This window comes from Benincasa hispida, chromosome 3 (assembly GCF_009727055.1).
Source record: "Benincasa hispida cultivar B227 chromosome 3, ASM972705v1, whole genome shotgun sequence".
NCBI lineage: Eukaryota > Viridiplantae > Streptophyta > Magnoliopsida > Cucurbitales > Cucurbitaceae > Benincasa > Benincasa hispida.
The window spans coordinates 32,476,303-32,548,391 of NC_052351.1; the positions used below are offsets into that span (position 1 = coordinate 32,476,303).

The window sequence follows — 72,089 nt, forward strand, 5'->3', positions numbered from 1 at the left end:
GCATGGTAAGAGATTAAAAATAAAAAATTTTCCAAATATATGATATAAATATTGTTTAATATTTATTATATATATTGTAAAGAATAATTTTATCGGCGACAATATTCAGTGTAGAACAACTTACCAGAATTGAGTTCAATGTGTCAGCAAACATTGGTTAATGTAGAAGGTATTATTCAACAAACAAGACGACTCAATGTTGCTGTACCGATCGAAGACGTATTCGTCGTAGACAACAGTGACAACAAGGTGAACCTAATTTAGAGAGACACGAAGATAACCCCATGAAGTAGTCCTCATAGATGACAGTGACAACAAAGTGAACCTAATTTAGGGGGTCGTTTTTAAATTTCATGTAAACTTTCATTTTCAAATTGTAAATTAAAGAAGTAATTGTAAATATTCTTTAATATCATGATATATATATATATTTTAATATGAGTGCAAGATGTTTTCATTGTAGATTAAACATATAATTAAGTTTAATAATGAAGGAATTTGTGGACCAATTCCTAAAGTTTTAATATTGTTGTACATCTACAATTAAAAAAAATAGTCAACAAACTGTAAAAAAAAAAATAATAAGCAAATTGTGGACCGGTCCACAAGTTTGCGTCTGACCGGTCAACCAGTCAACTGACGTGGTGCTGACTAGATTAAACAATACTCGTGTACCGGATACACAAGTTTGTCACATGGAAATCGTGTACCCAGTACATGATTTCACTACTCCAATTTTGTCAATAGTTTCCCAAAACACCTATTCTTAGAAAAAGTTTTCCTCCAACCCTATTTTTTTCATTTTATTTTAAAAAAGATTCAAATTACAGTTCTAGTTCTTTCTCTCTTCCTTTTTTTTTTTAAGATACTTTAAAGTATATGGAGTCATTTCATCTTTGTTTGTGCCCTTTCACAATCACATGTGAAAGCACACATTCACTTCTCAATAATAATCAATAACAATTAGTTAGATATACCATGGTTATGATCTCAAAATATATATATAAATTACCAATTATTTGAAGGACTAAAATTAGTAATTTAAAAATGAAGAGAATATTTCAATAGATTTAATATTTATTTTAAATAGTTACAACTTTTAGTTATTAAGTTAATTAAGAAATTATTAATAAATTAGTTAGATTAAAATCAAAATTCATATTCAGCATATGTGTGATAACAAAATATAAAATTAATCTTAATAAATTTTAAAAAATAAATCAATTATTCTCTGCGAAAAAAACCAATTAAATAATATTTCATCTAAATTATTAAAGAAAACACACATGTCGCACGTGGTAATAGTAATACAATACTAAATAAAAGAATATGGATTACACGTCATCGCTCCATGAATCGCGTTGTAAGACAGCTACTAATGGTCCACTTCGGGATTTTGTTTATCGAAGAACTTTGTCAGCGAACGGAGAAGTTGAACTGACCAATTCCGAGAAGAGCGCCGATTCCGACAGAGATGGATTTCACTATTCTGAAGAATGCAGTTGATGAAGCTGTACTGATTGACGCTCACGCCCACAATCTCGTAGATGCCGATTCCTCTTTCCCTTTCATCAACTGTTTCTCCGAAGCTCACGGCGAAGCATCGGCTTATGTTCCTCATTCCCTTTCCTTCAAGGTATTTCTTCTGCTCTACTCAACTGAGATACGAGCCTGGTTGGAACTCGGACCCATTTTTTGCTTGATTGGAAAGCTCGTATGTTTTCTCCCAGTGGTTTGCAGATTGACCACTGAATTAGCATTTGAACTTTAGAGTGAATAGGCCGTAGAATCGAGAAATTCCTGTAGGATAGGCTGAGATCATCTTCCATTTCCATGCCGACGTCTAAACCTGAGACTAAAACAGCTTAATCGTCATACCATAAGAAATACAAGAACCCTAGCCTCAGTCGATAGACGAGAGGCTTTAATACCATAACGGCTTTACACCAGGAAGAAAGGGACGCGGAGTTTTAAAGAAGGGAGTGATCACGAAATGTCAGTATCAGAACTACAGTAGCCTCTTTATGGACTAAGATACAATAATTACAAAACAACCCTCATAATAGAGAGTACATAACAGAAAACCATTTTGACAGAAATAACCCCTAATGTGCCTTTTTCTTTTTTCTTTCTTTCTTTTTTTTAGTAATTACAATTTAGGTATTTTTTATTTCAAAAATTAAAATTTAATCTCTCTGGTTTAATAAAATCTCATAAATAGTCTTGTAGTTTGATAAAACCTTCCTAAATAGTTCTTACCTTAAAGAATTATATATGGACAAAACTTCAGCTACTAGATTGTATTGTTAAAAAAGCTCAATACAAACTTCAGCGTTTTCAAGGAAAAGAAAAGAAAAGCATACTTCAGCTTGCTTAACGTTTTAATTTAAAGTCATAGCTTATGAAATAAAACGAACCACCATGATTGTGACAATATTGTAGTTTTCTGATGTTGAAGCACTGGATTGAGTTCTTTCTTTCTGATTGGTTTTGACTCTGTATAATGCAGAGAAGCTTGAGGGATATCGTTGAACTTTACGACTGTCAACCATCCTTGCATGGGGTTGAGGACTACCGAAAATCTTCGGGATTGGATTCCATTTGCTCAACATGTTTCAGAGCTGCAAGAATATCTGCCATGCTCATTGATGATGGATTAGAGTTGGACAAAAAGCATAACATAGAGTGGCACAAAAAATTTGTTCCAATTGTTGGTAGAATATTGAGAATCGAACGTCTAGCAGAGAACATTCTCAATGAAGTGAGATATATCTGATTTCTCGTCTTGAAGATGCTTTGAACTTTATTTTTCCCCTTATTGCTTTATTCATGTCAATAGGAGTATCAAGGTGGATCTTCTTGGACACTGGATGCATTCACAGAAACATTTCTTCGGAAGTTGAAATCATATCCTTTGTTTGTTTTCTGAATTTATATGGTATTATTGGTGTACGATGCTGTCTACTTTTGTGTATTTTCTTATAAAGCTGTAGTACATTGGCTCATGACATATATGGACTGAAAAGTATAGCAGCATACCGCAGTGGTCTAGAAATCAATGTGAATGTCTCAAGGAAAGATGCCGAGGAAGGTCTCATTGACGTTTTACAAGGTTAATAAAACTTAAAGAAGCTTTCGTCTGAATTCTCTATGTCTCTTAATAATATACTAGTGATTGTATAACTTCAGGTGAAAAACCTGTTCGAATAGTGAACAAGAGCCTTATTGACTATATATTCATTCGTAGTCTGGAAGTAGCTCAACACTTCAACTTGCCAATGCAGATACATACTGGGTAAGATAAATTACCAGCATTTCTTTGGTCTACATTGTGCTATAAATTGACAGCCTAATTTATTCACTGTACAACTTACAACTTCCAATTGGAGTGCTATTGACAAATCTTTTTCTAATACTGCCTCTTATCTTATCAACTTAGATTGCAGACTCTTTGTCTGATTCCTACTCCTCGGGCCTAGGGATTGCTATTTCCTAAGGCCTTTAGGCTGTTTTGGGCCTGTTTGTTTTGATACATTTCTCTGTTTATGTTTTTCAAGAAGCATAAACTTTTCATTGATATCTGATAAGTTACTTCGAACGCAAAATTTCAAACAGAGCTTAACGAGGCAATACCCAAAAAATTGAATTGTACATGCCACATGATACTGAGAGAAGCACAAGATATCGAACTTGCTATAGAACAACGTACCAGGATAAATCCCCAATAACTAAAAGCAAAAACTTACTATGCCCCTACTTCACAGAAAAGCATTCCTATCATTAATAATTTATTGTGGATTGAATAAATTTGAAAAGTTTTGGAAACATCATGCCAAGAAGCTGGGTGAAGCTCGATTCATTTAAAGCTTTAATCCTTAGAAAAAACTTGCTATCTTTTGTTCCTCTCCTACCATTTACCCAAAGGCCCAAATAGTAGACTGAATATTGTTGATCCAAGTGATCCTTGATTTTCCTCCAAAGCCATAGCTGCTATAGAAGACTGAAGACATTACTTTTAGCCTTGAGATTATAAAACTTATACGTTTCTGATTAGCTCCATGGAAGCCTCCCATAAGCACTAGCTATAAGAACAACGGAAAAATATATGATAAATATGGCTATCTTGTGCATGTCATTCATGCGCAGGGTCCATGCTAATCTTCTCTATATCGTTCCAATTTTATCGGATATCCTGAAGGGACTGATAAATATGGCTATCTGAAGGCCCCCACCCCTTAAGCTGTTGGTTCTTGCCTTTTTGTGGCTTATACACTTATTGTTGTTTCATATATGATAAATATAATTCTCAAGCCTTAAAACATAAGGGGTAGCAGCAAGGAATTAACGCCCAATCAGGGCATTTGTTTCCTTCTAAAAAAGGAGGAACATGTTGGAATTTTAGGAAGTTTGAAGGTGGCAGGAATAGAAGAATACATGACCTGTTGACAACTATCAGTAAATAAACATATGTTTAACTTTATCGCTTTCATAGTATTTGATGCTCAGTTATCAAATCACCATAGTACTTTATTTTCAGTCTATCTATTGTATATAATTATGTTTGTGATTTCATACCTCTAGATTTGGAGACAAAGATCTGGATTTGCGGCTGGCCAATCCCCTTCATCTTCGGACTCTTCTGGAGGATAAGAGGTTCTCTAAGTGTCGCATAGTTTTGTTACATGCATCCTACCCATTCTCAAAGGAAGCGTCATATCTCGCTTCTATTTATCCCCAGGTTAAAAAATTTATCATTCTTTCCATTATATTTTAGTCTTGAAGTTTGAGATTTTTATGATATTTGATTAACCATTAGTTTTCTTCTTAATTTTATGCTCATAATCTCTCAGATCTACCTTGACTTTGGATTGGCAATTCCTAAGCTTAGTGTCCATGGGATGATATCTGCACTCAAAGAACTGTTAGAGCTTGCTTCAATTAAAAAGGTGAAAGGAGTGGAGTACTAACTATTAAACTTTTGATAATTTGTTTCCTAAAATATGCAACATAATGAAACCTTCTTGGATAAATATGAAAGTCATTATTCATGGTATGTATTTTATTTATCATTTTTTTGCATGCTCAAGTTTATAAGTTTGTGTTGTTTGGCTAAAAGTTTGGCAACCAAATTGCAGGTGATGTTCAGCACAGATGGATATGCCTTTCCTGAAACCTACTATTTAGGTACGTGAATAAATATGTATACATGTCTTGAATGTATATCAAAAAATAAGAAAAGAAAAGAAAAAGAAGAATATATGTAGCAATGGAACAATGATAAAATGATAAAGGAGTAAAGTAACACATGAATACTTCCATTATCTGCACTTACTATTAGTTCATAGTTCAAACCAATTTTCCTTGTTTCGTAGGTGCAAAGAAATCTAGGGATGTTGTCTTTTCTGTTCTAAGGGATGCTTGTCTTGATGGTGATCTCTCAATTTTTGAGGCTGTTGAAGCTGTGAATGATATGTTTGCACAAAATGCCATACAATTGTACAAGATTAATCTTTTGATAGACAGTTCTATGCCAAATAGTTCGACAGTTTCTATTCCTTTGATGAAGAACAATGTTGTGCAAGAGGATGTCAGGCTTGTTCGGATTATTTGGGTTGATGGTTCAGGACAACAGAGATGCCGTGTGAGTTCTTTTTTCTTTTTCTTTTTTTTTTCCCCATATTTGTGTGTGCGTGTTGCCACCTTAGAGTACCTATTCTTTTGTGTTTCTAATCTTTTTGGAAAACTAAGAAGTTGATAGGAGGTGGAGGCCCATTGTAAAGAAAGAAAAGAAAAAAATCCATCAAATCCATCATTCAATTTTTGGCCGGCGATAAAATTAATTAAAAATAAAGTGCTTTTTCTCTTTTGTATTGTGGGACCCTTGAACTTTTATTAAAAAAAAGTTATTCATTCCTTCACTAAGAGAAATGGAATTACTCTGTTATTTCAAACACTTCTTGGTCATGGAGCAAGCACCTTTGTCGGGAGGGGGAGGGGGCTTCCCTACTATTGCTCCAGACGTATATTTTTCCTTTTTTACATCCCAATGTACATGCAAACATCTTCCTTTTTTCATTCTTTTTTCATAGGATTGGAGTTTCTTTTTAGTATCATCATCATCATTATCGTTTTACTTTTTTTGCTTTATTTGATTTATGTTCTAATTGTTCCAGGCTGTTCCCTTTAAGCGGTTCAATGATGTCGTTAAAAGAAATGGGGTTGGTTTAGCTTGTGCTGCCATGGCAATGTGTTCTTATGCTGATTGTCCAGCTGACGGGAGTAATCTTAACGGTGTGGGTGAGATCAGACTTCTGCCGGACTTATCAACTAGATTAATGGTTCCTTGGTATGAAGCTTCCAGAACGTTTATGTTATAGTTTTTCTGCATTACGATTTTAGCTCTCGATTCTTCTAACTAGTCCTTTTTATATAAAATTTTCTCAATTTGTTCAAATAGCTTCAAATGTGAGATGTGAGGAGGAAATATATGAACATTCTTCTCATTACATTGATCTACCGAAACCCCTTTATGTTCAATGGAGGGAGAAACGAATGGGATCAATTAATTCCCCATCATTAATTCCAGTCAGCTTGTTATGATTCTCAATCAACAATAAGACTTTTGGACTTTCTTCTATTGAATTCCGATGAACCACCTCTTGAACTTCTTCAAACACAGAGAAACCCTCATCAATCATGGACTACTCAATTCTGATTAAATCAAGAACATTTGAAAAATCTCTTGCAAACAAAGGTGAAGAACCTTGTTTCCTCTAGAACTGTTAGCTCCTTTCCAGACACAAAGGTGAAGTTCATCAAGTACCAATTTCTTCCTCCACAAAAGTTTCTCAAACTCAAGAGGTCTCAGATGTAGACTCCGTTGCCAGTGTTAGTAGTGATGAAGAAGATTTATTGGCTGAAAGTTCATCACCTGAAGACATTCACTCTGTTGAAGATATAATTGAGGATGTTGCTTCCTTGTTTCAAAGTTCGGCTTCTGAAGCCATGCTTGTTGTAGTTTCAATTATCCCCCATTACATTGATCTACCTGTGTTTTGTCTTGGACAAGCTATTCTTTTTCAGTTTCTTAGATTGTTTTGTTGTGGGCATTGGCCAGTCATACCGTGAGAGGAGGAATTGGATATCAACCTATCTCAATATCTACTTCTTGGGTATACAAAAATTTTAGGTTAATTATCAAAAATATCCTAAACTATTGGTTGGTTTCAATTATATCCCCAACATTGAAAAGTTTCATTTCAACCTTTGCAATTTGAAATTTGTTTCAAAACATCCCTTAGGCTTTTGGTGTTAGATTCCTAGACTAAAAAGTTTGTTTACGCTTACCCATTGTCTTTATACCTATGTGTTTTTATTTATTCACATAAGCAGACACAATAATTTTTTCCTCCATGAAATTAACGGCAAAAGCATTGTTTTCGTACAAACTTCAAACTTCTAGAGTTAAAATGGAACTTTTCAAACTTCAGGGGTGTTTTTGATAATTTAACCACGATTTTATTTCGATGGATTGTCTTCGTTAAGCAACTAATCAGTCTAGTTCTTTTTACCTTGTTTCTCAATAAGAAGTCCTCCGTTGGTTAGGGAAAAAAAAGATGTTTAGTTCATCGAGATCAAATTGTATTGATATTGACCTTTTGGGCATACTGACATTTGCATTTTTACTGATCAGATGTGGCTTCCAAGCTGCTAATTAGTCTAGTTCATAGCATATTTATCTTCTGGGTGCTAGCCTTCAATTGTATGCAAAATTTTCCTATCGGTCTTAGATAAAGGTAATGAGCAAGAGCACAAACGTACACTCTTTTTTAGTAGCTCTTTTTGGCGTATTCAGATAAGTGAGAAGGGAATAGGGAGAGTGCAAAGTATTTGGAATGTAATTGGGATTTTTATAACTGATGGTGTCTTGTCTTCCAGAATTCTAGATTGCTATGTCATGTGTTTTAGCTTTTTGGGGCCTTGTTCCTAGGATCTCGACTCCTAGTTTTTGAGTTGGGATGGCTTAAAAAACCTACCGTCAAGAGAGTTTCTAGAATAGTTTTGCAAGTATCACACTATTTCGAAAAGGAATTTGCACATGTATATTTTTAATTTTACCTTTGATAAGAAAAAGGAAATTTACTATATGCTTCTTAATTGATATCACTTTTGGTTCAACTTAGACTATTGCTTTCTTCAACAGGAACAAACAGGAGGAGATGGTTTTGGGTGACATGCAAGTTAGACCCGGTGAAGCCTGGGAATACTGTCCAAGGGAAGCCCTACGAAGGGTCTGTAGAATTCTGAAAGATGAATTTGACTTGGTACGGAAGATTGTTGAAGTCTTTTGAATTGATAATCTATAAAATGTTTACGCTGTTACAGATTCCCTAAGATCAAGCTAAGAAACACTAGCAATCGATGGATGGTTGAAATGACTCTCTCCCCTCTTTCCTCCCCTTCCCCCCTCGTCCCACTTTCCGTCCACCCTATCGAAGCTCACCATGCCCTCTCACCGTATCTGTGACTTGTCCCCGCCCGTTTCACCCTCTCCCTCCTGCTCACCCTTTGACACCTCCCCTCCTTTCGACCTTTACACCCTATTTTTGCTCTGTTTTCAGCCATGGAATTTAAATCCTGCAGCATTTTGGATCATTCCTTCCATATGGGACAAGAAGGATCCGACTTCTTCATAAAAGACTTAAAGAAAGGGCAGTCCATTCTCCTCTCCTTAACCTCAACCAAATGGCTCCATGAGAGCTTTCGTAGACTTCTGTCCGGTCTCACCTTTGAATTTTTCTTATTAAAGGAAAGAGTAGATCAAAGCTTCATACGTCTGGCTAAATTTCGTGCAAATGAGAATTGGTTTGTAGAATGCGTTGTTTGGCCAATCTCTGGAGGAAGAAAGAACATCCACATCACATTCGACAATGAAAAATCAGGTTGGCAAGATTTTAAGGACATGATCGAGGGCTGCATTCGAAATTTCAGAGTGTCCCCTGCTTTCTAGGTTAGTCCTCCTCGACCCAGTCCTTCCCGTGATCAGGGTCTGGTCAGTAGTCGTAGCCTTGCTCTTCCACCTCATGGAAAAACCTTTTCCGAAGCTTTACAAGTCTTTAAGTCCTTGAATCCCTTAGCTTCTCCTCTTTTACTCTCCCCTATTCCACATCCCGAAAAAACAAAGTAACCAATCTTTTTGGACTTAGAAGAATTTGATGTTTTGAATGAAGATTTTAGTAATTTATGGATTATTTCAAGATTATTAGCATCAATTTGGTGGAAGGAAATCGCCAAAGAGCTTAGTAAGGTTCTCGGTACCAATGTTATCGTTAATCCCATGTTCGCAGACAAGGCTCTAATCAAGATTAGCCAAGGAGACTTAAACGAAAAAGTGCCAGCTCAGGGCAAATGGAGCCAATTTGGCCCCTTTCATCTGTTGTTGGAAAAATGGAATCCCCTTAGTCATGGAAGGCCATCAGTAATGCAGGGTTTTGGGGGTTGGGTGTCAATAAAAAACCTCCCTCTAGATTATTGGTGTAGAAGCACCTTTGAGGCAATCGGGGCTTACTTTGGTGGACTCATTTCAATTGCATCAGAAACACTTTATCTCATCAATTGCTTAGAAGTTAAAATTCAAGCCAGGAATAATCTTTGTGGGTTCATGCTAGCCACCATTGAAATTAAGATGAAATTCGTGGAAGTTTTTATTTAAATTTTGGTGATATTACTTGCCTTCATCATCCTACAAATCTACCTAATAATGTACTATTCAAAGATTTCTCCAATCCAATAGACTTAGTTCGACTACAAGAAGTCTTGAAGGACGAAGATGCCACCTCCCAAATTGATATTTCCGAATGGTCCTTCCTATTGTTAGCTAAGTCCAAGCCAAAGTTCTCAAGAAGTTCAAACGCGGTGGCAAAGAAGGAATTCCAGAAGCCACGGGCTTCAAAAACCAATAAGGGAGCTTCAGGGGAAGGTGAAAAGTCACCCCCTTTGGGTATTAACACCGTTAACTCAGAAATCCAAAGGCCTATACTTTCGAAAGAAGAAGTCAACCAGTCACTAAACCTGACGGGGGAAATCTGTCAAGGAAGGAAGTTGAAAAGTCTTTATCCCCTGCCTTGCAGCCTCAACCTTCCGAGAGCAAAAAATTTCAATTGAAGAAAGTCGAAAAGTCTTTAGGCTCAAGTATTTTGCCAGCAAAGGCGCCTCGTTCAAGTAATATGGCTCCTCGAGTTCCACGGTCTGCTTTTAAGTCTCTCTCTGCCATTATTCTGAAAGAGAATTTGAAAAAGGGGAGATTCAGCCGACATTTCTCACTCAGAAGTTGAAAAGTCACTCGCGCCAAAAAGAAAAAAGAAATCAAAGTTATTGGACCTTTGCAACGTGGATTTCCCCTCAGCCTCTTCTTCAATTGAGAATGCCTTAATCACGATTGAAGACCAAGTGACCCTAAAGCCCTCTTCTCTCGTCCCCTGCCTCAACACAACTTCCCTGTCCCTCCCTGTACTACCAAAACAACTGAATCCTCTGCCATTGCTACCCCCGAGCAACCACATTCCCCCCAACTACACCGCACCCCCCCCCCCCACCCCCCTATTGCCTGGACAGTTGAATCCTCTGCCATTGCGACCCTTAAGCCCTCTCCTCCCATCAGCATTAAACCACTACCTAAACCTTTCAAAACAATAACAAAGCGGTTGTACAGAGCATGCCAATCCACATGCCTTTTCAAGTCATTTCCAAAGCACTTCATCAGAAGAAAGTATCTGAAGGAGCATTCTAAGAGCCTTTGTTTCAAATCTAAATCAGTGGCTGATCAGATTCCAGAAGTCAGAAGCACCTTTTCACAAGAGCAGCCTTATTTTAACAGGTCAGACAACCAACTCTCCCTCCCCCCTCTCCTCAAGCGACAAGTTTTCTCCCCACCTAACCCGGATTGTTTCTTTCTGAGAGGAACTCCAAGCTTCTCCCCGGATGCCTTAGTGAATGAAAAGAAGGATGATCCTCTCGACTCCCCTTTCAGTGTGAGTAGTGAGGAAATTGATTGGAACAACACATCAGGAGAACAAGAAGTGTAGAAAACGGAAGCTCCTCTGCTTGTTGATTTAAATCCCCTGTTTCAGACCAAGGAGGACAAGACCTCTGAGGTAAATGCTTTCAGCCCTGCTCCCTCCGCCCCCTCAGCAGTCCCTTCTGACCTCCCAGCACACCTATTGAGCATAGTCTCTGATTGCAACCTAGTTTTGGATTGACTTATGACTGCCAAGGCTGCCATCCAACACTAAACACAAAAAGATGAAAATAGTGACTTGGAACTCAAGAGGCCTCAAAGATAGAAATAAAAGACTGGCTCTTAAACGCTTCTTAAAGAAAATTAACCCCTCAATAGTGTTAATTCAAGAATCCAAGAAAGAAAATTTTGATGCAAGCTTTATTAAATCTATTTGGAGTTCCAAAGAGGTCGGTTGGGATTTTGTTGAATCCTTTGGTGCTTCTGGTGGAATGTTGACAATGTGGGATACAAACCTGATTTCGGTATTTGAAACTCTTAAAGGAGGATATTCCCTTTCAATAAAATGTACCACTATCTGTAAAAAGAATTGTTGGATTACTAATGTATATGGGGCAACCGACTACAAAGAAAGAAAATTTGTGTGGGAAGAACTACTTTCTCTTGCAGCTTATTGTGAAGAGGCATAGTGCATTGGTGGAGATTTTAATATCACAAGGTGGGCACATGAGAGGTTCCCTTTGGGCCGAAGTACTAGAGGCATGAGAAAATTTAATGGTTTCATAGAACAAGTAGAACTCTTGGAAGTCCGTTTGAGTAATGGGAGTTTCACCTGGTCAAGGGAAGGCAGCTCAGTTTCTAGATCCCTTTTAGACCGATTTTTTATATCAAAAGAATGGGATGAGTTATTTGAAAATTCAAGAGCCAATAGACAAGTCTGAATATTCTCAGATCACTACCCAATTTTACTAGAGGCTGGTTCTTTCAGCTGGGGACCCTCCCCCTTCAGGTTTTGCAACAGCTGGCTGCTTAACAAGGAGTGTATCCAAATCATCGAGAAAGCATGGTTTAATAGCAAAGTACATGGTTGGGCTGGTTTTATACTTAGTCAGAAGCTAAAAGAAGTCAAAACAGCAGTAAAAAAGTGGCATTATAACTACAAGGAAGACCTAAAAAAGAAGGAGGAGAGGCTGTTAGCAGAAATTGAAAAATGGGATACTCTTGCCGAGATTTCCCCCCTTTCCAGCAGTGATTATGCAGTATGGTCATCTTTAAAATCAGATCTTATGTCTTTATATAGGCCGGAAGAAATCAACCTAATTCAGAAAAGCAAGTTAAAGTGGCTCAAGCAGGGAGATGAGAATACAAGCTTTTTCCATAGATTCTTAGTAGCAAAGAAGAGGAGAAACTTCATAAACAAGTTAGTTGATGAGCAAGGAGTGCCAACAAAGTCTAGTTCAGAAATTGAAAGCCTAATAATCAATTATTATAGCAACCTTTTCCTAAAATCCCCAGGGAGGAAGCACATTCCTCTAAATCTAAATTGGTCAGGTGTGAATACAAATCAGAATCAGTCTTTGCAAGCCAAATTTTCAGCCACAAAAATCTTCTTAGCTATAAAAGCTCTTGGCAGAAGCAAAGTTCCAGGCCCCGATGGCTTCACTTCAGAATTTTTGTTAAAATTTTGGACTCCTCTCAAGTCAAGCTTCTAAGACATTTGATGACTTCTACAAGAATAGTAAGATCAATGCTTGTATAAAAGAGAACTTCATATGCTTAATTCAAAAGAAGAAAATAGCAATCAAGGTCAATGATTTCAAACCCATTTGCTAAACCTCCTTAATCTACAAAGTCGTTGCTAAGGTGCTAGCCGAGAGACTGAAAGTGATAATGCCTAGCATCATTGCCCCCTCCCAATGTGCATTTATAGAAGGAAGACAAATATTGAATCTCATTCTTATTGCCAATGAAGCTGTTGAAGATTACCGAGTGAAAAAGAAGGAGTGGATTCTTAAACTTGATATGGAAAAGGCTTTCGACCGAGTAGTTTGGGAATTTTTAGAAAAAGTGTTAAGAACTAAGAACTTCAATCAGAAATGGATAGAGTGGATTATGGGATGTGTCAAAAACCCATTGTATTCGATTTTCATTAATGGTAGATCAAGGGGAAGAGTGGCTGCTTCAAGAGGCCTAAGGCGAGGTGATCCCCTCTCTTCTTTCCTTTATCTCCTTGTCAGTGAAGTATTGAGTGAATTGATCTCCAAACTCACCCAATCCGGCATTGTTGAAGGTTTTATAGTAGGCAAAGAGCAAGTTCAAGTTTCCATATTCCAATTTGCGGATGATACTTTATTGTTTTGCAAGTATGACAGCTCCATGCTTGTAAAACTTAAACATACAGTGGAGTTCTTTGAATGGTGGTCAGGGCAGAAAGTAAATTGGGAAAAATCAGCCCTCTATGGCATCAATGTGGACGACAGNAACATACAGTGGAGTTCTTTGAATGGTGGTCAGGGCAGAAAGTAAATTGGGAAAAATCAGCCCTCTATGGCATCAATGTGGACGACAGTGAACTCTTTAGCACAACAGCATCCTTGAATTGTATGGCCGACCATCTTCCTTTCTACTATCTAGGGTTGCCTTTAGGGGGTTACCCGAAAAGAGTTTCCTTTTGGTAGCCGGTCCTAGACAAATTCCAAGCTAAACTTGATAAGTGGAAGAGATTTAACCTCTCTAGGGCAGGAAGAGCCACTCTATGCACTTCAGTCCTCTCAAACCTTCCAACTCATTATTTGGCCATCTTCCTCATGCCCGAAGGAGTAATATCTAGAATGGAAAGGATAACAAGAAAGTTCTTTTGGGAAGGTCATACCGGCAGTAAGCAAAACCACTTGGTTAAATGGGATTTGGTTCAAAAACCCCCAGCAGATGGTGGCCTCGGCCTCGGTGGTTTCAAATCTATGAACATTGCACTCCTTGCTAAATGGGGGTGGAGATATTTCAATGAGGAAAATTCTCTTTGGGGCAAAGTAATAAGAAGTATTCATGGTAAAGACTCCTTTGATTGGCACACAGCAGGGAAAGGAGGTAGAAGCTTGAAAAGCCTATGGATTAGCATCTCAAAGACTTGGCTTAAGATAGAATCCTTGGCCACTTTCAAACTTGGTAATGGCAGCCAAATTGCTTTTTGGTTAGACCCATGGGAAGGATCTTCCCCTTTAAGTACCCAATATCCAAGCCTATTCAGAATCACCATGTTTCCCAATAGTTCAGTTGTTGACCATTGGGACAGCCGCTTAGCTTCTTGGTCCATTTCCTTCCGAAGATTGCTTAAAGATGAAGAAGTGCTGGCCTTTTAAGAGTTGTTGGGGAAAATTGCAAGTAGAAGTCCATCTCACTCTTTTGATAAAAGGGTATGGTCTATTTCAGCCACGGGGTTTTATACAGTTAACTCCCTTAAAGTGCACCTCTCCCCTTTCTCCCCTTTGGATAAGTCCCTTTACTTGGCCTTTTGGAAGACAAAAAGCTCTAGAAGAGTCAATGTTCTCATATGGATTATGCTTTTCGGACAGCTGAATGTAGCTGATGTTCTTCAAAGGGAGCAGCCAACAACCTCCCTATCACCCTCAATCTGCCCGTTCTGTCTCCAACATAGTGAAGACTCCCTTCACCTTTTTTTCACCTGCCCTTATTCAGCTTGGTGCTGGAAAAATCTGTTGTGTTTCTTCAACTTTTCATGGATTATGTGCAACAACTTCAAAGGCAACGTGCTACAACTTCTAGCTGGTCCTAACCTCCACAACCCCATCCGACTTCTTTGGTGTAATGTAATAAAAGCTCTCTTGGTAGACCATTGGTTTGAAAGAAATCAAAGGATTTTTCACAACAAAGCTCTTGGATGCCAAAATCGCCTTGATTCCACCCGCTGTCAAGCTTCCTCTTGGTGCATCTCTCCGAACCTTTCAATGCTTATAGCCTATTGGATTTCAACCTCAACTGGGGGGCTAGCATCTTCACTTCCCCCTTTGGACAACATTAATTAGTGTCGGACGTCTGTTTTCACTTATTCTAGGGTCCCCCCAGGTATCTTTGAACTCTTTAATTATTTCCCTCAGTTTTAGGCCACTGTTTTGGCTTGTTTTTCGGTTATTGTTCCTCGATTTGTACTCTTTTTAGTGTTTTTTGGTTTCATTGGATGTGATGAGGGTGCTAAGGGGTGTCAACCTAGTTGAGATACCCGGGTACACCTCCTGATCCTAAAAGAAGTCCTAGTATTTCCGTTTTTGCTCATTGTATAACCCTCTTGTACTTTGAGCCTTAGCTCTACTCTATATTTTAATATAATGACCCATTTCCTTTTCAAAAAAAAATGTTTACGCTGTTAAATGTCTTATGTCCAGGTATTGAACGCAGGCTTTGAAAACGAGTTTTTCTTATTGAAAAGGGCAGTCAGGTAGGGTATACAATTCTCTATGGCCTTTATTCATTTTTGACTTTTGCAATTTGCCAATTTCCATTTCTCGATGTAAATTGACTTATGTAGGAATGGAGAAGAAGATTGGGTGCCATTTGATTCAGCACCATACTGTTCTACATCGTCATATGATGTTGCCTCTCCTTTTCTTCATGAAGTAGTTGCTTCCTTGACCTCATTGAATATTACTGTGGAACAGGTATTAAAAAAAATATCACATGTAGGAAATTGTTAGAATTTACGTTTTTGGTATCTGGAAGTCAGGGTTCCCTAATATTTATTCAAGTAGGACACATATCAATCACTTTCCTGGATTAGCAATTTTATGTAATGTATGGATAGAGGATGTAGTTTTCACTTTGATGCATTGTGCACATGGACTGAAGTAGGTGGGGATGACAACGTATAATATATTTTAGATATATAGATGCTAGCATATGAACTAGTATTTACAATTTTGTTTCTGTACCAATTTCCCAGCCTACTTTCCTCTCCCCCTTCACTTTTATATGGGTAATGATGTCTAACATGAAACTGTGAAGTTCCAAGCTTTGGAGGAGATCGACCCTTAGATTGCATACCTATAATGTGTAGATTATTTACTGTTATATTTGGATTGGGGTACACATCTATTAAGCTAATGGAACACTATTCCATTGAGACCTAAACTTTATAGTACGCAGATTATTTGATGTGTTAATAATGTATTCTAGGCATATGTCCACACTCGACCTATTTCAATTAAATCCTATCTACAAAACACACAAAATAATCTACTTATTGTATAGGCTATACCCTGCCATTTCTTTGTTATGCCTCTAATTCTATGCACCATTCTATGCACCACCCCCACCATTAGGTTGTTTCCCTTTGTTCTTTTTTGAATACAAATCTCTGTTTCTTATAAAAAAAAATTATTGCTAACTAACTAGAAGTTATACACCATAGATTTGTATCCAAAACTGATGATTACCACATCAAGTATCTAGATTTTGCATAGTTGAAGCCCCTTCTTGTAAAGGGAGGTTCCTTTTCTGTGGGCTAGTTATATGGGTCACCCTTCTCTCAATCTCCCTAGAATCAAGTTTGGTTGCTCCTCTTTAAGTTGACCAAGACTTTGATTTTGTTTGTTTGTTTTTAATCTTGTAGTTGCATGCAGAAGCTGGTAAAGGTCAATTTGAGTTTGCTTTAGGCCATACTGTTTGTCTCAATGCTGCTGACAACTTAGTTTACACGCGGGAAGTTATTAGGGCTACTGCAAGGAAGCACGGATTGTTGGCAACATTTATTCCCAAGTATGTTTAAGGATTCAATAAAGTAATTGAGCACTTGACTAGAACGAGAGCAACAAGTTTCCACTTGTCGATCTAGTTTTTGCTAATGTTTGAGAGGTTTTTTTTTTTTTTTTTTTTTGGTCTAATGATTTTAACATGGGACTTCTATTACAAAACTAGTTCCCTAATGAGGCTTGAATTATGGTAAATGAGTTGATACAATAATCACATTTGCTGCTTTAATGAATGCCTAAGAGACTCTCTTGGTTATGATAGGAACAAGACTGTTATTTCAATTTAGATGTAGAAAAAATTATGAGATTAAAAGAAGGGGCAGTGAAGGAAGATGTGCCTTTGGAACTCATCGGCAGCCCTACATAAACAGCACCCATTTGGGAAAGAGAAGGCCAAGGGCACCTCTTTTGTAAACTTACTCATAAGTCATAATCATTAGTGAGATAGTGTTGATGTTGATAAGATAATGGCCTAGACTCCTTAACTTTTTTAGCTATGCTAGTTCTAGCCACTAGTTAACATTGGACTCAGTAATCTCTCATTGATATCAAATTTTCTTGTCATACAGAAAATAAATTTCATTGATGTAATGAAAATAGACACTATTATTCCAAAATACAAGATCACCAAATAGAAGAGAAAAACAGGCCGAAAAGAAGAAAATCTAACTTAGAGAGAGTCCCATAAGAAACTAAGAGACAAATCAAACCAAGACAAACCAGACCAAAAACCAAAAAAACTGACACAAACGATCAAAAGACTTTGAAAAAGCCCTTATGAGAGGGAGATGAGACCCCAATGCAAATGGGACTTGAAACAAAGACTCGAACACCTCAAACAATTCATAATGGGTGGGATTATTAATAAGAAACTAATACAATTGGTATAACGATGGAGAATATGATGTAACCATAAAATTATTATAGTTTTGTCTTGGATTTGTAGTGTTATTAAACTCGATATTCTAAAATGGATAACATCATCATTTCTTATCATTCCTTAGGTATGCCCCGGATGATATTGGTTCTGGCTCCCATGTGCATGTCAGCTTGTGGCAGAATGGTAAAAATGTTTTCATGGCATCTGATGGATCTTCTAAACATGGAATGTCAGCACTTGGGGAAAAGTTCATGGCAGGGGTTTTACACCATATCTCATCAATTTTGGCATTTACAGCACCAGTTCCGAACAGGTGAACACCCCATCCCACAATTCTACAATAGAATTTGCTCTAATGGTCAGTTGCCAATTTTTGCAATGGTAGCTTCCACAACCCAACAAAGTTTGGCGTTGCATCTGACCTAATAAGTAGCTATCATCACCAAATAATGCATACTAGGCATAGGATCTTTTGCATAAAATATAAATGAGGACATTTGCAAACATAAGTGTGAGGTTTGTATACCTATAAAATTAGAGAGAATCCTTGTTAGAAAGGTTCTTTTTTAAAAAGATAATAACAAGAGTAAAAATAACAGAATACAAAGGCATACAAAGCCCAAAAAAGGAACCCAATGAATGGGCTTCAACTATACAAAACAGAACCTAATGTCTTCAAAGTCGAAGCCTCGAGGGGAACATGAAATCTAACTAGGGGTGGTGGCGTAGTTGGCTAGCGCATAGGTGATGTGTTTTAATTATGCGATGAAGTGAGTGTTATGTGAAATCTTGTTAATGCATTTTTTTACTCATTCAAATTACAACTTGCATTTCTTAGTGTATTTAGGCACAATATCCTATCTCTAGGATGCATGCGATGAGTATTTGATGCAATAGATATTTCTTCATTTCTAAAGATGCTCTCCTTGTTTTATGAGGTCTAAATCTTTGGCCTTTTCAAGCCTAGTTTTCAATCTACTTAGAATGATCTCTCGACTCATTCAAGTGGTTTATAAAGCATACATAAAGCAAGTTGAACGCATAATTAAGCTTTACTTAGTTCATGTTAGCTGCAATGTTTTTCAACCCATAAAGAAATCAGTTGTTCATGATAAAAGTTGAGGAGATGGATAAAAGATAGATTGAAGATGCATGCATATTGAGAAAAAGAAGTCTTTCAACGTTTACACAATACATATGCAACTATGGAATGGAGATAAAGAATCAAGCCATTATGCAATTCCTTGCTCCCTCCAGCTCTGTAGATGACTGCTTCAAAAAGAGTGTTGGAGGTGAAATTCCCTTTTTGCGCCCAGAGATAAATCTTATGCTTTCACTTAAGATTTCACGAGGGCTCGAAGAGGAAATATCTTTTGAAGTAAGAATTTGGGCAAAGTTCTTCCCCAATGTCCTCGTTTTTTGCATGGAAGTCTCGTAGGGTATTTATAGGCGTCAAAGGGCAGTTTTTCTTCTCTTACTAATGATTATGCTGATAAGGTGCATTAAATTCCATACCCTGATGTGCCGCCTGTTCCGCGTCATAAGTTCATTGGCTCTGTTGTGAAGCTTTCTTGTTAGCCACCAACTTGGTCTTTGATTTGACTTGCACCGCCCATGCGCCATGTCATTCCCCATCGCATGAGGCCACCAACTATACCTTTCCTATATTGGTGTTGAGAATTTCTTGCGATCACAAAAGAAGATTTCCTACACCCAAAAAACACGATTTTTATAACTTTTGTAAATAAAGAGACTTTATGCGTGTGTGATCGCATGATATAATTATTTTCATGAATTCCTCATCAAGCTATCGCATTTTCAAAACTTTTTCCTAATTGTTTCAGATAAAAGAGGTAAAATAACTTGTATTTCTACAAGTTATTACACCCCCAAATTTAAAACAATGTTTGTCCTCAAGCATATATTTAGAGTCCTAACATATCTTGAACGTTTTGACGCATTGCTTAGACTTCTCAAAGTGTCTCTAACTCAAGATTTGCTAGACTAGAGCTTTCTTTAGTTGTATTCACCTATGAAAATATTTCCAGCCTTTAGAAGCGGCAAGCTTATTCCTAAAAAATTCCTTGCTCATTTCCAAAACTATCTTATATTTCGTTTTTAGGAATGGGCCTTTTGGTTTAAACTTTTGTAAAAAGATTCTCCTTAGTGCCTTAGGTTTGACCATGTGCTGATTCGAGCATCTTATCTTCGTTTTGGCTTGCCTTCACGAGTGTCATGCGGACATCCAACTACGAGCAAGGTGCTCTTTTCAGACTTTACTCATGCCTTTGAAGTTTTGAATATGGTAGCGGAGTTGCGATAGATTATTTCTTGTGTTGATCATGATTCCCACCTTTGTTTTGGCTTGCCCCCGCGGGTGTCATGTGGGGCGTCCAACTACAAGTAGATTCTGATCTCAATGCCGATTTTTTTTTTCTTTGAATAAAAGATAACAAAGAGATCTCAGAAGAAAACAACTTGATTTGAATGCATTTAGCTCAAATCTCCCACCCCCAAGTTTAGAGGGCAACAAGGTCCTTATTGCTGAAAAATCAAATTATGCGACGGCTTCAAAAAGATATCGCAAAAGAGGTTTGAGATAAAGCTTGCACGCATATGAATTTCAAGAAATGTTTCCCAAGGTAAAATCTTAAAGCTTAGTACTAACACTAGTCATACTAATCATTGCGTTGGTAATACAGTATCATCATTGAGGTCATTTGTGGAACGCGACAAAACACAGAAGACTTATTAAGCGATCAAGAAAGATATGCAAGAGACAAACTAAAAAGAAAAAGCAAGGAAAAGGCGGGGCTTAAGAATGGAATTCATAGATTAATTATAAAAGCTTGCGATGACAATATAAAGATTAAAATAACAAAAAATTGAAAAGCAAACACCCCCAAATTTAATTTTTGCCTGCATCATTGTTGTTTTGCTCCTACTGTGGTGCATTTTCTTTCGGGAATTGTAAAGGAGCTTGGAGATGCGAGGGAATGGCTGGTCCAACCCCGAGTTGAGCCACGACATCTTGGAAAAATTGAATCATGAAGTGAATTGTTCGCGTTGTCTCTGCGTTTGCTAGCGAATGAAGCTTCTGGTAATGGTCTACTGTTGGACAAATTCTCTTAACTCGTTGTGTTGCCTAACGAGTTCTTGTTGTTGTCGCATCAATTCATCAAGACCTCCTAAGATAGGCTCACAAAGGTCATCATGAAGGAATCTGTTCCATTCGTCATCTTTAAGGTCGACTTCTTCAGACACGTTGGAGTAGTGGTGTTGGCTTCTTTCGACAGCTTGGCACCTACTGGCCTCACCAAAGCCCGATCTTCCGCCTTCTTCAAGTGTAGGCATTGGTAAACTTGGGTCATCAACAGCGGGAATGGTTGGGTGGACGCTTGGTGGCCTTCGTTTGGATTTGGGGAGGATGGAGGTGTTGGTAATTTTGTTGTGATGGGCAAAATGGGGAGAGGGAGTTCTTCAAGGGATGGAGGGTGCTTATTTAGGTCAACGCCTAACCTAGGGGACTCTTATTGTAGATCATTAAAGTCATCTGGATGCGGGGGAGAGTCTGTCCTAGATTTAGGTGAGAAGGTTCGGCTTCAGCGGGAGGGAAGCTTCTCAACTTGGGGTGATGCAATGACCCTCTCTTGAACGCTTGGCGAAATAACCTTCGCTTTTTGTGCTGAGCAGGCTATGGAGGAGTTTGGGCTTGTTGGGGTCGCCGCTTTGCTGGCTGCTTAGGCTGATTCTCTGCTTGCTGCTTTGGTAATTTCATGAGGCGACGGAGAAAGTTACTCATGAATGTGCTTTTCACTTCTGCATCCTCTTCTTCAAACCATCATTGCGCAACGCACAACTTCGTAATCAGTGATGGGAAGAATAGTTGCCCACTCGGCTTTGAGAACAAAGTCCATATTTTCCCTGCGATAATGCGACCAACGTTGATCAGAATCCGTCGCATTATGCAGTAAATCACCATCACACGATCTCTTGAATTCGAGTGGTTCATGCGTCGTTGGGAGCAACTTTCTCTTTACAAAGTAGAGCCTCACATTTGCCTCGGGCGTTAGCCTGTGTGGCGATAGCGTCTTTACTCCCTTAGTAGATGTGGACCATTTGGTCCCTAGTTGGGCGACCGCTTTCAACGCATTCTTCTGTTCGTCAGCAGTTGGCTCTTCAATGATTCGATTTCCCTCGGCGTTAGGGTTGTCTTCCAAATTATACATGTCGTTAGTTTTCTTGACATCGAATCCGATTTTCGCATTGCCAACGTCTGCTCTATATTTTTCTGAATGCGGCATCCCATCATAGAATGCACGAACCACTGTCGGCTTAACCGTTCTAGCTCCCTCGCAAAAATCTATCCACCCCATCGCATTTATGACGTCTGTGGTGAAGGTGGGCAATGGTGCATTCTCCGGAAAAAATTTCATCTCAATCAAGATTTGCAACCTCTTCTTTGGCGCTCTTTCCTCCTCCACCATGGACGCTTTGCCTTTTTCTTCCCTCCTCGATGCCACTTTTCTCAACGCTGCTTCTTTCTTCGAGGCTTTTGCCCCTTCCTCCCAAGTTGTTTCTTCTTATCTGCCGCCTTTTTATTTTGTTCCTTCTCCCTCAAGACCCTCTTTTCTTCTTGAATCTTCTTCAAATTGCACTTGATGCGCTGAGCTTTCTCCCTATGGGCTCTCTTTTCCTCATCGTTTTCTTCCCTCCATTCTTTTTCAAATTCTAGTGCGGCACGCTCCACACTATCCATCGACTCGTCTAGCCTTGCTCATGATGAGGCACCAACTCTCTTGAGATCCTCATCGCGTAATTCATGATGAAATTTTGTCACGGGATGAGGATGTTGGCTTTCTTTCTCAGCTCCTGGAAGCCTTCTTTAACCTTCTTGGCTTTTGTGACCAATTTTCCAGCCAGTCGCTCAATGGCAGATACGGGTAGGATTACCACTTCTTCCTCACTCCTCATTTTGCCTTCCCTCGTGTTCTTTCACCGAAAAGGCTCTTTCTCTTCATCTAACAAATTTATGCATTGAGCCTCCACCTTTTCATGTCGCCTTGCTTCTTTGCCTTCTTTTGTTCAAATACGGCGAACATCTTTCTGAGGGGCCCTTCCTTGACGCTTACCAGGCTTGGCGCATTGGATGCTAGCGCCTCAAGGCCACTTAGCGAGCGACTTTAAGTTTTTTAGAATCTCTTCGTACACCTTTCACTTGTCCCTTTTCCTTGCTTCACTGGCGTTAGACATGCATGGTTGAATGCATTCGTTGGGATGATGAGTGTGATAATGCTGGTTCAGGTCGAATCAGGGAGGTGGTTCTGATGAGGTTAGAGCTGAATGGGGGAGGAGCCACCACAGTTGGTGGCAGAACGTGTACTGGCGCGGGAGTGACTGGAAAAGTTATAGGTTGGAGGCTGGCTAATGGTGTAACCACCTCGTAGGAAAAGGAGGAGGTGGTAGCGTGGGTGGAAGAGGTGATGTTTTGGTGGGTCATTGGTATAAAAAAGAAACGACATTCGATTGGGTAATTGGGAAATCAGAAGATAGCCGATTATTAAGAAAAAACTCATTGAAGCGATTAAGAGGAGTTTTAAAATTCAAAACCTTAGACAACATTTGATTGATCAGATATGTAGCTGTAAGAATGGTATCACCCCACAAATATTTTGGAACATTCATAGAGAACATAAGGGCACGAGCAACTTTAAGTAAGTGTCTATTCTTTCGCTCAACAATGCCATTTTGCTGAGGCGTGTCACGACACGTAGCTTGATGAAAAATGCCCTTTACTTGCAAAAAAATTGGTTTATTGTTCATTGAAATATTCAATGTCATTGTCAGAGTGAAGAATTCGAATTTTAGTTTGAAATTGAGTCTCTATCATATTGTAAAACCAAACAAAAACCTATTTTACCTCTGACTTTTTTATTAACAAATAAAGCCAAGTTAAATGAGTATGATAATCTATAAAGGTAACAAACCAACGCTTACCACTATGAGTTAAGACTTTAGACGGACCCCAAACATCAGTATGAATTAAGGAAAAAGGTGATGAAGCCTTGTATGATTTAGGCAAATAGGTGGATCGATGACGTTTGGCAAAAATGTAACTTTCACATTGAAAAATTGAACAATCAAATCCTTTAAATAAATCGGAAAACAGATACTTTAAATAAAAGAAATTTGGATGTCCTAATCTACGATGCCTAGTTTCTTTAACAGAAGGAGAACAAACACTACTCAAGTCCTAAACTTTTTTATGACTAGCAGAAACTTCATCAAAGTAATAGAGACTATCAATCATCCTAGCACGTCCAATTGTTCCCCCGATTCCTGATTCTAAAAGATACAATGAGTTTCACAAAAGATAACACAACAGTTAGCATCCTTAGAGAGTTTACTAACAGACAACAAGTTACAAGCTAATTTTGGAACATGAAGGACAGAACGTAATATAAGTTTTGTAGTCAAAGGAATAGTTCCTTTTCCTACAATAGAGGTGAAGCTACCATCGGCAATGCGAATTTTTTCATTGCAATACACAGGAGAAGATGATTCAAATAAACAAGAGGAACTGGTCATATGATCAAAAGCTCCAGAGTCTATAATCCATGGAGATGAATTAATGCAAGAGAGAGCTTGAGGACAAGTACCTGATTGTGCCAAGGAAACACTAGGATTACCAGATGATGAATTGGTCTGTAGCAGCTTCAGAATTTGATCAATTTGCTCTTTATAAAACGGGTTGGAGTCAACAACATTAGCATTAGAGGCATGTTGCTTAGAACTTTACTAATTCGCAGGTTTTCCATGAAGTTTCCAATAAGTTTCACGTGTATGTCGAGGTTTATTGAAATGGTCGCACCAGACACGAGGCTTTTCATGAGGCTTATTGGATTGATTAGAAGCCTTCATTGCAGTATTTTCAGTCACCAACGCAGAGCATTCAACTGAGTCAATAGGTTTCTTTGCAAATCATAACATTTTTGCAGCTTTTTTCCCAGCAACTAGGAAAATTATAGCTGAAAAACAGTGGCAACCGGTCGGCAGCGGAAACGGCGGTTGGCGGCGCAGACACGGTCGGATGGCAGATTGCGAAATCGCGATTACAGAAGGCTGGGTTTTTTTCTAGGGTTTCAAAAAGAAAAAATAAGGTTTTTTTTTTGGGTTTCTAGGGTTTAAAAAATTTTGTTGCTCTAATACCATGCTAAAAAAAATATTATTTTTTCTCTTATTAATCTTAGAAGGAAAGGGTTTCTTAAATAGAAGAAATACCCAATTACAAATAAGGAAAGAATAAAATAATTATAAATAAGGAAAGAATAAAATACAGCAAATATAATATGTTGAAAATAGGGTTTTTACTCTAAGGGTATTTTTGTAATTGCCTCTAACCCTAGGGTTCTCTACAAGTCTATTTATTGACCCTGTTCTCATGTATTTGGTGGATTAGTTTTATAATAATAAAAGAAAAGATTTGTACCGTGGTTTTTCTCCGTGGTCTAGGGTTTCCACGTAAATATTGTGATTTTTCTCTGTTATTATTTTCATCATAATACAATAAGTACAATATAAAACTTCACAATAAAGGAAATAATCAACAGTTCTTTATATGCGTTGCCGAATATTGTTTCAATCTTGACGCGAGTTGTTACTAAATATGCGATGATTTTTTTTTAATCTAATACTAAAAGAAAGTGATGTATGCGATGAAAATTATACCCTTGAACAAAACAGTCTATGCGAGTAGTGCGAAATTCGAATGAATAAGAATAGGGTTGAGAAAAATATTCACTAACTTTCCTAAGTAAATGCATAAATCATGCGTTCAAGCAACTTACTCAAATTACAACCTATACTTCTCAGTGTATTTAGCCACAATATCCTATCTCTAGGATGCATGCGACGAGTATTTGATGCAAAAGATATTTCTTTATTTCTAAAGATGCTCTCTCCTTATTTTATGAGGTCTAAATCTTTGACCTTTTCAAGTTTAGATTTCAATCTACTAGAATAATCTCTCGACTCATTCAAGTGGTTTATAAAGCATGCACAAAACAAGTTGAACGCATAACTAAGCTTTACTTAGTTCAGGTTAGCTGCAACGTTTCTTAACCCATAAAGAAATTAGTTACTCATGATAAAAGTTGAGGAGATGGATAAAAGATAGACTGAAGATGCATTCATAATGAGAAAAAAAAGTCTTTCAACCTTTACACAGTACAGATGCAACTATAGAAGAAAAGAGATAGAGATAAAGAATCAAGTTGTGGTATGCAATTCCTTACTTCCTTTGGCTCTTCTCTTCTTCACCCAAAGAGGCAATGCACTCAAAGATTTGAATGGTACTTGAGATGACTGCTTCAAAAAGAGTGTTGGAGGTGAAGTTCCCTTTCTGCTTCCAGAGAGAAATCCTAAGCTTTCACTTAAGATTTCACTAGGGCTCAAAGAGTAAATTTTTTTGAAGAATTTGGGCAGAGTTTTTCCCCGATGTCCTTGTTTTCTTTTGCATGGAAGTCTCTTAGGGTATTTATAAGCTTCAAAGGGCAGCTTTTCTTCTCTTACTAATGATTATGCTGATAAGGTGCATTAAATTCCATACCCTAGTGTGCCGCCTGCTCCGCATCAAAAGTTCATTGGCTCTGTCATGAAGCTTTCTTGTCAGCCACCAACTTGGTCTTTGATTTGATTTCCACGGCCCGTGCGTCATGTCATTCCCATCGCATGAGGCTACCAACTACACGATTTCTATATTGGCGTTGGGAATTTCTTGCAATTGCATAAGAAGATTTTCTGCACCAAAAAGCACGATTTTTATAACTTTTGTAAATAGAGAGATTTTGTGCGTGTGTGATTGCATGATATAATTATTTTTATGAACTCCTTATCAAACTATTGCATTTTCAAAGTTTTTTCCTAATTCCGACAAAAGAGGTAAAATAACTTGTATTTCTACAAGTTATCATAAGGTCTCATCCCAACTAGGGACCAAACATCACTAGATCATTTTCTAACCCTATAAACACTCTATTATTCCCCTCCCCCTAAAGATCCCAAAAAAAAAAAGTACACACCCTAACAAGCCAAAGAAGACAACCTTCCTAACAAAAAGTCAGATGGAGGAGGAACTCCCTAATCATTTTATAAGTATCCCCGTGACAAGCTAGCGCGAAACCCAGTCTTTGTAAGAAATCACTCCAGACAACTTTTGTGAACTTACATCTCTAAATAATGTGACTAGTCTTCCTTGTAACGTTTATGCAAGACGTCATGTCTTCTTTGTATGCATGTTCAATTCATTGGCTGGTTGATTAGTTGTTTCATTGTTTGATAATCTCCTCAAAACCATGCATTTTATTTTTCAAAATATCAATTCCATTCTCTCTCGACTCTCAAGCATGCATAGTTTCTGTTGTAAAATTGATGAGATCTGCCATCCTAATGGATCAACTTTTCAAATAACATAGTGGTTGCTTCTCATTTGAGGTAATGTCGCTGCTTAACTTCTGTCACTTCCCTGCCAACTTGGCAACTTGTTTGCTTGTAGTTATGATCGTATACAACCCAATACATGGAGCGGAGCTTATCAATGTTGGGGAAAAGAAAACAGAGAATCTCCAATTAGAACGGCTTGTCCACCCGGAATTTCGGATGGTTTAGTGAGTAACTTCGAGATCAAATGCTTTGATGGTTGTGCAAATCCACACTTAGGTCTAGCTGCTATTGTTTCTGCTGGACTAGATGGCCTTCGGAACCATCTTCAGTTGCCTGAACCTGTTGGTAAGTGTCCTGGTTTCAATAAATTATCTAGAGCATTACTATTTATAATCAAAATGGAATATTAATGGCACAACTATTCAAAATGATAAGTTATTCTTGGCTAAAAACTTTTTCATATCCATGGGTTTGGGTAATGATGATATGTGTCGATACACATCGGTGGTTGGTCTCCCACTTTATTGCAGTTAAAAAAACAAAACAAAACAAAAGCTTGAGATTATATATATATATAACTGATATGGTTGACATTTTTTGAAACATTGGATTTGTCCTAATCAGTGAATTTAAGCTTTTCGATTTAATCACTTAATATGTCATCAAATAATGAGCTCTTGAACTTTAAAGCCTGAGGCTGCAATTTTAATTTGTCTCCATGTTGGTTCTTGTGATTTAAGCCTGCACTACATGAAGTGGTGTGTTAAGAATATGTTTAAAACATTAAATCTATCCCAGCTTTTAGGTCTGATGGCAACTTTATTGATTTTTTTTTTTTTTTAAGTCGAGTAAATTGAATTAAAAGAAGCATAAGCAACGTTGTTGCCTTGAACCCATTTAAAGATGAATGGTGCTTTCTGGCCCCGTTTATATTTTTATGGTCCTTGAAGCTAAGCTAGCTCAAAAAAGTTGCCTAATACCTTATAATATAGCTTGATGGAGAAGTACTCCTTAGGAGTACAGCGGTCAAGACATTCTCTTTTTATCCTTCAATGAGTGGATTCGAACCCTGGTGTTTCCCAACTTTTGAACTTTTAATACAACTGGATGGAGAAAGGAATAGAAGTCTTAGTGGATAAGGTTTTTAACTTTTCATAGTGCCATTAGCCATTTAAAAAATTTATGAAAACGGGATTAAATATTATGATATAGTGGAGATGGACATTCTCTTTTGGACTTTGAATTTTTGTGAAAAGTTGTGGCTTGCTAAAAAAAGATATAGTAGTGATGGACACTTGTTACATGCTTTTTAAGTGACTGTGGTAGACTAGTTTCCTGATAGTTCACCATGGTAATAACACATTAGTTTTTTTTTTCTTTTTTTCTTTTTTAAAAAAAGAAACGATTAGTTCCATATTGAATGAACAAAAGATGTTAATCTACCCTATGTTCTTATAGGAGAAAATAAATAAGGTCTCCATATGTTTACCTTATCCCGAGAGTTAGATCCACCTGCAAGAGGTGGATAGCCTTAACCATATGTGTTAACAGGGAAGCCCAAGGGCTGTTCCCGACCCTGTCAGGGGAGATGCCAACCATTCTCCTTTAATCGAACACTACCTTATCCCGAGAGTTGTAATTCACTTGATAGAAATTATTAATAACTTTAGTAAATAAGCAGATTAACTTTAACCACCTTGAAACTACATGTGGAGAGTAGTTTGCTTTAATAGAATTGTAGGCCTTTGAATGTTATGCTATGCGATATATAATATTTTTTTTTTGAATAGGGATATTATCAATCTTGACATTATACCTTCCACATGCTTATGTGGTTGTGTTTTCTCTTTAGGATCACATGATATTTTTTATGTGTATGCAAAGTACTCCAAAAAATTCTATGTTGTACTCTAATAACAACCTGGATCATATGGTAAACAGATACAAATCCATTTAGCCTTGGTTCAAAGTTCCAAAGGTTGCCACAATCACTTTCTGAATCTGTAGAAGCTCTGGAAAAGGACAATATCTTGACAGATCTTATAGGTGAAAAGTTGGTGGTTGCCATAAAGGCAATTCGCAAGGTATGTATGCAATTTGACTTTCACGGGTTATCTCATGGTATTGTTATGACATAATTCTTTTCACTTATATTGCCTCACCATTTAGATGTATTTTGATTCTTTTGATCAGTTCTACTTGTTGTAGGCCGTAAATATAATCATAACCATATATTTTATCCTATATGTGTCCATGCCATGGCTTTACCACCTATCTCCCTTACATTCTAAATATGATAAACAAGAGTCGTCACATAGGAAGGTTCTTCAAGCAGTTCAACTTATACTAAAACATTCGATTTTCTCTGTAGAGTCCTCTCTCGCTACTAGTGATGTAGGATCCTCAAGTGAGTTCATAACAAAACAGGAGAGTGATAGGTGGATGAAAAACTGTTCTTGTGAGATGGTCACATCGTTATCCCAAGGCGTTCTTTCTGGTTGACGTAGAGTAAGCATGTCTCCCCTACTACCACAAGAGCTGAATAATTGATTTTTAAAATGGATCAAGTGCGAACAAAAGTTGTGGGAGTTCGCGATCTTAAGAAAGCATGTCTCATCTTGAGCTTGACACGGTTTCAGTAGGTTTTTTTTCTTTTTTTTTAGATCTAGAGGTGATTTCATTTCTTGGATCTTATTGAAGGGCGTCTTTATTATTTGGCAATGACATAGAACTTGGTTTCTGGATAACTTCGGCACCTTCACAGTTGTTTCTTCAGCTCTCACCAAAGAAGTCTACCTCAGTGACAGAAGTCTGAAAAGAAATCCAATTCCCACCTCAAACTAAATTATTCTTTCTTTGCAAAACTAGTGGAGAGATACCAACCTACCTCTTCCTGTTCTTTTTCCCCCAATCTTTGGAATAACTTGCTAAACCTCTTCATTTCAAATTTTCAGCCTTCCTCATCCAATTAGCTAGTACTTTGAACAAGTGTTTTGCAGCCATGTGCTAAGGTTATTTCAGCATTTCAGTGTTAAAGAGAGCTCTAACGACTGCATATGGACTTTCCAATTTTATTGAGTTCCTTCTGTCTTAAGTTTAAGTTCATTCTTACCTATATAATCCCGTTGGAGGGAGATTTTTGTGACTCCTTGCTCCCTCTTGTAATTTCATTATCTTGAAAAAATGCTTAGGCTTTTAGAGATCCATTAGAAGACTGAAAATTTGTGATACTCTAATGGTTTTGCCCAATCTAGTATTTAATTCACACAAACCACATTCTTTTGGTCTGTATAGTTCCCCGCTTATACGGACTGGACTGGGTTGGTTTACTTTCAACGTTTGTTGCTTGATTCTTAGACAAGCATTCTATAGGTGTCTTTCCTAACCATAGGGATTGAATATTGAAGTCATGCTAATATTAGCAGATCTGTGAGTAAAACTAAGTCTATTGTTTCCTTCTCAAGTTCCATTTCTCTGGAGTGACAATTTAAGCGTTAATGCTTCACATGCTAATTCTACAAAATACTTGAAAGATCAAGTGCTGTTCAACATGTTCCCTGTAACAGACAGTCGATATTCACCTAACCTCTTTTAATCGTTAATTTAAGTCGTCTACTCTACGGCAAAGTTGGGCCGAAATGTCCTTAAGCTGTAATTATATGGCTGTTTTGTTGGCTCAACACTCAGTTTCGTTGTAGCTAGACTGTTAAAGATAGATAGATGATGTAATTATTCACTAAGTCAATAAGAATAATTTAATTTTCAGCCAGCATAGAACAGGTAAAGGATCTGTTTGCATGAACTTTTGAAGTGCTTCAAAACTCTATTTCTTTTCATTCAATAACATATTTTCAACGCTTCAAAATCAATCCCTTTGTGATCACAAATTATAAAAAACAATGTCATTTGCAGGCGGAGGTGGATTACTACTCACAGCATCCAGATGCTTACAAGCAACTTATACACCGCTATTAAGGAGCAAACCTATACCCCACTATCTACTTGCATTTCTAGTGCGGGAAGATCTTTTCAAAAGTTTTAATAAGGATCTGATTTTCTCCCATTCCCTTTGCCTACAGGTCTCAATTCCTTTCTAGTGAAATCATTTCAAGGCGGTTTGTAATAAGGGTTTTATTTTCGTTTAACCCCTTCGCCGATTGGTCTCAACTCATTTCCACGTGTATTAGTAGGTTGTTTATTTCACCTACTGTCATGTTTCAATAAAAAAACGAAACTTTTGTTCTATATAAGTTTGTCTTCTCTATAAAAAATATATGCGCCAAGAGAATGTATGGATAGGTAAGGCCTGGAAGAATTGTTAGAATAAAGGGGAGACGAAGAGATCATTTTGAAGAAAATGGTATGTGAATGCATTAAATTGGGGAGTGGTTTTAGAGCAGGTAATCTTAATATGCTTCATTTGTTATATTTGATAGCTATTTTATTTAAAAAACCAAACTTATAAATACTATTTCTAGTTATTAATTTCTTTGTACCCTTTATATTTTCGAAATATAAAGGGTTTCTAATTTTCTCTTTCTAGAATTTGAACTAGACATGGTAAAAATAAACTGTGAACAAAAATGTGATAGAAAAGTGTGAGTTTCATGACTAAAAAATGCATTTCAATTCTTGATAGTTTAATTCTTCTTCACTTTCTCAATTATTGAACTAAGAGAGTCAAGTTGTTATCTTAATTGGTATAATTATAAATTAACTTTTATAACTAGATTTGAATGGTTCAAAGGGAGATCTCATTCAACAGTAAACATAACTTTTTTGTAGTATTAAACAATAGCAACTTAGTATACACTAATAATGAAGACTATAATTTCTTTGTTTTTTTTTTTGAGTAAGAAGATTCAAATCTCAAATCTTGAAACAGTATATCCTAAGTATCAACGATCAAATTGACCGATAGACAGTCGAATTGTACATAACTAGAAAATATAGCCTAACTAAAACCAAATGGTTGGTTTTTGGTGTCAGACTGTGTTAAAACCACTCCAACAGACTAATGTGCACGTTTCACTGGTGGTTCGCTAGCGAATTATCGAAGGATAAAAGAGCTATTGGAGAGTGAAACTAAAGGAAATAAAATTCCACGCTAACACCTACCTGTAACTTCAACGGCATTTCTAGGTATGTATAAATAACAGTAGAACAAAATTGTAGAGAATTGCTTGTTCTTATAATGGTAAGAGCAAAATTGTGAAGGATATCTTACAAACTCTCCCCAATGCCTACTTTGCTAAACCTCGCAGATTTCACCTCCGCAATGTAGTAAGGGCTCAAAAACGCTGTCCATCGAGGCATTCCCAATACATTGTGTGATCTTGGTGAGCCATCATCTTACAATCTTCCGATATCTTCCTGAAGAACTGCACCCACTACACAACGTGCCTAAGTAAGAAGTAGGAGCCAAGCAAGTGGGCTAGTGCATTTACTTGTTCTTTTTCTTTCTCTTTCCTTCTCTTATTTCTGTCCTAGTCTCCAAGCGCTTTGAACTCTGGGAACGGATTTCTTGCAACTTCAATTTGGCGTCTTGAAATAGTGCGTCGGATCTCATGGCCATTAGTTGCTGAAATGACGAAAAGAAATCATTCAAAATGTCTATCATGGAAATCAAGTGCAAAAGGAATTGAAACTGGAACACAAACCTTGAGATGATCCATCGCTGCTAAGTTGAAACCAATCGTGTCTTTGCATTCCTAAGACATTAGATGTTCATCTTGTCACTGAAGCACATATTTTGCTAATTCAACTCTATCATGCAAAACATACTAAATTGTGTGGTAGTTAAATACTATAGAAACTTGGGGATCACTTGTCAAAAAAAGAAAATTGTAAACGCAACTCTCACCTAAATTTTAGGGTTTTAATATATCTTCGGACACGGGCATTTCAAGTCCTCTTCTAGTTTCCACTCCTCTAAACTTCTTTTGTTATTATTCTCTTCTCACGATCAAGCTCATTTTAGTAATTTGTGCGGCTTTTTGGTCTTTCATGTCTTGTGGAAAGTTAGTTTACCCTTGCGTAAGGAATGATAGAAGTCATTAACCATAAGTGAATAACGTTGATGTAGGACATCTTGTGTCATTCTTGGATAGCTCTTAGTTCTTGTTAGTTCTTTCACTTTCTTGTCTTTTCTTGATTTAAGTAGTTGTTCAAACCAAACTCTCTCTTTTCTAAATCTTTGTCGGTTTTGAGCTTTATTTATTAGCCTAGTTACTGTCTTGGCTAAGTGGCTGATTAGTTGAGATTAAACCTTGTAACTACTTGGGTTGAAGCTGTTATCCATCCCTATTTACTGGCTCATTGCCTCTTGTCCTTGTCTACACCATAGTTTGTCATGATTCCATGAAGAAGCCCTCACATCAAGAAACAAAAAGGTGATCTTTCCTTACACGGTACAGCCACACTAGAATATTTACCTAACATCATTACTTTGAAAATGCCAGATGAGGCCATAAAAATGAGAAAAATAGAGAGGGAAAACAATGTATAAAACATTATAATAATCGCAGGAGTACCTTGATTCTAGTGTAAAGAATGTCCCTTAGAATAGTTAATGCAGGTCTTGCAGCAGGGGTAGTAACAAGCTGATTATGGTGTGTCTGCAACAAAACTGTAGATATCCTGCAAATGAGCTCAACCTGTAGATATCACATAAACAAGCATTCATTATTATAAGGCCACTTGTAGAATAGTACCAACTACGCTGGTTAAACAATAATTTGATGTGGCACCCAGATGTGGTGATGTCCCGTAAGTATTCACACAAATGCCAGACTCTTTGAACTATTTAATCTATGATTTTATAATAAAGTCCAATTTATTATGCCATCTTTTCGGTGATTCTAAAGTTCCGTATCAGGTGGTGATGACCAAGAAATACAAGCTGACACAGCAATCTATAAGAGTGGCAAAAACGGGTAACATGTATATTCATGTACCACTGAGCAGTAAGCTTTTCCAAGTCATTACATCTTTTGGGAGTGCAAAAATCAGCCAATCTAAACAAACAGAGCACTATTCATCATTACAGAAAGTTAATATACATACCAGAGATTGTGCCGAGATTTCTTTTTTTCTTTTTTTGAAATGGAAACAAGTCTCTTCATTAAAATAATGAAATGAGACTAATGCTCAAAGTACAAATATAGATATATTCAAAAGTACAGAGAGCTAAAGTACAAATATAGATATATTCAAAAGTACAGAGAGCTAAGGTTTCAAAATGACGTTACGAAAGGATTCTATAGTAATAAAAAATGAAATTACGAAAGGATTGTTAAAATGAAAAAGGAAATTGAATAACACTTCAAGTAATGCAGTTGAGTGAAGTCATTGAATCTCTTCATACTACTAGTACTAGTAACTTCATTCATGCAACATCATCCTATGTTCTTTCACTTTTTTTTTTTTTATACCCGTAAGTGTCCAAGCCAGCTTACGTATATCTCGACTAATCTCACGAGACAATCCACCTGACCTTATAACATTTGGGTGTCAAGGAAACTCGTAAGAAATTAATTCCTAGGTAAGGCCACCATGGATTGAACCCTTGACCTCTTAGCCATTTATTGATACCATATCTCCTTTTTACCACTAAACCAACCCAGGCTGGTTATGTTCTTTCACCTTATCCCTAAAAAGCTTTAACATAATATGTGAAAGTACCAAGGGCATCTTATCCCAAAAAAAAAAAAAAAAAAGTACCAAGGCAAGAAAATGAATAAATAATAATAATAAAATAAAAGGAGGAAGAGGCAATTGAGGGGTCTTGTAAAAGAATTATGAAAACATTCTAGGACTACCTTGTCAGGTTTGGAAGTCCAATCTTTCAAGTAAGATAGAAGCTTCAGAGAATCTGAGAACGGTAAAGCCTGTAGAGAAACAAAATGGCAATGAGGCTTTTAGTATTAAATACCGAACGCAAGGTTGAAACTAGAAATTGCAACCACTAGAAGACAAACAATATATGGTACAAACATGCCAAGAAACACCAATCTCTAGTCCATCTTAGAAAAACATTTAAACAAACAAGGAAAAAGCAAAAAAATAAAAAATGTATAACTACACATACACACTCAAGCTTAGCAAGAATAAGGATAACAGTTTTGCATAAGTAAAAAGCTTGTGTATGAATATAAATAACCACTGTATTTTTAAGGTGAGACAATAATGATATCTTATGAAAAATGGCAATGCACTACTATCAACAAGAACTAGCATTGATATACCAAGACTTAAAATTTGCGTGAATGAAACTGAGCATGCTTGATTCATAACATACTAGTAATGTTTGCTCCAAGTCATTTGTGTGAACATTTGAAAGGGCACGGAGAACGTAATCAGATGGTGATAGGCCAAGCATCATAGCATTTGGCTCAAAATGAGAAGCTTTCCCATTTCTTTTCTCCTCCTAAATACAAAACATTATATCACTTTTTTGTAAGATGCAAAACATTAAATCATAAAATTCGAACAAAGTTTGCAGACCTCATGTTCAGCTATACGCTTGACCTCTGCCTCTGCCATGTCTAGAGCATCAATTATCAAGTCTGTCGCCGAAATAGTCTCTTGAGTCTTTTTCCCAGCCAAAGCAACATCACCCTCCTCTGGAACTTCTTCACTGGGCACGTGCTTGTTCTCAAATGCATTGTCAAGGTCGGCCTCAAACATTTCTTCCAGTCGTTTTTCTTTCTCTTCCTGAAATTCAAAAAAGAATCCAACGCATTGAGAATTGTATATTCTTATTATTACAGGAGCATTCTAAACATTAAAAAACAACATTAGTGGAATATCATTCATTAATAGAATATCATTTGATACTTTTGAAGAAACAAGTGACTGCACCTCTATGAAAAATGGTTCTTCAGTTCGATCCCAGCGACGTATGGATCGATCATGAGATCCTGTGACTATGAAATCACCACGGTTGCTGATAGCAAGACACCAAACATCAGCATGATGTCCCTCAAGCGTTAAAAGTAACTCAAATTTGTCGGCATCCCAATACTTTACAAGGCGGTCCTTTCCAACACTGAATACATAGTGAGTTTTCTTCACAAATTGAACAGCCATGACACTGTAACCAGAAAATTACAATCAATAATCGACTGGCAACATTTTCAAATATAAAGACATATATGTTGAATGCATCACCTATCTGAATGAGCAAAAATAGACTTGTGACAGTCACCAAAGTCCAAACCCCAAATCTTTAAATTTTTGTCTGCGGAGCCAGTCACTAACAAGTCTCCATCTGATGAGATATCCATACATAGCACAGGTAGCTTGTGACCATATAAAGTACGGAAAACTTTGAAGGTGTCCATAAAGAAGACCTAGAATGGAGAGAACAAAGAAAAATATATCAACGAACTTGAAGCAGTAATCTGTAAATCCCTTTGGTTTTATTCTATAAGTGTGTGTGATCGACATACTAGTTAAAAAAAAAAAAAGGAAAAAAAAGGAAAAAAAAAGGAAAAAAAAAAAGAAAGAAAGAAAGATGAACAGTCAGTGGAAGTAAAGGTGTATCGATATGACTTATCTCTTAATAGAAACCCAAATATTCAACATGTTGAAGCATGTACATAACTTAATTTACTGTATCTCATTAGCTGAAACTTTTGGGTTGATTGGTAATTTAATATAATATCAGAGCAGAAGGTCTAGTTCAAACTCTTGTAATGTCACTTTCTCCCCGATTAATATTGAATTCCACTTGACAGGAATTCTACAAATTTCCAAGTCCATAAGTGAGGGGGGAGTGTTTAAGTATTTATATGATTAAATTTATTGTAACTCATCAGCTTTAGCTTTTGGGTTGGTTGGTGATTCAATACAATTCTTGGTAAGTGAGATATTTAATTTAACCTCTAACAGTGTGCTTCTTAGGTACCCTACCACGATATCCCAGCTCGAAGGTCAAAGAAAGCCTTATTTAGGGCAGTCCAGATGCAAAGAAAGTCATTAACAAGTGAAGTGGTACAAAATCATTAACAATGCCACGTGACAAGAGGTGACTTGACTTGTGTAAGTAAAACGTGAACAAAGACTGATGCAAAGAAATGTAAACATCACCTCCCCTCACGTGAACTCACGCTGTATCAAAAGCAATACTCAAGAAGCTGCTACAAACGCACAATAAAAGCTTTTTTTTTAAACTAGAGATTTTTATATGATCACAATCACAAAATAAAAATAAAACAATGTAAAAATTGAATGACAAGGAAAACTTCACCTTCACTGTGGAATCCAACAGCGCTGCAGCAACATATTTACCATCAGGACTAACAGCAGCCACAAGAACATCATCATTCATCTTCATACTCCTCACAAAGGTTACAGAAAGGGTTTTAGGGTCCTGTAAATCAGATAACAACATTAGAACATCACAACACTTAAAAATGCATAGATTCTAAATTTCTAATGATGCCAAAAAGCCACATATAAGGCCAAATCTATATATATGGTGGAAATAAATTACACGGAAATTAAAGGAAGACATCACATTTATAAATCCAAATATGAAACCTTCTCCTTTTTGGGTCTTGACGTCACAACATGTCAGATAAGTTGTATAGAGTCATCACAGGTCAAGTATGAAACCTTCTCAATGTCAAATAGTTCATTCACACAAGATAATTGAACTATAAGTCTGAGATCTACCAAACCTAAATATAAAGCAGCCAGGATCATAGGCAAAGATCAATTTCAAGACAAAGCTAAAATGTATTCTTACGGAAAATTAAAATATCTGCAACAACTCTATCTCATGAATATTCTATTAAAAGAAGCTAGGTTTGATGTTATGGTTCGAATTTGCTAGCTAAAGCTAGGATTTCGAGTAGCTCTGCCACACGTGTGGCACTTATGGACCAAACGAAACGGTAGATTTTTTCGAGATAAGTCTCTTCTGTTTGACTCCTTTTGTAATCTTGTAGAAAAGAAGCCTTCTTGGTGGATCTCTTTACATTCCAAATTCTTATGTAACTACAGCATCTTGATGATTATCGGTGATTGGAAAGCACTTGTCGTGTAGTTAGTTTTTTGGAAGGGGGTTTCCTCAACCCAGCCCTTAGGCAGTTTTGCCTATTCTTCATTTCTTATTTTTTATATATATAATAAATATTCTATCAAAAGCATCTACTCCAGGAATCATAATCTAAAGATCCAAGTAGAAAAACTGCTCCGAAGTGAAAAGATATTATATCAATCTAAAATTTGAAAACGTGCACAGACAAAAATTGATTTTTCATCAAATTACAAGCTACTCAGAAGAAGACATCTCAGAGATGTCATTTTGCACCACACTACTTCAGGGACAAGACCCGTCTTATTTGAACAAAAGTTTTGATTTTATAAAAAATAAATAAATAAATAATGATCCTATTCATGAAAATTTTCTTGAAGTCAAAATAGGAAAACATGGAGATCATGAGAGATGAAAGAAGAGAACATACTTGATCCGATTTTTTCTCAATATGATACTCCCAAAACTTAATGTCATGGTCAGCACTAGCGGTGACAAATCCATTTTCATGCGGTAAAGCCACAATTGATCGTATTGAGCCACCATGAGCTTCTAAAACTTCGACACAACTGCCACTTGCAATGTCCATAATTTCTATAGCCCCACTTTTATTTCCAACAAGTGCATACTTGTTTTGAGGAATAATTAAACCACACAGCCCGTAGCCAGAATCAATAGTACGAAGACAAGATCCAGTACTTGGATTCCAAATTTTTACAGCATTGTGACTAGTGGACATCAAAAGTGAATTATCAGAACTAAGTGTTACACTCCTGACATCAGAACGGTGCCCCTGGAGTTCAATACAATGTAACTTCATAACTGCACTGTTTTCAACTGAATAAAACTCCAATAAATTATTATTCAAAGATAATGCTAATGTGGACAGCGAATTTTTTGGAATCAATGGACAGAAAGAAAAGGAACAAATTTTCTTGCTAGCCCGAATTGTGTGGAGTAGCTTAAAGACATCGGGAACTGTAATCATGGAGCCGTGTCCTTCTTCTCCAGTAGCATGGTTTATCTTTCCATTTTCTATTACATCCTCTTCTCCCTTTCCAGCTTTCTCCTTTCCTTTCTTCCGATTAATACGACGTTTTGCTTTACGCTTAGCTTCAGTTTCGTCCAAAACATTGAATAACTCAACAGTCTTTCCTGCCACTTGACAGGCTAACAAATTTCCAGACTTATTAAACCTTACAGTAGCAACTCTATCCTTACTTTGTCGCATAATTTCACCAAACTGTTTTAGAACTTCCCATTTACTTGGAGTGGATTGATCTCTATCCTTCTCGGTCCCATTTGTATTTGATTCATCAACAGACTTACCAGCCACCAAATCATGTTTAGTTGTGAAAAATCGAAGTTCTTGATCAGCAGATCCAGTAACTAAAAACCGCTCCTCTGGATCAAGGTCCATTGACCAAATTTCACTATGATGTCCACCAACTATTTGCATACAATGCTGTGTTTCAAGATTCCACACCCTTAAAAACTTGTCTTTGGAAGAACTGACGAGTTTTTTACTTGAATCTAGAAATACCAGATCAGTTACCTGCATAAAGAATAAGGAAAAGACATAAATGGACAAAGAAATAGCTACGAGAATGACAGGCCTCTTAAATGATTTACACATGCCAGAATATAGTAATCAACTGAATCAGGCCTAAAAAGAGGGGGAGGGGGGAAAATCCTTCGACAGGCAACTATATAGTTAAAATACACTAATCAACTAAGTTAAACTTAGAACCTAACTTGAACAAGATATGTTCCATAGGTTGAACAACCATATCCTTGAGTTCTACGGAGACAAGAACCTAAATCAACTAAATCAGAATTAAGTTGAATGAAGGGAAGAGGCCAAGATTCTTAATTGAGTGGTTTAGAAATCTTAACAAAATTTGTTGCTGGAGAAGTGTATGGCACATTGAATTTTTTAGTAATGTGGGCACAATATTTCAAGTAAGAGGTTGATAATATCTGCCATTTTGTTAGGAGAAAACTCAACTGGACAGAAAACGGAAAGCAGTAGAAGACTTGAGCTCTACTTTCAGTGTACCAAGTTAAGCTAGATAAAGGAAGTTATTCTTTTGTATCAGAGAATCGAAGGGGGGAAAAAGAAAAACAAAAGAGCTCCAATCAAATTCTAATAGTTGTGAACCTGATCACGATGGCCACGGAGGCGAAAAAGGCCTGCCTCACCAACAGCATCCCATAGTATAATATCGTTATCTTTGCTTCCAGATGCAAACATGGAACCAAGCTTGTTGTACCTAAGGACGGTAACAGCCCCTTTATGTCCATGTAAAGTAGTCTCACAGGTTCCTTTGTCAGCATCCCAAATTCTTATACTACCATCAGCATATCCACTGGCGATCTGTAACAATAAAAAATAAATAGACAATGAATGGAAATTCAGCTTCCCCATTATAGAAAGTCAGCCAGCGCCAAAATACTGCTGTGTTTATAAATGGCATCAAACCTCCAGCCAGTTCTTACTAATTATAACATGCATAACGAGCACAACAGCAAATGAATTTCAAGTCCTACGTGTGTTTTTTATTTTTTTCAATCGACAGAGCAATCTGTGCTTCCAAACATGCATGCATAGAGAAATTCAAATAATGACAAGGATGAAATCTTATAAAATTCAAAAAGTATTGTCTTCAAGATATGGTCACTATCACTAAAGAGTAAACTTTCGGCTCGACAGCGGGAAGAACTTCTATTTCAATAGTTTTCTGAAATCATTTGAACTATAACAATTCAGAGTACTGACATCCTTGATTCCATATTCTGTAGTAGCAATCTCAAACTTTGGAACTCTAAAATTACTTTCTCAATTATTTTCGGAATGCCATTAGAAAATGACGTACCAGGAGAGAAGGAGCGGAGGCGACAGCCGTAACAGCAAGAGAAGGGCCACGAGAGCCCTCAGTAGGTGTTAAATTCTTGGTGCAGACACCTTGACGAACATTCCAGACTCCAATCTTTTCAAGAGCTGGAGCTATGAGATGCTTTCCGGAACTATCGTAGGCAATATTGGAATCGAGAGAGACGATCACTCCGAAAGCCGCCGCAGGCTCGTATCGGAGGTAGGCCTTCACCATTGAGAGGCCGTGGAAGACTGAGTGTGGACTTGACGACGAGTAGCTGCAGAAGAACGTGGGGCAGTTTTACGGCTGCGAGAGTGGCGTGCCGGCGTTCTACTGCAGCAGGGATGCAGGAGTATGGGCGACGGCGGGAGGGAGAAGAAAGAAAATTGTGGAAGTTTTGGACAGGCAAGAAGGACCGGAGGGTTTAGTCGTTCAATAGTTTCGTTTTTAAGGAAAAAAAATACAAATTAGTAGACTATAGATTAACATGTGCGATATTTATTTTCTCTTTTTTTAAAAAAAAAAAAAAAAAAAAATTGTTCAGTATATTCTTTTATTCTTCAGTGTCAGGGTCTAGCTAAGGTGCATCTCGACTGATTTCACGGTCAATCTACCTAACATACGAATGTCAAACAATTAACTTTGAGTGTCAATAAAATTCGTAGGATTTGAATTCTAGATAGGAGGGATTGAACCATGACCTCTATTCTTAAAATTAATATTCATTGTTCTACCATGTACAAAATTAAAAATATTTAAGAAAAAATATCTTATTATTTTTTAGTTTTGAAAAATATGTGCATTTAATGAATCTTTTAAAAATATAATTTCTTTTACAAGTCATCACCACGCCAACCATCTAGAATATATATTTTCAAAACTAAGGATGAGAATTCAAATTTTGTTTTGTGTTTTCAATCTTCCAAGACCGAACTCGCACGAGTTGTTTTTCACCATTTGGCCAAGGTAGATTTTTAAAACTATATTTGACATTTTTTATATATATTATATTGGTTGGTTTAGTTTTTTAGACTCAATTTTTTGCCAAACTCGAACCCAACCAAAAATTTTGGTTTTTATATTATTTTCAACTCGAAAACTGCCAAATCAATCGGTTTCAACCCGAACCGACAAGCAGTTTTCTCGATTTTTAATTTTTCCTTGCTCCACATTTAAATATGCCTACTAATGATATGACTTTTTCTACAATTAAATGAGGAAAATATGCCAAAAACCTAAAGGAGAAGCAATGTAATCTATCCATGATACTATGAGATAGCATTGTGAAGCTACAAACTTTAATCACCATTAACGTCTCTCAATGTTGTGGAATGCTTAGGCCAATGTTAGCGCGATCTTTCTTTTTTTAAAAAGAAAAAAAAATGAACATTAGGAAGACTTTTAGGGTATTGAGTTTCAGACCTGTTACATGAGGGTTAGTTGTAAGTTGAGAGATCATAAAGTAATGAAGCTGTTGGAGAATGATCCAGGAGTCTAAGGGGCGAATTGATGGCACGTGACATTAGAGATGTCCACGGGACGGGGAAGGCTTCCTGTCCCCATCCTCGTCCCTGCCCCCTATTTCATTCCCCATCTTCGTGGAAAAAATTTCCCCATTTGTGTTTTTTAATATATTCATTTTTAGCAATTTTGTTTATTCCCAACCAAATAATATTATATATATTAAATGAATTATTTCCAATAAATTTTTCATTCAAAGAAAATAGTATAAAAATTCATTATAAAAATAATACTATTATATGTGTAAATATATCATTTAATCCTATAATTTCTAAATGTTAAAATTTAAATATTACAATATCATAGTCAAGCTTTCCATTTAAATACTACCGTTTATGACTAAAGTCTTAAATGTTAAAACAATTTTAAAATGTATTAGAGTACGAAAAGGTTGAAATAAAATTAGAAATAACTAACTCTTTATACCACAATTTTTGTAATATATATATATATATACATAGATAGATAGATAGATAAAATAATAATTATTATTATAATTATTATAATGATTATAATGATTATTATTATTATAAACTCTTATTCTGTTTATGTACACATAATATCCGTTAATAATAATAGTTGTAGTAGCAAGTAAGTAATTAGAGAAAAAATTATCCCCACTCCCTCTCCCATTCCCCGCAGGATAAATGGACATCCCTACACGACATGTTGCCCTACAACGAAACAAAGATTATTGATAGTTGTTTCCTCCCATTCTGTTTTATATTTTGTATGGTTGTCATTATTAATATGGGAACACCATTTTGTGACATACTAGCTAGACTTATAAATTATATAGTATGTATGTATGTATATTATATTTATTAAAATTAAATTAGTTTTTATTTTATTTAAATTAATTGGAGGGAAATAACTTTCTTCACCTATTCTCTCTCAACCAATATAACAGGGCCTTTTGCTTCAGAAATTGACAAAGTGAAACAAATATTAAAATCCAATTTCTTACTTGAGGATTTAGGTCAAGTCAAATACTTTATTGGTTTAGAGATTTCTCGGTCCAAATAAGGATTATTCCTTACGCAAAGAAAATATTGCTAACAAATATTGGAAGATACAAATTTTCTTGATGCCAAACCAGCTCATTTGGCTATGGATCCTAATCTTCACCTCTCAAAGGATAGTGGCATAGTAGTACCATTAGAAGAAGCAACGTGTTACCGAAGATTGATTAGACAGTTACTATATCTTTAGATTTCTCGGCCTAACATCTTTTCAGTTCATTGCCTAAGTCAATTTTTGCAGAAGCCTACTTCTCAGCATTTGAACGTGGCCCATCAACTTCTTTGTTATTTGAAGAAATCCTCAGGACAAGGGGTGTTGTTAACACCCACTACTAATTTTCAGCTTAAAAGCATTTGTGGATGTTGATTAAGGTGCTTGCATAAATGTTAGAAAATTAGTAACTGGATTTTGTGTATTTTTAGGAGATTCCTTAATTTTTTGGAAATCAAAGAAACAAGCAACTGTCACAAGATGATCAACTGAAGCTAAATATCAAGCTTTAGCAACTGTGACTAGTAAACTAGTTTGGATCAATCAAATTCTTGGCGATTTTCATCTTGATTGTCTTCTTCCAACTCTTATCTATTGCGATAATGAAGTTTCCATTTCAATTGCTTCTAATCCATCGAAATTGACTACCATTTCGTTGGAGAGAAGCTTGTTATTGGATTTCTTAAGTTGTTCCCTATTCGGTCTAATTTGCAACTAGCTGATATTTTTACTAAAGCATTACCTTCTTTCCCATTTTATTCCTTTTTAGGCAAGTTGAGTATTCTTGACATTCATACTCCAACTTGAGGGGGAGTATTAAGATGTAATTAGTTAGTTTCTATTAGTTTATAAAATCAATTAGTTAGCTACTTTTGCTCTTATTTTGTTACAAGATGTTATTTTTAGCCTATTTATTAGAGGAAGTGAATTTTATATTCTATGTGAGTTTCATATGAAATAATAAAACATCTCATATCCTTCTACACGTATTATGTTGGGTAATTGATTTCAAATTATTAGTAGTTAATTGCGTTGCATGAGGAAGTGTCAATCACAAAAGAGAGCCTACTTAGATAATAGCTTATATGAATGTGATTCAGTAATAAAAAAAAAAATCCATAAGATAATTTGACTGTAGGAACAAAAAGAAGCTCATTGAGGCGACACCCTAAAATACTTTTTGTTGGGTTTTATGTCTTATGACTCGAAGATAGCAAATGTAAAATTTGACCGATAATTAATAAAGTGTGATTAATATTTATTACAATAATTAGATATTATTTATCTTAAATTGCCTAATAGCCCTAATCCAATAAGGTAATATCCTAGACTGTTATATGAGTCTTGAACTATATGTGGAGATATACGGGGATCACTGTATTACTGTGGTATAGTGTATGCTCAAGTTTATTGTGATTTTGTACTTTATTTGTATTGTACATTAGGCTCCCTAAGCTTTAGGACAAGTGGGAGATTATTGAGATTGGTGTCCTAAATCTCCTTGTAATCTCGTTGTTTGTAAACTTTGTATAAACATATTGTTGTTAATAAAACAAGTGTTATTTTATAAGCATATACTCAATTCAATAAACTAAAATCCTAGGTTATTTTATGTAATTTAACAAGTATGTAGAGACATACAAGTGATCTTGTTTAAATAATAACCTAAATGGTCTGTAGTAGATGGATAAGGCTGGGCCTGGTGACACTATGGATATGGCCCGCTTTGTAGGTGTTACAAGTGTTGTAAAGTACTACAAATGATCTGATCCTAATCATTCATGTAGAGACATGTGAGTGGGGATATTCTATACAAAGAGTTTGTATAAAACCGGGCCACGAAATTATTAGTCTCTTTATATAACACCGTTAATAATAGAGACTTACATTTCACTAGGATGACCATAGGTGGCATGACCTGAATCCTGAGTGAGTTGTGAACTTCTGCTCACGAAGGCAGTCCTTTGATTTGTATGGGTGAGAGTGGCCAGATTTTCAACTCAATAAGTCTACCATTTTGAGGATTCGTCTGACTAGGGAGCTGGGAACACAACTACATGAGACAGAATTCACTCATTCTCTAATACAGGGGCGAGTAGATAAATTGTTCCTTTAAGGGCTGATTCCAAGACTTAAACATAGTGGCCACACTCTCTCCTGGCCCGAGGAGGGACTTGGTCATAGTTGGACTATGACTTATTGTTCATTAAAGGAATCAGTGGTACTTAAGAAGTTAGATGTAACTACAGAGGCAAAACGATAATTTTGGTCTAGCTGTACTTACGAGCAATTTGTGAAGGAAAATCGCACTGTTGATTGGTTATATCCAATGGACATAGAAATTTATTTGTAGTGCAAAAAGTGCAACTGTTAGTTTTTAGTGGAATGACCGGCAGTCAACGATACTTGGATAATTTAATTAAAGATCAAGATACAGCCTAAAGAGTCTATAGTATATAGACAAGACTGGGTAACTTATCCTGGTGACACTATGGATACGACCCACTTTGTATTTGATATAAATGCAATGATCCAATGCCTTCGTGTTGGGGACATATAAGTGGGGGTATCCTATGCAATGAGTTTGCATAAGACAAGACCGTGAAATAGTAATTGTTGTAACACCATTGACTAGTTAGGTTTCTATTTCACTTGGATGACCTATGCAACTTAGTCTTAATCTTGAGTGAGTTATGGACTCCTGTTCATGAGGGATTGTCCTTTGATTTGTATGAGTGAGAGTGGCCAGTTTACCGACTCAATAAGCCTACCATTGTTTAGACAAGACCGAGTGGGGGGCTGGAAACATAATTTGACGAGATGAAATTCACTCTTTCTCGACTTTAGGGTAAATAGAGGAGTGTTCCTTTAAGTGTTGTCATCGGATCTTGAACAAAGGGTCCTACTCTTTCACTGGCCTGAGAGAGATTTATATTTAATGGTAGGACAAAAAACAAGTTGTTTATTAAAGGAACATTGGTACTTAAGGATGTAGAGGTAACCTAGGGGTAAAATGATAATTTGACCCAGCTGACATTACGAACACTCGGGAAGGACAAACTTGTTGTTATTGGTTGATATCCGTAGATACAGAAATATATCTGTAGTGAGAAGAGTGCAACTGTGGATCTATAGTGGATCTATAGTAGAGTATACCCACAAAGAATGAATATTGATTAACTTGGTTAATGAGTTTAGCTAATTAATCTCATATCGTTGGAGGTTCTGATTTGTAGGTCCATTATGTCTCACTGGTAGCTCATAATGAGTATTGAGGTAATTATAGTAATATGAAATGTTCAAATTTACTAAGGGAAATAATATAATGTATGGAGAAAAATTATAATATAAAGTTTATATTTTAATTAAACTTTCTAATATAAATCTATTTTGAATTTGATTCAAAAATTAATTTAAGGGGGAATTAAATATTTGAAGAAGTTCAAATATTAGTTTTAATATGAAGTGAGTTCATATTAAAACGATTGGTTAAAATTAATGTGCATTGGATGCATAGTAAAACTATAGAATATGAGAGAAAGATAATAGAATGTGATTCAATTATAAGATTAAATTAACTATATATTATTTAATTTAATGATTAATTAATTAAAAAATTAATTAATTATTTCATTTCATTTCATTTAATAAATTGAATGAAAACTATGGGTTTTGTGGGAGATGTCCATTTAAATATGATTTAAATGAAATATTTAATTAAATTTTGATTTAATTAATTAAATAAAGTAAATTTAATTTATTTAAATTAAATTAATGATTAATTAAAGTAACTGATCTCTCATATGTGCAAGGTTGAACTTGGTCTTCTCTCTCCCTAACCAAACGCCACACGTTGAGGGAAGTTTTTTTTATTCTTCCATCATTATTGGCGTGAAGGGGGTGGATCTAAAAGGGATCGACTCTGAGTTTTTAATTCTCTTAGTGATTTTTCTCTCTAAAAAAAGACTCTCTCAAAACTTCTATTTGCAATCCCAAGAGAATACCGGTGAAACCATAGTGGTGGTGCTGTTTGGATTGAAAAGATCGTCATCTTGGTGCATTGCTTAGAAGAATTGGTGAAACCCTCCAGAGTCACAATGTAGATTTGCTTCACAATTCCTATTCTTTGTAGGTTTATATTTTTTTCAGCATACTGTAGCCTATGTTTTACAGTAGATATACCTTATTAGAATATTGTAAAATTTTCCAACGTATGGGTATTTTATTAGTTAATTAAAAATGAGGTTTGGTTCTCTGATTGTCTTCTGTTGTGTGGGACTTTAAACCATACAATTGGTATCAGAGCCAACTCAATTTTTAATTATCGATTAAAATTTGTGTTGGTTTAAGGTGGGATCGTTGCATTATGAATGTTAATTTGCTGTGAATTTGCTAAATGATTGATTTCCTTACAATTTATTTGCTTGTGTGATGGGTTAAGGCAAAAATAACTAATATGGTCATTATTTGTTTAATTTCAGCAATGTTTTCCTTACTTATTGCACTGCTTAAAAAATAAAAGTTAATCGGCAAAAATTACTCAACATGGAAGTCCAACTTGAATATGGTTCTAGCTGTTGATGAATTGCGGATCGTCTTATCAAAGGAATGTCCTTCGGCCCCTGCTCGTAACGCATCCCAGGCTACGAGGGATGCTTTTAACCGATGGATAAAGGCCAACAAAAAAACTCGTGTCTACATCTTAGCAAGCTTAACTGAAGTCTTGTCCAATAAGCATAAGACTAAGAAAACAACTGTTGGGGTTGATGCCCTAAAGTCTCGTATCCTATAGTTTGTAAACAGTTTGTACGAACGCTTGTGTTGTATAATATATGATATTTACTTAATATATTGTTTTTTTCTCAGTTGCATGTTTTATTTGCTTTACCACAAACCAATAAACATAAAATCTCTGATTATCTTTATGTAACTTAAGCATGTATGTGGTGACATACAAGTGGATCATGTCTTGAGTGATAATCAAAATGGTCTGTAGTATATGGATAAATGAGGGAAACCTTATCCTGGTAACGCTATAGATGTGGTCCGCTTTGTGGAATGGTCATAAGTGTTGTGATTTGTCACAGATGGTCTGATCCTGATCATTCGTGTTGGGGACATGCGAACGGGGGCGTCCTATACAAAGAGTTTATATAAGAACCTGACCACGAAGTATTAACATCTCGTTATATAACACCATTCATGATAGATACTTCACTTCACTAGGATGACCATAGGTAACATGACCTCAGTCTTGAGTGAGTTGAGAACTCCTGCCATCGAGGGCATTCTTTTGATTTGTTTGGGTGCGAGTGGCCAGGTCGCGATTCAAACCTACCATTTTGGGGATTCATTTGATTTGGGAACTGGGAACTCAGGTACACAAGATGGAATTCACTCCTTCCCCGAAATAGGGATAAGTAGATAGATAGCTCCCTTAAGGGTTGATTCCAAGGCTTGAACGATGTGGCTCCATACACCTTATCTTGGCTCTAAAGGTGTTCACACAATAGTTGAACTATGTTGTATTGTTCATTAGAGGAATCAATGGTACTTAAGAAGTGAGATGTAACTACAAGGGCATAACGGTAATTTGGCTCAGCTGTACTTACGAGTATCTGTGAAGGGTCATCGTACTCATGATTGGTTATATCCGATGGACACAGAAATATATCTGTGGTAAGAAGAGTTTAGTTGTTGGTCTTTAGTGGAATGCTTGACAGTTAACTGATGGTGGATCTCATGGCTAAAGAATTTAGTCAACTATTCACGGACCGTTGGAGCTTCGAGTCACAGGTCCATTAGGTCCCCTGGATAGATTGGATAAAGTCGAGAGGGTCAGTTTGAAATGCTCAAATTGACAAGAGGGAGTTCGATTATATATGATATAACTGAACTGGTTGATTATATATGATATACTTGAGATACATTATTTTGGAGGAAATTAGATATAAATATGATTTATATCAAGTAAAGGAGAAATTACTATAGTACATATATGATATCAAACTATAGTGTAAGAATATAATATGATTATATTCTTTAATTATTAAATTGGTTGATTATATGATAATTGGTCTAAAATTTCTCTCGGACGTGCGTTAGTAGAAACAGCCCCTTCGGTTATGGTAACCGAAGAATAAAATGAAAATTAGTTTCATTTTACAAAGGTTTGAAAAAATTGGCATCAGTGTGGAAATGTAAACGATCGAATAGTCGAGAGCCTATACGATAGTCGTTCAGCGCCTAAATGTTCGCACACCTCGTGTATAAACGATCGTACGCTAGTTCCTAAATGATTGCATAGTGTTCCGTGTTTTCTAAACGATCGTCCACCTTTTACTAAACGGTCGCTTGGTAAAACCTACACGATCATATAGCTCTTCTAAACGATAAGCATTTAGCTATATGATAGCTTCCTTTTCTCTCCCACTTGCTTATCGTCTACACGATTAGTTCTTTCTCCAACCTCTATCAAACTGACCAAAGACCACATTTGGATTCTCACTCCGAGAATACCAAGGGCTCCATTTTGGTGGTGTCGTCCCCACTACATTAGCTTGTTCATAATTAATCATACTGCTACAGACGACATGTTTGTTGGGCGATAGCAATCGCATAAAGGTCTTCTGCTACATCAGAGTTCATCACTTGAAGAGGGTTTTCAACTGGTATGAGAACTCTTTCCCTTGTATTTTAGTATTTAAAGCATGTCGTTAATTACTGTTTATTTGCATAACTATATGTTAGAATGTATGTGTTGTATTTCAGTCACGATGAAATCAAAAAGATCTGAATGCGCTCATGGATGCTCTTCGTAAAGAGATCCTTCAACAGTAAGGGAGATTATGGAATCTCTACAGGAGATGTTTGGACAATCGTCCTATCACCTCCACCATGATGCTCTCATATACATTTATAACTATCGTATGAAAGAGGGTCAATATGTTCAGGAACATGCCCTGGACATGATGGTCCAATTTAACGTGGCAGAGATTAAATGGAGCAGTCATAAACGATCGAGTCAGGTTTGTGTTCCAATGGAATCTCTTCTAAAGAGTTTCCTACAATTTCATAGCATGCGATGATGAATAAAGTCCAATATAACCTGATGGGTCTTCTTAATGAGCTACAGATTTACTAATTATAAAAATAAGGGACTGTTGAAAGAGAAACAAACGTTGCCCATTCCAAAGGAAGTTCATAAGGATTCATCCTCTGGAACTAAGTCTGTTCCTTAGTCTTCAGCTTTGAGAAGATTAGAAGAAGAGAGGAGATAAGGGGAAGACTCTCGCCACTACTATTTGAGGCAAGGGAAAGGCCAAAGTTGTGGCTGACGAGGGTAGGTGTTTCTATTGTTGAAGGGAAAACCATTAAAGGTTTTCACAGTAGAAAGCGGAAATCGATCCCAATTTCATTCTTCACAGAATTTATGGAATTACAAAATTCTCCTAGGGTTTGAGAATAGGCAGGAGGTGTGGGCTTTGCAATTTTGGAAGAGCAAGAAGATGAAGAGGAGGAGAGGGATTTTTTTTTTTTTTTTTTTGTGTAAAATCCTTCAGAGAGAACCTTTCTCCAGGGTTTCAAAGACGAATATGAATGAGCATCAAATGTCTCACATCCTCTTCCCACATCACGTACTTAGTTGAGATAAATTATGGGGAGGAAGTTATAACTCCCTCACTTTAATTAATTAATATTAATTTAATAAAATTAAATCAATAATAATTATACATATCACAGATACCTTATTATATGTATATAAACTATATGTTATATCTCATATAATACATAATCTATAATTACATTTTGTATCAAATACAATATTACCTATAGATTTATTTTCTCCTAACCATACATGACATTTAATATAAATCACATTTACACTAAATTCACTTATATGAATCTCATTCATATAATTTAAATCATATTCAAATTCTGCTTATATTACCTTATATCATAATGTATCAAACACATTATATTAATTATATCACATATATAATTAATTTAATTAATTATATCATATATAATTAATTTCTTCAATTAATTTGAACACTTCAAAGTAATCCAAATTTAATTCTCAATTAAATCCCCGTTGAGCTGCAAAAGGGACCTTATAGACCTATAGATTAAAGCTCCAAAGGTACTTAGATAATTAATTAAATTCTTTAATTAAATTACCCAATTTCTATTAATTGTCGGTCATTCCACCAAAGATCAAGAGCAACACTCTTCTGTGTCCATTGGATATAACCAATCAACAGTGCGATGACCATTCACAAATTGCTTGTAAGTACAATTGAGCCAAAATTACCATTTTGCCCCCATAGTTACATCTAACTCCTTAAGTACCATTGATTCCTCTAATGAACAATAAGTCATAGTCTCACTATAACCAAGTCCTTCTCGGACCAGGAGAGGGTGTGGCCACTATGTTCAAGCCTTAGAATCAACCCTTAAAAGAGCAATTTATCTTCTTACCCCGACATCGGGAAAGAAGTGAATTTCATCTTGTGTAGGTGTTCCTAGTCCTCTAGTCAGACGAATCCTTGTAGACTTATTGAGTTGGCAATTTGACCACTTTCACCCATACAAATCCGAGGACTGCCTTCATGAGTAGGAGTTCACAACTCACTCAGGATTCAGGTTATATCACCTATGGTCATCCCAATGAAATATAAGTCTCTATTATTAACAACTTATATAATGAGACTAATCGTTTCGTGGTTCAGTCTTATACAAACTCTTTGTATAGGATACCCTTACTCACCCGTCTCCATGTGAATGATCAAGATCAGATCATTTGTAGCACTTTACAACACTTGTAATACCTACAAAGCAGGCCGTATCCCTAATGTCACCAGGATAAGGTACCCAGTCTTATCCATCTACTACAAACCATTTAGGTTATTATTTAAACAAGATCCATATGTATGTCTCTACATACTTGTTTAAATTACATAAAATAACCTATGATTTTTAATTTATTGGATTGAGTGTATGCTTATAAAATAACCATTATTTTATTAATAACAACTTGTTTATACAATGTTTACAAAATAGGAGAATACAAGAGATTTAAGATACCAATCTCAACATTCTCCCACTTGTCCTAAAGCTTAGAGAGCCTAATGATAAAGTACAAAAATACAATAAACTAGGATATACCCTGTACCTCAGTTACATCTCCCACTTGCCCTAGACAATATGGCACATATCCTATAGACCCAGACTTTCTGGATGACCATTGAACAATTTAGGCGTGAAAGCCTTTGTAAACGGATCAGAAATTTTGTGCTCCAAAATAATCTTCATGACAATCACATCACCTTGATGCATAATCTCCCGAATCAAGTGATATTTTCGCTTTATGTGCTTGCCTCTTCGGTGATTCCTAGGTTCCTTAGAATTTGACATAGCACCACTATTATCACAATAAAGTGTGATGGGCAAAGACATATTTGGAACATCTTCCAAATCAGTACGGAACTTCTTAAACTAAACAACCTCTTTAGCAGCTTCACAAGCAGTTACGTATTCAGCTTTCATAGTGGAGTCTGTGATGCATCCCTGCTTGATGCTTCGCCATACTATAGCTCCTCCATTCAGAGTAAACAATTGACCCTGATGTGGATTTTCGAGAATCTCGATCAATTTGAAAGCCAGAATCTGTGTATCTTGTAAAAATAAAATCCTTATCTTCATACACTAGCATATAGTCCCTTATTCTTCGAAGATACTTGAGGATCGTTTTGACCGCCATCCAGTGATCTAATCCTGGATTGGATTGATATTGACTGACAATCCCTACTGCATAGCAAATGTCAGGTCTAGTACAGTTGCCAACAGCCGATGCATAGGGGATTCGTCTCATTTTCTCAACCTCTTGAGGAGTCTTAGGACACTATTCCTTAAACAAGACAATTCCAATACTGAAAGGTAATAAACCCTTATTAGAATTTTGCATCGAATATCTAACAATCATCTTGTCAATATACGATGCCTGAGACAAGGAAAACCTTTTGTTCTTACGTTCTTTGATAATCTTAATCCCTAGAACAAACTGCGTATCTCCTAAATCTTTCATTTGGAATTAGGCGGTCAACTATTTGTTTACATCAGTCAGAAAACCTACATCATTTCTAATAAGTAGGATATCCCACATACAACACGAGGAAAGCTACTGAGCTATTGACAATTTTCTTGTAAACACAAGGCTCATCAACATTCTGATCAAAACCATAAGATTTGATTGCAACATCAAATCTTATATTCCAAGATCGAGATGCTTGTTTCAGCCCATGGATGGACCGATTAAATTTGCAAACCTTTTGCTCTTGATCTTGTTTAATGAATCCTTCTGATTGATTTATGTAGATGGTCTCTTCAAGATTACCATTCAAAAAGGCAGTTTTGATGTCTATTTTTCATATTTAGTCAGTATATGTGGCTATGGAAAAGAGAATCCTGATAGAATTTAACATGGAAACAGGTGAGAAAGTTTCTTCATAGTCCATTCCCTCAACCTCGGTACAACTCTTTACCACAAGTCTAGCTTTAAAGGTTTGCACATTTCCATCTACACATTTTTTCCTCTCGTGGATCCATTTACAACCTATAGGTTTTATCCCATCAAGTTGATCTACAAGCTCCCAGACAGAATTGAAATACATGGACTCCATTTCTTGATTCGTGACTTTAATCCATTTATCCTTGTCAACATTTTCCATTGTTTGTTTTTAAGACAATGGATCCTCAACCCTATCATCAATTATAATGTTTTGAGCTTCTGTTAAACCCATGTAGCATACAGGTGGGTTCATAACCCTCCCACTACGTCGAGGCAATCTCAACTTTTAAGATGGATGACTAGATGAACTGACATCAACAACTCTTGTTGATGTATCAGCCCCTTCAACAACTTGTGTTGAAGTTTCAGAAGATTCATTAGAAATTCCACTTAAAACAATTTTGCTTCGTATTTATGATCCCTCATGTGGTCTTCTTCCAAATAAAGTAGCGTTTGTTGATACAAACACTTTATTCTCACTTGGATCATAGAAGTATCCACCTCTCGTTTCCTTGGGATAGCCTACAAATAGACACACTTTTGAAAGAGGTTCTAACTTTTTGGGGTTTGCCATTAGCACATGGGCTGGGCATCCCCAAATTCTGAAGTAGCGTAAATTACCTTTACGACCTCTCTATAACTCAAACGATGTTCTATAAACACTCTTTGAGGGAACGTTATTCAAAATATAAACTGCAGTCTCTACTGCATATTCCCAAAACGAGTCAAGAAGATGAGCATAGCTCATCATAAATCGAACCATGTTCAACAGGGTTCTGTTTCTCCTTTTCGATATACCATTCTATTGGGGTGTACCTAGGGCTGAGAGTTGAGACATGATTTCATGTTCTATCATATAGTTTTGAAATCTTAAGTTCACATACTCTCAACCACGATCAGATTGTAGTGTTTTTATCTTTTTACCTAACAAGTTTTCAACTTCAGTATTGTACTCCTTGAACTTTTCAAAAGCTTCAGACTTATGTTGCATTAGGTATAGATACCCAAATCTAGAATAATCATCTATGAAAGAGATGAACTATTCATACCCTCCTCGAGTTCTTAAATTCATCAAAACACAGAGGTCTGAATGTATAAGCTCCAAGGTTTCTTTGGCTCTATAACATTTTCCAGTAAACGGTCGTTTTTTGTCATTTTTCCTTAAAGGCATGGCTCACATACAGGTAAAGAGTTTTCTTCTAAACCATTTAGAAGTCCACTTTTTATCAATTTTTCAATCTTATTGAGATTGATGTAACCTAACCTTAGATGCCAAAGATGGACATTTTCTTTGGGAGAAATTCTTGGTCTTTTAACAGTTGTTGCCATTTTGAATTTCAGTATTTAGCACCGCTTTTATAACTGACGGCCTTAGTATGATAAGTTATTTTCCATTGAACCAAAACCTAATTCCATTCCATTCTTGAAAATAAACACTTTATTTTCAGTGAAGGATAAGGAATACTTTTATTCAATTAGACAGGAAACAAAAATTAAGTTCCTCTTAATATGACGAACTGCATACACGTCATCTAATAACATATATCGTTTCTTGTCTAAAAATAACTTAAGTCTGTCTATATCAACAGCTGAAACAACCTCACCAGTACTAACTTTGAGAATCATCTGTCCAACTACTAATTGTTTCTAAGAATTAAATCTTTGATGGGAAGAACATACGTGGTTAGTAGCTCCTGAATCAACTATCCAGGTAGAATCATCATTCTCTACTATGCACGTCTCCAAGACAAATAAATCAGATTTATTTTCTTCGGAATTCTTCATTTTCTGGAGAGTAGTGGGATCAACTCCACAACCCAAATCATAAACTCCAAGTTTCATCTCATAGGACAGTTCTTGTTGATTAACTTTATCATAGTTAACAACTATTGCTTTCCCTGTTTGTCACTTGACATTCAATATAAATAGGAGTTTATCTTGGGAGCCAACATTACTGGCGCCATTGTCATCAACCTTATGTTTCTTAAATTGTGAGAACTTTTGCTCAAACAATTATTGCATTGATTGCATGATCTCACGTGCAGTGACCATGCTCTTAAAACTTTTGGCTAATGCATTAGGTATGCTTGCCAAAATGTGAACTCAAGCCTTAGAATTAGCTTTTGTCCATATTTCACATGCATCACAAACAATCCTCAATCATGACAATGTCGAGGTTGTTTACCACGAAATAGGTTTTAAGTTATTCTTTCCACGTTGTGTAAGTAAATTTAGTCAAACTAGAAAAGGCAACTAAGGGAAAACTATTGTTTGACATTTTTGCTGAAAATAAACAAATTGATCTACATTAGATTTTAGCATAACTCTAAAACATCCAATCAGATTTAGCAAAATCTAAATGAATCCCAATTACATCTAATTTTGCAATGACGCTTCGGTGATTTAGGACAAAAGCCACTGAAGGGTTTCAGTTGTCCCTTCATTGAATTGAGACACTCTCAACCAATCATTACACTAGAATATTTGTTATTCCTATAATAATTAGTCATCATTTTTTTGGTCAAGAAATCATTAACTTGCTCAATAATTTTCCGTAAGTGTGACCCTCAATTTTAGACCCTAGAGTTCTACCCCAATGAACCAATCAAAGGGAAAAACTGATTGTGGCAAAAACTAAAGCGATTCTATCCATTTCTGGGGAGTTCACCTTGATATTAACCTATTGCAAAAACAATCCGAAGGAAGACACTCCTAAGGTGCTTCGAGGTCGTGCAAGAGAGTTTCACGATGTATACTAATGAAGGAGACTGTAGGACATGTTGACATACATCATTCTCCCACTTACTATAAATAGTCTCTCCATTCACCTTGATATTGACTCATACAAACACCATTTGAAGGGAACGCTCCTAGGGCGCCTAGGCCAAACATGAGTCTCACGGTGTGAATATTAAGGGAGAAACTTGAGTGAAAAAATTGATGTATCATATACATATTTTTCCTTCCACTGAGTATTTTAATAACCTAGGGTTTAATTAACTTAGAAAAAATACGACTAATTATTTTCACTAAGTGATTGTTTAAGGTTTGACCAAAAGTAATGCTTGCTTTGGAAAGTTAAATAATTTTTTATCATTGTTCGTTAAACGCTTTCACAAACTTCAATCAACAATCACATGCTTCTAGCAAATCTATCTAATTCACCTTTCCAGGTCAATTCCCAGGTATGGGTGTCCTGTTTCCGTCAACTTAAATACCCCAGCCTAGACAGAACTAGCCTTAGACAAAAGGTCCTTTATAGATACGTTTACTACAAATTTAATCTGTTATTGAAACCAATTTAATCCTATTAAATTGATTAAAAGATTAAACTAATTTCTAATCTCATTAGAAATTTGTGATCATAGGTCTATGTGAATCAAATTTTAAAATTATTTTAAAAAATAATTTTACCTAAGTTTGCATGCAATTCTGACTTAATGATTTTAATTTCTAATTTTATTTATTTATAACTATTGTAAAATAAACGAAATAAATTAAAATATACATTGCAACTTATGACATACTTTATAAAAATTATAACATTTATAAGATTAACTAAAGTAATGTCATGCATCATGCAATTCCCATTTCATTATTAACATATACATAACACTTATATATAAAAGTAATGAAATTAATAACATACAACATATGCATGCATTCAAACTCTATATTATAACTTTTATAATATAAATGATGCATGAATAATGCATAACATATGATGAGATTTTACTATATGACGCACTATATGACATATATTAAAATAAATAAACGATACATCATATGCATAATTTAAATAAAGCAAATATGGAATGGGATTAGACTCCTAAAAAACATTAATTAAATTAATATAAATCCAAAAAACTACCTATTACATTAATAAAAAGTACAACCGGTTTGACACAAATGAATCGGGTCTTGAAATAGCTAAAACCGGACCATCCAGCAATTGAATTGTCCTCGAATCGCTCGAACCAAGCAAATCGTGCGCGAACTAGTTCCAAACCGAATCGAACTGTGCACAAACCGATGCTGAAGTGCGCTTCTTATCCGTCTCGGATCGTCGTGACGCTACAAGAAAGAACTCTGTCTGCCGCATCGTAATGTCGCGACGCTACTTTACAATTGCTATTGTACAAATTCGATCTTCTTTAAATCTTATCCGATTTGAGCCCCGTTTTCCCAAGAAAGTCACTGGGAACAACACAATGACTCAAGACTTAAGAATTATGGACTCTATAACAATTTATGCCCAAAACAACGGGCCCTTATACAACGAATTGTAAAGGAAAGTTGTAAATCTAAAAAGATCTAATCCCGAAAACATCCATATTGCAAACCATTCATTCAATCACATTCATCAATATGAAAACAAAATGATACCCACCAAATTCTGTAATTCAAATTCCAAAAATTAACAAAAGTTAGGATTGAAAACCAACCGCTCTGATACCAATTGAAGGGAAAACCATCGAATGTTTTCACAGCGGAAAGAAAAGATCGATCCTAATTTCATTTTTCACAAAATTTATGAGACAAAATTAAAAGAAAATAGATTATGCATTAAAAATAAGTTTACAGCATGCTATTCAAAAGGGAAAAAGGGAGAAGAAAGACTTACCCTTTGAAGAACAAATTCTTCACAAACTCCCTTGAACAGATCACGATGTATTCTTCCAAAAGGGACATCACCAAAAGAGGGACCTCATGTATTCTCCTATGGTTTAAAAATAGGCAGGAGGTGTGGGCTCTGCCATAGAGTTTTGGAAGAGGAAGGAGATGAAAAGGAGGAAAGAAAATTTTTCAAAGAATCTTTTCTCTATGTAAAATCCTTAAGAGAGAACCTTTCTCCAGGGTTTCAAAATCGAAGATGAATGAGCATCAGACACCTCACATTCTCTTCCCACATCACGTACTTAGTTGAGATAAATCAGGGAGAAGGAGTTATAACTCCCTCTCTTTAATTAATTAATATTAATTTAATAAAATTAATTGAATTTTTTTGCCAACAAGAGCGTAGCTCAACTGGCATAATGTTCATATTATCAACCTCATCGTATGAAGTTCGATTCCCCCACCTTACACTTTAATTACAATACCTCTTAAAAAAATGATAATACAGAGAAAAAAAACAGAGAAACTCACAGCAGCACAACTGAAGAATACAACTTCTTCTTACAATGTATTTTGTGTGAGCATAAAGATGATGGTAATGGAAAATACCCATTGTCCATTTTTGTGCAATCATGCAAACTATTTTCATTTTCTTTTTAAAACAAAAAATTATATTAAATCATTTTAATTCAAATTTGATTTTCATAAATTAATTTCACAAATTAATTTAATATCAAATATTAAATTAATTTTTGCACAATAATCATCTTTATATATTTAAATTATATTTAAATATTTATTCTCTTGTTCTGTTTAATTTGAACGTTTCAAGTTAATCTCTCAAGCTACCCTAAAGCTTATCCCCTCGCGGACCTACAAATCAGGGCTCTAATGATTTGAGATTAATCAGCTAAACTCATTAGTCCGATCTAACCCCTATTCGTTAACTAATGGGACACTCCACTATAGCCCATAGTTGAACTCCCCTCACTATAGATATATTATGTCCACTTAATAATCATAATCAGTAAGTCGATCCTTTACAGATTTTTCATAATCACAGCTAGGTCAAAAATACTGTATTACCCCTGTGACTACTTCTTGTTCCTTAAGTTCCTACTAATCCTCTAATGAACAATTCTAATTCATAATCTCTATTAATCAAATCCTTTCTCTATCATGAGAAGGCAGGGCCTCGATTATTCAAGACCTAGAATCAGTACTTAAGAGAACAACCTATCTACTAACCCTAAATAGAGTAGGAGTGAATTCCATCTTGCAAGGTTATGTCCTCAGCTATTCATCTGGTCTTATCCCAAAATGGTAAACTTGTTGATCAGTGTTGTTGGACTACTCTCACCGTTTGCAGATCAAAGGATAATATTTAATAAACTTCAACAACTTTATTGTAAAATAAAATAAGTTTAAAGATTACAAACTACGAGTTTTGGGAGACATACAGAAATCTAATGATTAATTAATTGGAAAATTAATTAATTAATTAATTTAATAAATTGAATCAAAATTATGGGTTGTGTGGGAGATGTCCATTTAAATATGATATAATCAAATAGTTAATTAAATATTGATTTAATTAATTAATTATTTATTTATTTTAATTAAATAAATAAATTTAATTTAATTATTTAAATTAAATTAAATTAATGATAAGTTAAAGTAACTCATCTCTCTCACGTGAAAGGCTAAACTTGGTCTTCTTGTTAGCATAAATTCTTTATATCTATATTGAATAGATAAACCCTAGGATTATTCACGTCAAATTGTCAAGAATAACATACCGGATTCCATTGCAAAATTGATGATAGCTTCAAGATGATGATGGATGACTATAGTCTTCCTCAACCAAAACTCCGAATGCCCTTAGTGGGATCTTTCTCTAGATGGGATTTAAGAAAGACCGAGTGCTTATTGTTTTGGTATATCGGGGACCATAGCCCTAAGGTCTCTTTATATACTAGTTCAATTAGGGTTCCCATTAAACCCTAATTAACTAGGAATGGGCTTCTACCCATTAAGTCTATACTCAATTAGGAATCTAGGGTCTTAATTAATTAGATCACATAATAGGGCCCAATCTAATAAAATAACTCAATGTGATAAATTATTAATCCACATACATAACTCATACTTTAATTAAACATATTATTATTTAAATATGTCTAACAATCTCCCACTTGGGCTATATCTATGTACCTAATATAATTAAATCACATAAACCTTAAGCGCGCATAAATAGGTTATTTCAATAATAGAATTCCTCTTTAGTTCAATTTGGTTCATCTCCTATATTAGCATGGAATCAAGGCGGCTTTCGTCACTACCCTTGTAACTAAACCTTCCTTGATCACCAATTCCAATACATTCAATGACATAAATTAAGTGTGGATGCATAGCATGGAAACTACATGCAAAGTGATCTAAATCATGCCTGTTTCCAACTCGTCCAAATTCCTTAATGAGATCATTCTAAAAAAAAAAACTTTATGCTAAACTGCATGCATGATAAACAAATTCAGGTAATAAAACATAAACCATCAACTTTATTCTATATAGAAAATAAACAAAACAAGGTCAAAGAACATCCTCAATAACATACTCTCACTAAACCATGGAATTAGAAAAGTGACTAACACCCATGTGAGCAACATGCTCATGAAAAACTTTAGGTGGTAAACCTTTAGTCAATGGATCTGCCACCATAGAGTTTGTTTCTATGTGTTCTATCGAAATTTGACTATTCTGAACTCTTTCTTTAACGACCAGAAACTTCACATCTACATGCTTTGACTTCGTATTGCTTCTGTTGTTGTTGGAATACATCACAACTGACTTATTGTCACAAAATAATTTTAGTGGTCTTTCTATGCCAACCACTATCCGCAGCCCAGTGACAAAATTTCGCAACCATATTCCATGATTGGATGCCTCATAACTGCTAAAACTCGGCAGCCATGGTAGAAGAAGTCATAAGTGTTTTTTTAACACTTTTCCAGGATACAGCTCCTCCAGCCAACATGAAGATATAGCCTGAAGTGGATCGCAAAGTGTCTTGACATCCAGCATAATCAGAATCAGAATACCCAATGATCTCCAAAACTTCTGATCTCCGATAAAGTGAGCATATGATCTTTTGTTCTCTGTAAATACCTTATAACCCATTTGGCTGCTTTCTAATGATCCATCCCCGGGTTACTCAAATATCTGCCTAACACTCAAACTATGAACACAATATCTGGACGCGTACATACTTGAGCATACATTAGACTTCCAATGGCCAATGCATAGGGAACCTTCTGTATCTCCTTAGTCTCGAGTGTGGTCTTGGGGTATTGACCTAAATGAAATTTATCACCTTTAGCGATCGGGGTATCTCCCGACGCACAGTCTTTCATGTCAAATCTACTCAAGATCTTTTCAATGTTAGTTCTTTGACCAAATCTCAAAATACCTTAAGAACGATCTCGCAGTATTTCAATTCCTAATACAAAAGAAGCATCACCAAGATCTTTCATCTCAAAATTTCTTTTGAGAAATCTCTTAGTGTCATGCAATAAACCTACATCATTACTAGTTATGAGTATGTCATCAACATATAACACCAGAAAGATTGATTTACTCCCACTGAACTATTGATATACACAATCTTCCACAATGTTCACCTCAAAACCAAATGAGATTATCACTTCATGGAATTTGTGATACCATTGACGAAAGGCTTGCTTGAGACTGTAGATGGATTTCTTTAATTTGCACACCATAGACTTTGAATTATAAGACACAAAGTTTTCTGGTTGACCATATAAATCGTCTTATCAATGTTCCCATTGAGAAACACGGTTTTTACATCCATCTGGTGTAGCTCTAAATCAAAGTGAGCTACCAGTGCCATGATTACCCTAAAAGAGTCTTTTGATGAAACCAGAGAGAAAGTCTCTTTATAATCAATGCCTTCCTTTTGAGTAAAATCCTTTGCAACAAGACGAGTCTTATATCTTTCGATATTGCCATATGAATCCCTTTTGGTTTTAAATATCCATTTACAACCTATGGGTTTCACTCCTGATGGCAGTTCGACAAGTTCCCAAACGTCATTGTCTTTCATGGATTTTATTTCCTCTTCCATAGCACCTATCCACTTTTGAGAGTTAGAACTTTGTAAAGCTTATTGGAAGTTGATTGGATCGTCTTCCATTACGCCCACATCATCTTGATGTTCTTTAAGAAACACAATATAATCATATGAAATTGCACTTCTTCTCTCTCTAGTAGATCTTTTTAGTGGCACTTCTTGAGGTTGTGGAGTTTGAACTTCAGGTTCAACACCGGGGACTTCAATGTTGTCTTGTTCTATAATTGGTTCAATAATGAAGTCAGGAATTGGAGCCTAAACATCATTTATAATTACATGAGGAAAAAAAACTAATTCCTCTTCAAAGACAACTTTCCTTATGTTATCTTCCCCCCCAAACTCAACATCCTCAAGGAATCTAGCATTTCCTGTCTCAAACAATGATCTAGAAGTGAGATCATAAAACTTGAAACCCCGAGAGTGCTCAGAATACCCAACAAAATAGCAACCAATAGTTCTTGAGTCCAATTTTCTTTCATTAGGCTTATAAGGCCTAGCCTCAGCTGGACAACCTCATATGTGAAGATGCCTAATACTAGGCTTCTTTCCTGTCCACAACTCATAAGGGATTTTGGCTATTACTTTACTAGGTACCCTATTAAGGATATATGTTGCAATTTTTAGTGCCTCACCCCAAAGGAATTCTGGTAGAGAAGAATGACTAATCATACTTCTTACCATATCCTTAGGTGTTTTATTTCGCCTTTCCACTACACCATTCATGCTGGGTTTGCCCGGCATAATGTATTGCGGGACGATTCCATATTCCTCTAGGTATTTGGCAAAGGGCCCTAGACTGTTCACTTGATCCATCATATCTACCGTAATATTCACCACCAAGATTAGATTTGACAGTCTTAATTTTCTTTCAAAGTTGAAGTTCAACTTCAACTTGGAAAGACTTGAAAACGTCCAAGGATTGAGACTTCTCATGAATTAAATATAGGTACCCATATCTTGAATAGTCGTCTATGAACGTAATAAAATATTGTTGTCCATTCCAAGAGGCCGTAGGGAATAGACCACAAATGTCTGTATGTATTAGTTCTAAAACGTCTCAGCATCTGTTGGCACCTTAATTTTCCTCATGTTTTGGTTTGTTTTCCCTTAATACATTCCACACAAATGTTGAAGTTACTTAAATCAAGGGAATCAAGAATTCCATCTGACACAAGTTTCTGAATTCTCTGTTTAGAGATGTGACCTAAACGCTTGTGCCATAACATAGCAGAATTCTCATTTAATTTACGCTTTGTACCACATAAATTAGATAACAAGATCTTATTAAATGAAGCAAAAGAATCAAGCATATATAGATTATCAATTAAAGAACCGATACCAATAAGCTTAGAATCGTGAAAAAGATTAACTTTATTATTTCCAAAAGAACAAGAAAAACTAAATTTGTCCAAACTGGAAATAGAAACTAAATTCCGTCTAAATGATGGTACAACAAAAGTCTCATTCATATCCAAATAACAACAAGTTTTTAAAAGTAATCTAAAATTTCCAATAGCTTCAACTGGAACTGTTTTTCCATCGCCTACATAGATGAATCTTTCAGCATCACTTGGCGGCCGGCTCCACAGGCAACCCTGCATTGATATACTTATGTGAGTAGTAGCACTAGAATCTACCCATCAAGTATCTGTAGGTACATAAACTAAATTAACTCCAGAACAAACCAAAATAAGAAGTTTACCCTTCTTTACACGCCACTTGGCGTACTTGGGACAATCTTTCTTGAAGTGACTTTTCTTTTTGCAGAAAAAATAAGGATTTTCAGTAGCTTGTTTCTTGTATTTATTTTGCTGAGTTGTCCCTTCTGCAGCATCCACAATTCTTCCTTTCTTCTTATCATGAGAGCCTATTGCCAAATGAGCACTTTCTGTCCTCACTCTCTTAATCCTATCTTCTTCTTGCACACATTGTAAGATAAGCTCATTAATACTCCATTTATCCTTCTGAGTATTATAGCTTATCTTAAATTGAGTGAATTGTGTAGGAAGAGAGATAAGTACTAGATGCACGAGTAAATTTTCATTTATCTCGATATCAAGTGCCTTTAATTTACCTACGAGATTGGACATTTCCATAATGTACTCCCTTATGTTTCCATTGCCCTTATACCTCATAGAAGTTAAAGAAATCAAAAGTCTACTTGCTTCCCCTTTCTCATTTTTAGCAAAATATTTCTCAATTTGAGCATGGAACTTATTGGCATTTTCACTTTCCGTGATAGAGTCCCGAAAAGACTCCGAAATGGAGTGCCTAATGATCATCAGACACATGCGATTTGACCGTTCCTACTTCTCTATATTAGCTGTATTTGGTTGTTCCTCGGTAGAAGTAGGTTTATCGATTCTTAATGCAAGGTCCAAATCCATACACCCAAGAGTATCTCTAGGCTTTCTTTCCAAATCTTGAAGTTCAATCGATTCAACTTAGGGATTGAACTTAGATTTCCAGATATTTGAGTAAGACCAACTGAAACAATAAACAACAAAACATATGCTCACAATTAAAACATAACAAAATAATTTCACATATGTGGTGGCCCCTTTAACAAGATACCTAGTACAACATTGATGTCCAACCTTTGGGCGCAAAAAACACCAACTGTAAAATGGTACTCTCAACGTAGTAATCAAAGTACTGACAATTAACTCTGTAAAAAAAAAAAAAAAAAAAAAAAAAAAAAAAAATCCTTTCTTTGGAACGACTACTTTTCACATGAGCAATCCTTATAATTGCCACATACTCATTACCACATGCATACCCACAATTTGGCCAAATAATTATCTCTCCTTTAGGCCGATAATTATCCGCATAAATTCACGAATATGCACATCTTATATTTCATAATAATAATGATCTAGATAATAGAGGCTACTTTGGTAACATATTATTTTTGACAAATTCAATCTAAAATATATGATACAATAATAAATAATATATGTACAAAAAATAAAGGAGGAAGAACACCAAATAGCTTTTTACAAAATTCACTTAATAATTGCATACACAATACAATTAAAAGTAACATAAATATGTGAATATCAACAAAAACAATCAAATTGTAGATTTTAATTCACAAACTTATCAATCAAGAACTAAGAACCATTTTCAAGGAATTTTACCAAGTTATTAATCAATAAACTTAGAAACGCGGGCAAGAAGTTCAATCAACAATTAATCCAAATATTTGACAAATTCAATATTTAATCGGTAATTGACCGATACCTTCGCCCAACGGCAACTCCAGTCAGTCATTAACCGAAAGTCTTGATGGGTAAAACTTGTAGCAACTAAAGACCTAACTTCTTCGATCGATCTTTAACTTTTTTCCAATGGATTTCATCACATTAGTGGACTTTTGTGAAGAATGTTGAACTGAACATCCTTAATTTTGACAATAATAGAACTAAGGTTTTTTTCTTAAAAAAAAAAACTTTAGGAAACCACGTTCAATCAAAATAATCAACCAAAAAAAATTCACTTTAATCCACCACTAGCACATCATTCATAATCGGTGATGGGTATGCCAAATACCACAGACAAGAATACGGGTTGCAAGAACACATATTGCCAAAGAAAAAAAAATGACCGCCGAAATTTCCATCCTACCGTCATTAGTTTACAACACAGCTATAGTAAGCCGACCATTTTTTTAAAAAATTCTTTACCGAAACCAAAATTTAATCAACAATGCCAATGGAAAATGCATAAACTAACAATCTAACATGAAATTCATGCTCTGATACCATTTGTTACCATAAATTCTTTATATCTATATTGAATAGATAAACCCTAGGATCATTCATGTCAAATTGTCAAGAATAACATACCAAATTCCATTGCAAAATTGATGATAGCTTCAAGATGATGATGGATGACTATGGTCTTCCTCAACCAAAATTTTGAATGCCCTTACTGGGATCTCTCTCTAGATGGGATTCAAGAAAGACTGAGTGCTTATTATTTTGGTATATTGGGGACTATAGCCCTAAGGTCTCTTTATATACTAGTTCAATTAGGGTTCCCATTAATCCTAATTAACTAGACTTCTACCCATTAAGTCCATACTCAATTAGGAATCTAGGGCCTTAATTAATTAGATCACATAATAGGATCCAATCTAATAAAATAATGATAAATTATTAATCCACATACATAGCCCATACTTTAATTAAACATATTATTATTTAAATATGTCTAACACTTTTGTCTTCCTAACCAAACGCCACATATTAAGGAGATTTTTTTTTTTTATTCTTCCTTCATTATTGGCGTGAAGGGAGCGGATCTAAAAAGGAATTGACTCTGAGTTTTCAATTCTCTCATGGTTTTTCTCTCAAAAAAAGAAAAGAAAAGAAAAGACTCCCATAAGTCTTCTACTTTCAATCCCAAGAGAATATTGGTGAAATCATAGTGGTGGTGATGCTTGGATTGAAGAGATCGTGATTTTGGTGCATTGTTAAGAAGAATTGGTGAAGCCCTCTAGAGTCACAACATAGGTTTGTCTCATAGTTCCTATTCTCTGTAGGTTTATTCAAATTTTTTTTTCCAGCATACAGTAGCCTATGTTTCACAATAGATCTACCTAATTAGAAAACTGTAAAATTGCCAACGTATGGGTAACTTATTTGTTAATTAAAAATGATGTTTAGTTCTCTAATCGTCTTTCGTTGCGTGGAGCTTTAAACCCTACACTTTTAACATGAAATATGAGTTTATTTTACATTGTTTACTTTGATTTCCCAACTACAAATCGAATCCTTAGATAAAATTGAGTACATTTACTTAATAGCTAAAACAATCTACATAGCTTATCTCTTGAGGACAATATTTAGTCCCTTACTACTCACTGTAACTTGACCCATGGCTTGCAATGCTAGAGGTTAAGTTTTTTTAAAAAATATTTTTTTAATACCCATCTAATTGTGGTCAATATATTTATCTATTTGTAGCATCTAAATATAAGAGTATTTATTTTAGTTCAAAATCAATAAAACTAGATTCATATTTTAAAATAATCTATATTGTCTAAAACTCCGAAATGTAAACATATAAAACTAGGTTGTTATTTAAAAATTATTTATTGACCAAAATCCGTAAATGTAAATTAAATTATTTTTCATTCTAGCTAAAGTTGGGCTAAATTAATGGTCAAGCAAGGAAGTTCGTTCCAAAAATTAGAGAATGAGCTCTATACACTAAAGATCTACCCATTATATCGCATTATATGAAAATAAAACAAATAAAAATTTCAACTTAAAATACTAATTAATATATGATTAACGACTAATACTGACATGAACTAATTATTATGTAATAATTATCCAAGTCACCTTGCCATTTTTCAAGGGCTAAATATAGGGGTAACCAGGAGTTGAATTTGAGGATTTTTTGGACTAATCCAAAAATTTAAAATTTTTAGATTAGTCAACAAAATTTTGATTGGTCGGATTGGCTATCTGAAAGACTCAAACATGGTCTCTAAACCAACCCTTAAATATCGGATAGGTTGGAGTTGGTTTGTTGGGTTATCTTTTTCTTATTAATTTAAAATAATTAAATTTATCTATAATATGACATGATTAATAATTAAAATCTCACATAATTCTAATGTTTTATACAAAACATCCACGATATCTATTACAAAACTTAAACAAAGACAAACATCATAACAATCTTAAAACTATATATTTTTTTTATATTTTATTATTTTTGTCCTGTTTGGGTTAGGTTGATATTTATTATTCAACCTAAGGCCCAACTCAATCCGACAAAAATAGAAAAAAAAAATCAATTCAATTTAAACCGAGAACAAAACTAATCTATCTCACCCCTTACATCTTATCTAAATATAAGAGTATTTATTTCGGACCATTTGTATACTCTACGATTAAAGAGAAATTGCACGAGATGGCCGAAATGGGATACCCAATTAGACAAATGACCGTTGAATAGTACGATTTATGACCAAAATGTGATGTACGGGTTCTAATTGGGCACTTAATTTTCCAATTCTGTCCCCACAAATCTAACCCTTCTATCAAATACAAGGTATATTTTCCCATTATTTTAACAAAATCATGGCAGCTTTTAAAAAATTTCTTTAGGGGAGATTTTGTTGGGTTTGGTTTCTAATTAATAGTTATTATTTAAATTTAATTAAAATTACAGTTTTTTTTTATTTTAAATAAAAACAGAGAGATTCGTCAAGCAAGGTTGCCAAGTGCGTAATTTACAATGCAATCAACAAAAGGTTTCTTCCCTCTTACTTTCTACGCAGTAAGAAAAGAAAAGAAAGGTTTCTTCCCTTTTATGTAAACGTGTGTATATTTTTTTAATCTAAATCGGTGAGGATTTGGACGAAAGATGAATTAGAAATTTAAATCAATATCAATTGGGATGGATAATATCATAGGAGATCGTAGAGGAGATGAAGGTGGATATGATGGTGTTCGTAAAATTTAGTATGTTGACGTCATTGTTGCAGTCTACTATTAACGTCTGACCATTTTTTAATACATAGTATTTGTGTTTTGGATAACTATGAAGATTTAGTTATTACAGTATTATGTGGGATGTAAGCTATTTTTGGTATAAAGAAAATATGATAAGTATTCTTACAGTTTGCATGAACTCACTCTAACGAATATTTAAATTATTTTTAGTATACCTGTCAAAATATGATAAATATATTAGTTTTTTACAGATATAAAGTATTTGTGAGGTTTAGTATGAGGATTTTTTTAATTGTTTATAGATAGAAGGTATTCCATAGTTATTTTGAATATACGGTATTTGCTTTATTCAGTGAGTTATTATCATTACGATTTGGTCAAATCCTAAGCATGAGTGGTTGGTTGGTTTACATAGTTTAGGAGGCTAGCGAAAATTTCAGTTGTTTTTAGTATGTGTAACAACATATAACAAAGTTTAAATTGGTATATGTGGGGCTTAGTATGAGACATACTTCATCAAATACCTATTTTAGGTATACAAAATATTCGCTTATTTCATGGGTAAATCTTGAGTTACTAATAATAATTGAACATTATAGAATCAACAATATAACTTTCTAGTTTTTAACGGTTAATTTCGAATTATGTTTGTTAGATTGTCTAGATCTAAATTATTTTTGTTTGCATGATATTATTTTAGATATTGTTTTTAAAAACTAAATTAGATTGGATTTATTACATGATTTAAATAGTTTTATTTATTTATTTACTTATATTCAAAATTCAAATTTGGGAGACTAGATCTAGATCTTGTTTTAGATTGTTAGAGTTTTCATTTGAAATATACCATAATTTAGTAGTAGCGGTAATTTTATCTATTATTAAAATTTAAATAGTATTAGAATTAGTCATTTTGCCAACGAAGAAAATTTTAGGATAATTATAAAAAATAACACCCTCAACTTTCCATCTTTCAAAGTTAAAATGCTTTTTGAAAAGCCGTTAAACTAGTTTTTTTCGGTGGATTTCCGTCAAAAGATCAACCACCGAGATTTAGTTTAAAAAATCACTTTTTCTAACATTGTTTTGGCCATTTTGGGTATTTTCTTCATACAATGGGGATTAAACACTAAGATTCAATTAATTTTTTCTAAATATTAGGTAATCTATCAAATCTTATACCAAATTTTATATTTTCAATTTTTTTCTAAATTCGGTTATCTTTACCAAATATTATATTCGATTCTTATATAATTTTAGGTTAATTTCCGTTTCTATGATTATATGAATTTTTAAATTTCCAAATAAATTTAAGATTTTTCAGATGGATGATTGCATTTTTATTTTTAAATTTTGGAAAATATTAAATTTTGAAAAAAAAAATGTAAGATATGAAAAATATATAAAATCTCAGAATTAATCTGACTAAGAATTCACCGATCTCGTGTTAATCTGCCCTAGATTGATACCAAGATTTTGTATATTTTATTTTTTTTAAAAAAAAATTAATCATTCAAAAAATTTAAAAATCCAAATCAATCACCTAAGATCCATGCAAAAAAAATTCATTTGAATAATTGGTAAATATAAATCTCGGTGTCGATCATGCTCGAGATCTACCAAAAAAAATTATTTGAACGAGTTTTAAAAAAATATGTTAATTTTGTATAGTAGAAACTTAAATATGCTATTTTTGACAATTTCTCACAAATCTGTTTAACCACTTTCCGCCACCATTTATCTGACCATTTATCCAACCGTCCCTAATTAAACGTCCGTTTGTAGGTCAATGCAGGTGAAGGTACTTTGATTGTGGGCTAAAAGCCGGCCCATTTTAGTTTGCTGCTTTTGAATTGGGCCATCTATTGGACCAGCTTGACATTATATATTTAATACATTTTTGGGTTTGCAAATTAAATGACAAAATTGAATTGTATGTTCTAGAAATATCAAATAAGATTTTTAAACATATGTTTCTCTCCAGACAATTTACTCCCTTGAAAGGATAAACAATAGCATAAGAGGGGCTACAACAATAAAACACTATGAAAAATCAATATCATCAAATATAACAAATTTACATATAAATTAAGAGAAAAACTCCCTCTAAAAATATGCATTCTCCTCCTAATAAGAAATCAATAAAGACTAGAGATAAACCATTCGATTGAAATTAAGATACCAAAATAAAAAATATTATAAAATAAATACCAATTATTGAAAAAAACAATGATACCAATAAAAGCAAACCTTAGAAAGTCAATAGAGCAACGATATCAACTTAATTTGAATGGTTCTAATTAACAAAGGAAATTATTTATACAAAATTATATGAGGTATGATTCGAGAGAAAATATCAAACTGAATATGAATTTGATTCATATTAAATAATTGAGAGAATTTATTTTTATAATTTTAAATTAAAGTATATATAGAAATTAAATAAAAATTAATTTTATTTAATTACATAAAATAGGTTGTTTATTAAAATATATATTAATTAAACCTTTCATTTTCTTCAATAAATTATCTCATTATTATTTGGAAGATGAAAAGAAAAGTTGTTTCATCTTCCACATGCACTATTATAAATACTCCAAAATGTGTTTGAGTTGTAAGGTGTTGAAAATATTGAAATTATTGAAGGTTTTAGAAAAATGTTTTTTTTTCTCTCAAAACAAAATCATTCTCTCTCCAAATTATTCAAAGAAACTCACAAACTCT

At 35.2% G+C, this 72,089-nt stretch overlaps 2 protein-coding genes, 1 long non-coding RNA gene and 2 other non-coding genes across 5 annotated transcripts; 1 reads left to right on the forward strand and 4 right to left on the reverse strand.

Annotated features, from left to right (window-relative positions):
* Positions 1 to 1,285: 1,285 nt before the first annotated feature.
* LOC120073263 (protein fluG) lies at positions 1,286 to 31,350 on the forward strand. The gene is made up of 18 exons (XM_039026002.1): positions 1,286 to 1,636; positions 2,510 to 2,761; positions 2,840 to 2,907; positions 2,997 to 3,112; positions 3,190 to 3,295; positions 4,582 to 4,738; positions 4,851 to 4,946; positions 5,136 to 5,184; positions 5,373 to 5,641; positions 6,174 to 6,346; positions 8,204 to 8,324; positions 15,418 to 15,470; positions 15,561 to 15,690; positions 16,641 to 16,786; positions 17,784 to 17,972; positions 27,213 to 27,445; positions 29,042 to 29,184; positions 31,013 to 31,350. The coding sequence occupies exons 1-18, from the start codon at positions 1,475 to 1,477 to the stop codon at positions 31,073 to 31,075; spliced, it is 2,526 nt and encodes an 841-aa protein (XP_038881930.1). The 5' UTR covers positions 1,286 to 1,474; the 3' UTR covers positions 31,076 to 31,350.
* On the reverse strand, positions 4,100 to 4,202 carry LOC120074847. Its single transcript, XR_005481125.1, has one exon. It is a non-coding gene; the product is annotated as a U6 spliceosomal RNA (small nuclear RNA).
* LOC120073264 lies at positions 17,986 to 27,181 on the reverse strand. The gene is made up of 3 exons (XR_005480710.1): positions 26,886 to 27,181; positions 25,954 to 26,458; positions 17,986 to 19,366 (listed from the first exon to the last, which is right to left on the reverse strand). It is a non-coding gene; the product is annotated as an uncharacterized LOC120073264 (long non-coding RNA).
* LOC120074822 lies at positions 28,591 to 28,717 on the reverse strand. The gene has a single exon (XR_005481103.1). It is a non-coding gene; the product is annotated as a U6atac minor spliceosomal RNA (small nuclear RNA).
* An 865-nt stretch (positions 31,351 to 32,215) lies between the features above and the next one.
* LOC120073313 (WD repeat-containing protein 3) lies at positions 32,216 to 41,468 on the reverse strand. The gene is made up of 12 exons (XM_039026079.1): positions 41,021 to 41,468; positions 40,306 to 40,521; positions 38,575 to 39,699; positions 37,353 to 37,475; positions 36,272 to 36,453; positions 35,963 to 36,194; positions 35,606 to 35,815; positions 35,400 to 35,528; positions 34,921 to 34,989; positions 33,634 to 33,756; positions 32,761 to 32,811; positions 32,216 to 32,681 (listed from the first exon to the last, which is right to left on the reverse strand). The coding sequence occupies exons 1-12, from the start codon at positions 41,252 to 41,254 to the stop codon at positions 32,544 to 32,546; spliced, it is 2,832 nt and encodes a 943-aa protein (XP_038882007.1). The 5' UTR covers positions 41,255 to 41,468; the 3' UTR covers positions 32,216 to 32,543.
* Between the last annotated feature and the right edge of the window lie 30,621 nt (positions 41,469 to 72,089).

Bases quoted from the DNA above. Each gene is read 5' to 3' on its own strand.
- LOC120073263 (XM_039026002.1), top strand. From the start codon at position 1,475: ATGGATTTCACTATTCTGAAGAATGCAGTTGATGAAGCTGTACTGATT. The intron at 4,947-5,135 runs GTGAAAGGAGTG...ACCAAATTGCAG, and splicing joins AGCTTGCTTCAATTAAAAAG to GTGATGTTCAGCACAGATGG. The intron at 29,185-31,012 runs GTATGTATGCAA...TGTCATTTGCAG, and splicing joins CCATAAAGGCAATTCGCAAG to GCGGAGGTGGATTACTACTC.
- LOC120073313 (XM_039026079.1), bottom strand. From the start codon at position 41,254: ATGGTGAAGGCCTACCTCCGATACGAGCCTGCGGCGGCTTTCGGAGTG. The intron at 35,816-35,962 runs GTGCAGTCACTT...TTTGAATTTCAG, and splicing joins AAGAACCATTTTTCATAGAG to GAAGAGAAAGAAAAACGACT. The intron at 35,529-35,605 runs GTCTGCAAACTT...TTTTGTATTTAG, and splicing joins AGCGTATAGCTGAACATGAG to GAGGAGAAAAGAAATGGGAA.